Source organism: Amblyomma mixtum, chromosome 10, assembly GCF_055824585.1.
Source record: "Amblyomma mixtum isolate Tamu chromosome 10, ASM5582458v1, whole genome shotgun sequence".
In the NCBI taxonomy this organism is placed as follows: domain Eukaryota; kingdom Metazoa; phylum Arthropoda; class Arachnida; order Ixodida; family Ixodidae; genus Amblyomma; species Amblyomma mixtum.
The window spans coordinates 54,929,920-55,002,008 of NC_143021.1; the positions used below are offsets into that span (position 1 = coordinate 54,929,920).

The 72,089-nt window shown below is 49.7% G+C and overlaps 1 protein-coding gene across 1 annotated transcript; it reads left to right on the forward strand.

Moving 5' to 3' along the window:
• Positions 1-12,196: 12,196 nt before the first annotated feature.
• LOC149325828 (uncharacterized) lies at positions 12,197-41,476 on the forward strand. Its single transcript, XM_089563429.1, has 3 exons — positions 12,197-12,505; positions 18,643-18,873; positions 41,108-41,476. The coding sequence occupies exons 1-3, from the start codon at positions 12,197-12,199 to the stop codon at positions 41,474-41,476; spliced, it is 909 nt and encodes a 302-aa protein (XP_089419555.1).
• Positions 41,477-72,089: the final 30,613 nt, after the last annotated feature.

A 72,089-nucleotide genomic window follows, 5' to 3' on the forward strand; every position in this document is an offset into this window, starting at 1 on the left:
AGGCTTTTGGCATATAACACCTTTCTTCGGACGAAGCTCGAATACGCATCTATCATTTGGGATCCGCATACGAAAAAGAACATTAACTCCCTTGAAATCATTCAAAGGAAAGCAGCCAGGTTTATTTTCCACAACTACAGCAGATTTGAAGCAGTACTTTGATTTGGGCTAGTTGGTTCATATCTTGAAAGTAGTTCGGACGGCGCGAAAACAACAAAGACAAAGGAGACACGAACACAACAGGACGGGCGCCAACTTGCAACTGAAGTTTATTGCACCAGACCCCTACATTTTATGCATCACCCCAGCCATATCTCGCAAGTCTATCACACAACAAAACGAAATTGTCATCAAAAGTCCTAACACCGGAAGTAGGCGCAACTATTACAGACAGATATGCGTTCTGCACTATACACATGATAACATTTTCCTTATTTTATAAGTCTCAAGATTAGAAGAGCGCGCAACCCACATGAAAGTAATTCATTCTCAAAAGAAACACACACGCTTGAACAAGGCAACCAGAGCGCAAACTCAACAATCCTGATTTAACACAAATTGTGATAATGAAAGAAAGACCAACAACAAACGCGGAAAAGTTTTGGTGGACATGAAAACTTAATCCTTCGGGGAAACCTCCCAGCGTCAATGAACTATTTCTAGCGTCAAAATCATTGATAAGACCTCCCAGCGTCAAAGATAAAACGTTAAAATCTAAAGACAGCCTTCGAGAAAAGCCACCTCAGCGTCACTAATTGAAATTGAAGGCCTGCTCACGCATGCGCTTCCCGCTTTCTTAATAAAAAATGCCTCCACTACTTCCCGCTCAAATCTGTCTTTAGCGCTCTTCAAAAAAACTGTTTTGCTCAATTCCGGACTACACCCTTTGCAAGTCTTGCAGTGGTCAGCAAGGAAACTTCCATGTTGTTGGCGCACATTCCGCATTTCCGCAAGCAGATTTGATTCTCCCACAAAGGTAATGGCAGAAAATAATATCCCACTTCTTTCAGACCGCCGCAAAATAAACTGAATTTTGTTCCTTCATAAGATTATTTCACGCGAGGTAAACATTCCAATACCTAACTACGTTCAACCTTCCGCCACCAGACGTACACGACACACTAAGGAACACACACTGCAGCCTATCTTTGCACGAACAAATTCATTTAAGTATAGCTTCTTCCCCCGAACCATCTCCGATTGGAACATACTCCCAGAATCCCTTTTTCAAAATAGCAATTTCAGCAACGCATTGGAAGAACATTTCCTTGGTTAAGTTGTCTCATTTTGTATTTTTTAATGCTGTTCTCTTTATCATCCGTTTGGTATCGCCGAGTGATGCTGTGTGTTGTTTTTTCGTTTCTTTTGTGTGTTGTTACGTTGTTTGCCCCTCCTGCTTCGGCCACATAGGCCTGGAGTAATTTGAAATAAATAAATAGTAGGGGGAGGTCGAAGCTTTATTGTACTTCTTTCCAGTTTTAAAGAAATAAAGAGCTGCCACCGCCAACCTATCCCATCTCCGTCCTCAAAGTGCCTTCTCTTCTGCTTTCGTGTCGAATTGTTTGCCAGGATGCGTGAACCGGATTTATTCTTTTTCTTCCGCTGCCTTAGAACCAGATGGCTTGCCTCGGAGATCGTTTCTCATAAATGGAAAGTGTTCGGAAAATGAATACGAAGAGGAAGCTGCTTTTGTTTTTACATTTTCGCTATGCGAAGTGCCCACAACACTCAATGATCAGGTTTGGTTTGGTTTATGGGGTTCAACGTCCCAAAGCGACCCAGGCTATAAGAGACGCCGTAGTGAATGGCTCCGGAAATTTTGACCACCTGGGGTTCTTTAACGTGCACTGACATCGCACGTCGCACAGTACACGGGCCTCTAGAATTTCTCCTCCAAAGAAATTACGCCGCCACGGCCGGGATAAAGATCACATTATGAACTGGATGCTTAAGCAACCAGAAAGGCAGCTTTAAGTGTGCTGGCCATCACATGTCCGCTGCCGAAAAGCATTGTTTCGTTTGACGCCATGAAACCGTTGTGAACATTTCTATAGTAGAATAATTTATAGAATATAACAATTTCAGCAATTTCTTTGGGCGCTAAGGCTAAGCCATGTCCTTTGCGGTTTGCGTCGCGGGGTTCCTTTAAAATAGGAAAGGAAGCAACCGATTAGGCCCGCCGCGGTGGCTCAGTGGTTAAGGCGCTCGTCTACTCAGCCGGAGTACCCGGGTTCGAACCTGACCGCGGCTGCCGCGTTTCGTTCAAGGCGAAAAGCAACAGGCGCCCATGTGCTGTGCGATGTCAGTGCACATTAAAGATCCCCAGGTGGTCGTAATTAATGCGGATATCTTCACTACGGCCCCTCTTTTTTGCTATCTTCTTTCATTCCCACTTTTATCCCTTTCCTTATTTGTGTGGCCGCCGAGATATTTCAGACAGTTACTGCCTCATTTCCTTCCTTGAAAACGAATTTTCATTTTTTTTTTTAATCAGATTAGGCGAGGTCTTAACGCGATTCGTTTTGCAGAAATTTCAGTGTAGGCATTGTGAGAAAATATTCACGAGCATGGCTCTGGCAGGCGGTCCCCAGACAGCAATCCAGGAGGCGGATGGGCCACCCAGGTCACGTGACCTTGCGGTGTCATGACAACCTGCCCACCGTTGCAGGTGGGAGTGAAATTAACGAGACATCTCTCGGGAAGAGCAACGTGAGCTGCATAAGGGCCAAAGGAGGGAGTGCCTGCCATCGCAGGGCAGTGGCCTATATGTATAGTTGTACTATAGCCTGGATTCCGCTAGGTGGCGCCGCCCTGGTAAGCTGGCTGCCTACCGCGCTCTGCTTTAACCTGCCCCTGGCCTGGTCCAGGGCCTCGCCCGCCCCTGGATTTACACTCCATCGCTTCAGGAAGGCTCCCGGAGCACGTGAAAACCATCGGCATCACGGCCCGCTGCCGAACTGGCCCTCCAAGCGTCTCCAAAACTGTGAAGCGGCGCGGCGCCTCGCTAAACCTAACGCGCCGCGCCTCCACCGCCGCAATGCAGCGTCTGACCAAGCCCCTGCAGCCCAGACCCACCGATGCCGCCACCGCGGGTCCTGTTCCAACCACGTCGACAGCCGTCTCTCAAACGGGTACGTTCAACGCCCCCCACGCAACCGATCACATTCCTGCCGCACTGCACGCCTTGAGCGACGCTGGGAGCACCGGATCGACGGCCGCGGCGCAGCCGGCAGCGTTCGTCGGCGGCGCAGCGTCCACACCTAGCCAACTCCACGCTACAAGGGACGCCAAGGGCTTCGGGGCCATAGACGCGTCGCAGCCGGCTGCGTTCGTCGCCGCCGCTGGAGCCGCTGCACCTACTCCAGCCAAAGGTCCCACTGACACCAAGACCTCAAGCCCGACACCCGCGTCGCACACTGAGACTCCGGCTGAGGACTCAGACATGGACCTTACGACGTCCCCGGCAGACGACACTCCTTCCCAGGAAATCGGCTGGACCACCATCGGTGCAAACCGTAAGCCTGCCACCGCAGCCCGACCCCGCGCCGAGCTCATCACAGTTGCCATCCAGCTTCCCCCTGGAACCCTCACCCCCAAGCTACCTCTCTACGACGTACTCGCCGCAGTCGCCTCCGCTGCTCAACTTTCCTCGAAGACCAGTGCCGACATCACCCTTCAGGCCAAGCCAGCCCAAAGCCTTGTGTTTCTAAAGACTCATTCTCCTCTCACCGCCCACCTCCTACTCTCTGTCACGCATCTTCAGATTCATGGTAAGCCTGTCACCATCAAAACTTACACCCCCCATCCTCCCATCTCATGCCTCGGCGTCATCCATAACGTCGGGGGCCACTTCACTCCTGATGACCTCATGCATGACCTGGAATCTTTCAAAACAGATATTCTCGCTGCTCGCATGATGGGATCCACTCAATCAGTGCTCATAACGTTCGCTGGCACCGTCATCCCCCACTTTGTTTATTTCAAACGCGTTGCCTTCCGGTGCCGTCCTCATAAACCTAAGCCTCCCACCTGCACCCGTTGTCTCACTCTAGGCCATCGCGCCCACCAGTGCCCCCAGCACAGCGTTCCGGCCAAGTGCCGTCGCTGTGCTGCTCCTCTACCCGCTGACCCTTCCGCTCATGTGTGTGCCCAGCCCTGGTGCGTTCATTGCCAGGTGAACACCCACCCCTCCCTCGACCCCACTTGCCCCTTCATCCTTGCTAAGCAACGCGAGTGTGCTAAAGCTGCATACCTCCGACGCCTAGCTTTGCGCCGGGCCACTCAACCCACCAACCCTCCCCCCTCCTCCTCCTCCTCCTCCTCCTCTAATCATGAATCTCCATCATCTCCGATCACGTCACCACCAGGCTCCTATGCCGCCATAGTTAAAGGATCCTCGGTGCCAGCGTCCCTCTCTTCCACTACACCACCCTCTCCATCCTTGACTGACGAGAACCGCTCCTTCGACCTCCGGCTCGCAATGCTGGAACGCCAGCAGCGAGAGCAGCAGCGCATTTCCCACGATCTACAACAGCAGATACATGCCTTGACTCAAACCCTCCAGACAACCACCTCCTCTCTTACCTCCCAGCTTAGCAAGCTAAATGAGCACCTTGCCACGTTCACCACTCCTTCCTCCAGCGCCCAGGTCGCCCCTTTGGCTGACCTTGTAGAAACCACCACACAGGCACATCACACTCGCTTGGTTCAGCTGGAAACTTCGGTTCTCCAGATCCTTACCACCCTCCAAGCACAATCAAAGCAATTGGAATCCTTTGCATCTATGCTTCAATCCGTCCATGAGTCACTGCCCCCGGCAAAAAAGAAGGAACGCGTACCATCGCGTTCCTCTCCTCTATCATAATGGCGTTTGGCGAGGACCTCGAGATTGTGCAGTGGAACTGCCGAAATCTTTGTTACAATAAGACCCCCCTCCACCAGTATCTACTCACCCGCCCCTCCCTACCTCATTTTCTCCTTCTCCAGGAGACCCGGACGGCCCGCAATGTCCCAGGCTACCGCGCCTACCATGCCACTACGGCCACACCACTTGCGTCTATTTATGTACGCAGTGACGTGCTCGTAGAGCAAATTGACATCCCCTCCACCCTCCTTAAATATTTAGTTGGTGTGGTTTATTACCACCCTTCTTCCCGCATCTCACTCGTCCTTTTGTCTTTTTACAACCCCCCTGTCACTTCCTCTTTATTCTCTGCTCTGGGCAAATTCCTTCACTCTCTTTCTTCTACCTCCCATCTCCTCTTTGGTGGTGACTTTAATGCCCCTCACACACTCTGGGGCTACCCACAAACCCTCAAACCCGGCCGCCTCCTCCGTTGTCTGGCCCAGGAACGCCACCTCACCCTTCTTAATACTCCTGGCTCTCCTACTCGAGCGGGCACTGCCTCACAACGCCCTACGACACCCGACCTCACTTTCTCTCGGGGTTCACTTTCCTTTCACTGGCAGGTGACAGCCGAAACTCTTCTAAGTGACCACTTTCTCATCCATATCACCACCTCTCTCTCCCACATCCCTCGCTGTCATCCGATTATTCACACTGACTGGCATGCTTTTCGCACTAATCTCGCCTCCGACTCCTTTCAATCCTACGACGACTGGACGTCGCGCATCTCTGCAGCGCTCACGTCCAGTAGCCGTCGCGTTCGCTCTCGTTACCCAATCCAAGACCCAGATCCTCACCTTCTCCGTTTATGGCGTCGCCGTAAACGTCTTCAACGCTCCTTTCGCTCCCAACCACACAATGCCCAACTTTCCTCCCGGATCACTGCTTTGCGGGCCGAGATCGTCGCCCACTGCGCCTCCCTCGAGCACTCTCGTTGGAGTGCTCTTTGTGACCGTCTTGACTCTGCATTGCACTCGCGATCCACATGGTCTCTCTTCAAATCCCTCCTTGGCACTAAGCCTGCCCTTGCTCCCACTCTAGCTAAAGCCCTCACTCAAGGAACTCCCTCCGATGTTTTTGATCAGCTCGCCTCTCTCTATCTCCCGCCCCCTCTGGCACCCTCCTACCCGGTGTACTGCGGTGGACCTAACCCCGATCTGGACCAATCCTTCACTCTCCGGGAGCTCGAATCGGCTCTGGCTGCTAATGCTACACGCTCGGCTCCCGGTGAGGATGCCATTACATACACCACACTTCGCAACCTTCCTGACTGCGCCAAAGAATTCCTCCTTAAAACCTACAATGATGCATGGGACAGCGGCTGCCTGCCCAGCTCCTGGACCTCCTCCCTCATTTCTATGATTCCAAAGCCGGGCAAGCCTCCCTCTCTCTCTAACCTCCGCCCAATCTCCCTGACATCATGTGTTGGTAAGACCCTTGAGCGCATGGCCCTGACTCGCCTCTCTAATTTTCTCGAGACGAGGGAGTTCTTCCCTCATTCTCTCATTGGCTTCCGACGCCACGTCTGTGCACAGGACATTTTTCTGGTTCTCCAGCACACGTTTCTGTCACCTACCCCCTCTCAAATTCACGCCCTTGTGACCGTCGATGTTCGCAAAGCCTTCGACGGTGTTTGCCACGACCACATCCTTTCCCAACTCGCCTCCCTAGACTGTGGCTCCCGCATGTACTGTTATATCCGCTCATTCCTCTCTAAACGTGTCGCTCGCTTTCGAGTCGACACCTATCTGTCCGACCCCCACAACCTCACCCGAGGCACTCCTCAAGGTGCGGTTCTCTCTCCTACCCTTTTCAATCTTGCTATGGCCCCTCTCGCCTCCCAGCTAGCTGAAATTCCCGACCTGCATCATATATTTTACGCCGATGACATCACTCTCTGGTGTTCATCTGGATCTCCCGGTCACGTACAGGACACCCTGCAACGTGGCCTAGATCTCATCGACTCCTTTCTCACCACCGCTGGCCTCTCTCCTGCTCCTGAGAAATCCGAGCTTCTCCTTCTCAGCCATTCCTCCTACCAGCGCTCACACAACCACTTCGTCTCTCTCCACCTTTCTGGCTCTCCCATTCCTGTCGTCACACAGTGCAAAGTTCTTGGCTTCCCTTTGCATGCGGCTAAGAATGTGCAATCCCTTCACCGCGCTGTCACCACCTGCCACTCTGTAACTCACCTCCTGCGGCGCGTGGTCACTCGACGCTCAGGTCTCCACGAGGCTCACGCGTGCCGAGTTGCCCACGCGCTGGCCCTCAACAAGGTCTTGTACTTTGCACCCTACGCTTCCTTCACTCAGACTCAACTTAACGCTCTCGAGACTGCTCTTGTGGGCCTCTACAAGGCAGCTCTCAACCTTCCTATCACTACCTCTACCACTAAGCTCTTTGCCACAGGCCTCTTCCATCCTCTTCGTTCTCTTCTCAGTCTCCATCGTGACTCGCAGCTTGCCCGGCTTTCCCTTACCCGTCAGGGTCAGTGGTTATTGACTCAAGCGGGTATCTCGCCCATTCCAATCTCCCCGTTTACCTCTCCTATTCCCACCCCCGCCCCCAATCTTCGTATCCTTCCCCTCCCGACCAACATGTCCCCCGTCCTGCACGCCGGACGTCGTCATGCGGCCGCACAGCACCATTCCCCTCTCTTTGATACCCAGGGTGTAGCTTACACGGATGCCTCCTTCGTGGCTCCTCGAGGTTCCTGCGGCTACGCCCTGTACCATCCACACCTCCCTGCTCCTGAAACCCACACCAGCGGGCCGTATCTACACCCTCCAGACGCATTGTCCCTCGAGGTCCTCGCCATTGCGCATGCCCTCCAGTCATTTTCCCTCCTTCCCTCTCTCCAAGAGTACACAGTCTATTCGGACTCACAAGCCGCTATACACCACATACAGAAACGCACCCTGACCCCTTCTCTCCAACAGGAGGTCGAACGAGCGGTCTCCGCACTGCAGCCTTCCATCGTTTTCCTCCGCTGGGTCCCTGGGCATTCAGGGATTGACGGCAATGAGCTGGCCCATCAGCTCGCCCGCGACACACTTTTCCGGGCACCGTTGATCCCCTGGCCCAAGCCCTCGGAGGACGGTGGGAGACTCACCCTTCGCCGCACCATAAAAGAGGTCTACCTTGAGCTCCGCCTCGACAAACGCCTTTACCCTCCCCCTCATCCATCACTCACGGTGCCGGAGTCTCGCCTTCTTCGGCACATTCAGATGAATGCAGTTATCACCCCGTCCCGCCTCTTCCTCTATCGCTATCGATCGGACCCTTCCTGTCCCAACTGCCCCTGTATCTATGCGGACCTGGCCCATTGCCTATTCTATTGCCCGGCTGCTCAGCAGTCGGGTTCCTTCCCCCCACCCTATCTATCCATCACCACCTGGCTCGACTGGCTTGGCGCTGAAGGGGAAGAAGAACAGCGGCTTCTGGTCGCCCAGGCGGTCGAAATGCTCGGCCTGTAAATTATGGTTGATTAAAAGTCTTTTACTACTACTACTACTACTACTATAGCCTAGTGCATTCACGCCTCCAATACTGTTTATCTCTCTGGGGTACCACGACGAAAACTAACATGGATAGCTTGCTAACCTTACAGAAACGTGATACGTGTCATTGAAGATGCGCCCCATAGAAGTAATTCTGCGCCTGTTTTCAAGAAGAATTGGATATTTACAATACAAAATCTTATTAACAAAAAAAAACAGCTATTGTAATATTTCGAGAGATCAGCCATAATGAAAGCGCCTTTTTTAGAACATACCCTCCAAAAGAACACAAATATAATACAAGGCACATTACGTACAACACGAGCAAGGTACGGACAATCTGCGGTATGCAAAAGCAATCTCTCCTAATTACAGATTATCTAAATCATCATCTCACCCTTCTCCCTATGGTAAACGAATCGTCATGTCTAGGAAACTTCGAAAAAAATGGCTGAGGCTTAGCTAAGGTTAAGCCTAGTCAGATGCGAAGCATATTGATGGCTAGGCTTGGTAAAGTTCCTCGCTTTGTTCTTCAGTTGTTGTAGAACGTTGGTAAAGTTCCTCGCTTTGTTCTTCAGTTGTTGTAGAACGTTGTCGCCGAGCCGCATATTGAGCACGCCGCTTAGCCAGACGTTCATCCCGCTCTTCATCGGTCTCTGTGGCACGCTGAAGCTTTCGCTTCTCGTTCAAATCAGCCCTGCTTCTAGGCGGCATCCCAACACCTGGCCGCCTCGTAAGTGCCCGGAGTTGTTGTTGTTGTTGTGACTGAGAGAAGGATGAAAAGGAAATTGCACGGGCCTGCTACTGGCTCGAGCCAAGCCACCACCGCTGCCACGTGCAGATAGAGGAGAGTAAAAAGAGCAGAGGAAAAAGAAAAAAAAAAGACGCGCGTCGCAGCAACAACTGCGTCCGCCGGAGCGGACGCTGCTCAAAAAACAGATAAGCGGCCGAAGCCGCGCTCGCCGAAGCAAGAACAGATACCCGCTCTCGCCGAAGCGAGAATTTTACTAGATGTGCCCGGAGAGCGAGGCAAGCTCAGCTTTATACTGCTGCTGTAGCGTCACGTGGTCAGCTGCAACGCCTCTGATGTGGAGCATCCACCGCCGCGGCCGACCGCGCGAGCAGGCAGCCCATCTCTCCTCTGCTGTGACGTCATGTTGTCACGTGGTCAGCCGCCGCGCCTCTGATGTGGAGCCTCCACCGCCGCGGCCGACCGCGCGAGCCGGCAGCACATCTCTCCTCTGCTGTGACGTCATGTTGTCACGTGGTGTCACGTGGTCACATGGTCAATGGTAGCTCCACCGCCGCGCTCGACGGGCTGTAGTGTAGCTCTAGTAATATGCTTCGCATAAAAAGTGAACGTGTACTTGTTATCGATTCAGATATGATTGTTTACCTTGAAAGTGCAACATGCTTTCATTGTTTCTGTTATTGCATGTACCTTCCATTTTAAGCCTATGTATATAGTTTATGCTTACCATGTGTTGCTTGAGTGTTTTGTGTATATACATAAAGCGGACTGACACTTAGTCAGGCATTCGTTGCCTTTCTGTCCGCCTCCTCGACAGAATTTCTTTGTATTTCTGTCAAAATAAACATTCATTCATTCATAAGAACCGCTGCACCACTGCGCCAGGAGGGTTATGAGGACTCCCAGGAATCTATGAATGTAGACCTTCTCCATGTATAGGAATTATACCATCATACTATCGCGCCATACCCTTAAGGAAGAACTTAAGCGTCCCTGCAATTTTTTGTTCTCATCACTGTTTACAATAACGTCACACAAGTTCATGGACCCCAAAACTGCCTGAATTTTCACCTGGCCCGTTGCCTGGACAGCTTTTTGAAATTGATGGGGCGTAAACACAGTCAAAAAGTTTCGTCCCGAAAATACCACTTACTTCCAGCTGTGCACAACATGACCAGCGACGACTGAACTCCCATATGCTTTTTTTTTCAGCCGCATTCAAAGGTGCATTGTTTCATTAATTAAATGCCATTCCCTTAATGGAAAGTCCTTAAAGGAAATGACGCACCAAGGAAAGCAAATGTGCACTTAAGACCCTTACGTGTTGAAATGCGAAAATGATTTCGAGCTTCGATTCCTCCTCTGTAACTTAGTAATGTAATGATTGAAATAATAACTATTTATTTAGTAGTTACTGCTATGTTCAGTAGTTAACCAATAATTAATTGATTGGATTCATAATTATTAATCACTAATTTTCATTATATTGTAATCCGTTAAATTACGGACGAAGTACTAGTAATACGCCAATTTCGTGAATTACTCGCTGTAATTAATGAAATTCTATTATTGTACCACGGCAGGTGCCCTTGAAGCAACAGCGAGGAGACGTGGTCGTTGTCGAAAAGGCTGATGCGTCACATACACACTCCGCGATGTCATCACGGTGAAACGGCAGCTGCCAACATTTTTCTCCTGCGCAGGCAGTGAATGACCAGTCGTTGGTTCAGCACGTATTGGAGGTTGGCTTGAGTCGAGCGCTCAGTGCAGCACGTTGCTGGCCAGATGTATGATCACGAGTCTCTTATATCAATGTGAGCGCGCCTGAAGAAGCGTGCGGTTAACTGGCAGCGGCAGGGCGGCCCACGCATCATACACTAGAATGTTATCCAGGTGGAGGTAGACCTCTCGCGGAGTGGAGGTTCGCGCAAAGCAACAACAAGCTTTTCGCGAATAGACTGGCGGCTTCAGAGGCACAGTCCTAGCCTACGCAGCATACTGCTGCACCAGGCGGCAGTGATTTGGTGTCTTGCAACATGACAAACGGCCACGAAGCAACGAAAGATGAGGCGAGAAGCGAGCCAGCAGCGAAGAAGCCGACGTCGTCATCTGGCCGCCCGACAAACTGGCAGCTGGTGCTAATCGGTGGGCAGACGCTCAGAAAGGAGTTTCGAAATCCGCCAGGGTGTGAAAAAGTATTCATGCTGTTGTTCTCTCTTTCGGAAATGTAGCAAAATGTAGTGAATGCTTTGTTTTACTCCTTGATTTGGTGACAGCAGCGGAAAAACGAGATTTTTGCATCTTATTGCTAGTTTCACGGATTTTCGATAAGGAGCTTAAAAGGCGACGTCAGCCATTTCAAATGCTATTCGTGCTAATTTATGCTCACAGTGTGAGGTCAGCGCCAATTCCTCCCATAGCGACAGGAAGGAAGCCAACTGGAGCGTCGTATCGTTGCCATGGCAGGGGCCATGAGCGGTGTTCGAACTACCGCCGGCTAAAATAGAGCTGTTCGCATCAAGGCGCCACAGACAATACGGCCTTCGCTTCATAATGGGTAATAAAGCGCAAAAATAGAAGCGCACGAGAGAAAGGCCTCACAGGACAAGCGCTTGTCCTGTGTGACCTTTCTCACGTGTGCTCTCCTATGGCCTTGGCCGCCACCTACCACGCTGCATGCGTGAGCAGGAATCGTCCATTCTTGAGCAGCACTTCTCTTCCAGTCACTAGGTGCGCTGAAGCAGTTGGCATCGAAACTAAACCCGGTTTCCTACCTTTGAAAAGGGCGCCGTGGTCAGGAACGTAGTCATCCATGTTGTTCTCAGTGGGAGGAAGCCACAGCGACACGGTGCAGGCCAAAAAGTTTCAACTGAAAAAGTGCGCTATAAATAAACCAAGTTCACTGCAAATAGGGAACCTCACAGAGGTCTCTGGCCTTACAACGCAGTATTTTCGCGTTTGGTCGAAGAAAAAGACCAGCGCGAGCTTAAAGACAAAGAAACAGAAGACGCGCAGGAGTCAACCGTCGTTTCTGCGGCCATGGGCAACCTGGTGACCACCATAGGTCAGGATGGCGTCGAAAGCGGCCTGAACCAGCTGCTCGGCAGCAGCGGCGTCGACCCGGACGAGCCCACGGACTTGGCCTCCGGCCAGCAGCGAGCAGGCGGGGACAGAGCGGCCGAGCCGACTCCACTGCGGGGCCGAGGTGTGACCCGCAAGCCTTCCGTGACGCGAGCGCCGCTCGGAAGGCAGGCTTCGCTCACAGCGACTGGCCGAGCGGCGGCGCTGAGCACGGAGCGGCGCGCCCTGCTGCCCAGCAGTTCGGAGGGTGGCCGGCGACGCCAGTCGGTGAGCCTCAAAGCTCTGCTCAGCTGTCGGCTGACAAAACACACCTGATAACGTCCTGCAGTGCTCATGAGCTGTTTGCTGCACATTCGAAAGGTGCAGTCTTTCTAGGGCTTCCGAAATTGCCGAAAGGCTCTCAAGGGGACCTAGTTACACGGGCGGAGATTTGTTACTTGAAATATTTTTACAGTTCCGGCATCGTTTGTCTGTCGACCGTAAATGCCTATATTATGGCAATATTGTCTGGTCGACTTGAGTAGCGTACACTTTGCAGCGGGTAGGCAACGACGGTGCCCGCAAGCGCAATGCTTCGAGTAAGAGCTACGTCAAGTTTTGTAGCGACTACGTAGTTGACCATTAGGGACAAGGGCAACGGATGAGAAAGATACGAGGTCTGTTAGATAAGTATCCGACCTTTGGCCGAAGAAAAAAAACTGGCATAAGTGAAGCGTTGAAAACCTGATCACCTTCGAAGTAGCCTCCTTGGGACTCCACACACTTTTCCCAGTGGTGCTGCCATTGTTGGAAGTATTCCGAAAAGGCCCCTTTCGGAATGGAGTTTTGCTCAGCTGTCGTTGTAGCCATGATGTCCTTTCTTTGCCGATACCGCGCTCCTTCCAATGGCCTCTTGATTTTGTGAAACAGCCAGAAGTCGCAGGGCGGGGGGGGGGGGGGGGAGGGGGGGCATATCAGGAGAGTAAGGAGTCTGTTGACCTACAGGAGTCTGGTTTTTCGCCAAAAAAGTCTGAATCAATTGCGAGGAATGTGCAGGGGCATTGTCGTGATGCATACGCCAATTTCCAGTTGACCTCAGCTCCGATCTCTTGCTTCGCACAGCATCACGTAGGCGACGGAGGACATCTCTTTTTGGTCATTGTTTGACCCTGAGGTGCGTACTCGTGATGTGCAACACAGCGAAAGTCAAAGAAAGCAGTCAGCATCACTTTGACGTTGCTGCGTATTTGGCAGGCCATCTTTGGTCTTGGTGATGTGGAATGCTTCCACTGTGACGACTGGGATTTGGTTTCCTGGTCGTACCCGTACACCCAAGACTCGTCATCAGTGATTATGGTGTTTATGAAGTCGGGGTCACTGTTTGTGGAATCCAGCATGTCCTGTGAGACATCAACACGAAGCTGCTTTTGCTCCATCGTGAGCAGCTTTGGAACGAATTTCGCCGCAACTCTCTCCATGGCCAAATCTTCGGTGATAATGGAATGTGCAGAAAAAGTGGTGATGCCCACCTCTTCCGCAATTTCTCGGATAGTCACACGACGGTCTCGCAACACTAAACGTTCACTTCGGCAATGACCTGGTCACTTCGGCATGTTGATGGCCGACCGGAGTGTGGCTCGCCCTCCACCGATGTGCGGCCGTCTTTAAACCAGTTGTACACTGCTTAATCTGTGTGCTACTGATAGCATCGTCATCGAAAGCTGTCTGAATATTCCGAATGGTTTCCACTTGGCTGTTACCCAGTTTCTGGCAAATGTGATGCAGTAGCGCTCCTCCTGTCGCTCCGCCATTTTCCTTGCAATAAAAAACCGACGAGAGCACTGCGCACTGCCTCACTCAAACGATGTGTCCCAGTGACTGACGCTATCGGCAGGCGGGAAAAAATTTGTGCATGCGCACGAATGTTCAAGACCGGCTTATGCAAGCGCGCTTGTTTCGTATCCATCAGGTGTTCGCAAAAAAAAAAATAAAGTCGGATACTTTTCTAGCACACCTTGTATGTAAGTCGACGCCACATAGACGAAGTGTAACTGGGGACGGCGACTCCAAGAATATTCATACTACGTCGTGTACAAGTCAGGGCGCAACCTTCAGGACGCTGACTGTTTATCTTGGTAGCCTGTGGAGCCACCTGATCCACAAGCCGCTGAGACCCTGTCCTGCCTATTAGCGAACTCTGATCTCCCCGATATCGCCAACGAACAGCGCCATAACTCATCCTTACGACGCATCTTTGATGCCCTCAGCTGTGCAAGCCAAGCTCCGTCTCTGAAAGTTTATGGGCTCCAGAATAGAATTTTATGTCGCCGAAACCTACGCTCCGATGGCCCTTCGCTGCTGCTTGTCATACCCCAACGTATGCGCTCTTTTGTCTATGAAGAATTGCACGATCTGCAATTCATTCACCGTGTTGGCTTCGAACTTCTTCTCTTTTTCCCACGTCCCTCTCTGGTAACAAATGGATAGCTGTCGCATTTGATAATACGACTCGGTACGCCATCATGCGTGCTTTGCCTAACATGAACTGGTGGGCGAATTGGTCTCGCATATCTAGTGAAGCAGTGAAACGGCCCAAGGCCAAGGGAAGAAAGGGGCAAACATCGCGCTGAACTGACAACAGATGTTTATTCTGGATGCTAACAGCATATATGTACTATAGCACTTTAGAAAAAACAAAAGAAGCAGAGAGGAGCGGAAGTTTTAAACCCAGTCACTATGCGCATGCAGCTGTATCGCGTGTACATCGATCATACGATATCAGATAGTTGGGCTCTTTCAACGAGACAGCTCCGGAAGGGGTGCTGATACAATTCACACCCAACTTCATGATTTCAGATGCTTGGATAATCTCCCTCTAAGTTTATCCTTGTGTTTGGTAACTACTAGGCTGTTTTTGAATACTGGGAAGCATGAACACTCACGACAGTGAATGCCTATGTGGCGGGCCGCATTCTTAACGTTTTTTTCGTGCTGTTTAAGTCTTTCATTTAGACAACGGCCAGTTTGGCCGATGTATGAACCACCATACGTCAACGGGACTGAATACACCACATTATCTTAGCATAGCACAAACTTCATTTTGTAGTTTTTCTTGCAGTCATGACAAGATACCGATCTTTTATCTGGACCATTTGCCCTCGCGCACAAGCCACTCAGTCTGACAGGTGCCGAAAAAAACATCAACTCCAGCCTTTTTACCTATGCTATTCAAATTGTGGGACAACAACATGGACATAGGGTATTACTGCCAGATTTCTTTGTTTGGAATGAGGGACAGCGTTGCCCCCCTTCTGCATTTTCAAAATGCCTTCTGCTAATAACGCCAGAATATCAAGGGGGTATTTTGCATCTGTTAGTCTATCAACCTGATTGGAGAAACTATAATCAATCTTGTGTGGACAGGTTTTTTTCATGGCATTTTGAAAGCGTGACGTCACAATGCCCCTTTTCACAAGCTTTGATTGGGGGTGGGGTGTACGGAAGTAAGGGCTTTTTACTACTAGGTTGCAGTGCCCAGCATAAATGAAAATGAGCAAAATATAAGGTCAGATCAAGGAACTTGATACGATCGTTCATAGCCACTTCATGTGTAATTTCCAGCGGCGAAAGCGCTTCATCCGGAATAAACATTTGTTTTCAGTTGCGCTGTGTTTGTCCCTTTATTCCCTTGTCCTTGTGCCGTTGCGCTGCTTCACTTGAGATGTCCTTTGCCTCCCAGCTGCGCTACTGATACCGCCGATTTTCTTCTACAAAACATAATTCTTCACCATTGTGTCCCTTGTCAACTACTCACCGACCGTAATCGTTATTTTCTGTATAGAATATTTAGTTACATTCTTCGTTCGTGTGCCACACCGCACCAGCTTGCGACAGCATATCATCCACAAACCAACGGGCTTACGGAGACGCTCAGCCACACACTCACCGACATGTTAGCTATTGTTGGGTTTGGGATGCCCCCCCCCCCCCCCTGCGGTCCCCTCCTGCCTAAGTGGATTAAGGCAGCGGACCCTGACCGGCGAAGGCCGAAGATGCGGCGGGGGCTGGCAAAGACGGCAGCAGCGGCAGAAGCAGCGGGACTATGGTGGCAGCGGCGAAGGTCAAAGAACGGTGCTGTAGCGCCTGTGATGCCTACCCTCCTGCCTAAGTGGATTAAGGCAGCGAACTTCCAGGACCGTGGGACCATGGTTGCAGCGGTGAAGGTCAAAGACCGCCGAAGGCCGAAGATGCGGCGACGATGGCGGCGTCCCATGGCCGAGTCGACCCTCGGGTCAACGGACAGAGTAGTGGTGTGCTGAGTGAAAGACAGCAGTGTTTAATTACTGAGCTTCTGCCCTCTCCCATCAACCGAGCTGCGAGAGAGAAGGACAGCCAGCACCGCCCAGCCGTGGGTGGTACCTCCGGAGTCCACGTCTGCCCATGCGATTGGACGTCATTCTTCGAACTATTTCCCCAGACAGGGATCAGGGGAATCCGTGCGTTATTTAACGGGTGTTGTTTTGAGGACTCCAGAGCACTCCTGTTGACTCCTGAAGACGTTCTCGTTCACTGAGAGTCCCTCTCAGTTACCCTTTTTGTAAATAATGTAAATATTCATATATAAAGTTCTCCTTCCTTGTTTAACCTCCTCGTAACCCCGTCTCCCGCCTTCCTCGTCCCTTCTCCGGCCTGACCACGCTCACCCCGATCCTAATACTATGTAACGCCTTTGTCAAAAGTAACTGAGCAGCAGGTTTTTGCTTCTCAACCGTATAACGAAGCCTTTATGCCACCCCTCAGGACCAAAAGGTGTAAGGACTAGAGGACAAGGGCTCACCTCACTCGATACAGATTCATAGCTTAAGGGCTGCCGTAAGTGCTTCGCTACGCGGCTGAGCAACAAACCACCTGTGCTCGGTTACTTTTGACAAAGAGGGTACGACTCGCGAGACCACCGAATTTGGGACACAGTCTTGCCTTATGTGACCTTCGCATATAAATCTTCACGGCATAACACAGCAGCCCATTCCCATTACTAATTTTTCTTTGGTAGGCAGCCCACCTTGTTTTTGGGCACACTCATGTCACCTTCTCCAGTTCCCACCACTGTTTACGCAAGAGACGCCATCGCCTAGGCCGCGCTGGCGCGCCTAATAGCCCGTAGTGGGCTCCATGCCACTCCAGCTTCCCAGAAATCCGCTGGCCACTGCCGTCCCCGCGCAGTCGACTACAACACAGGATCACTCCTACTTCTGTGGTCGCCGTCTCGCAGCGTCGGTCTCTCCGAGAAGCTTTCTTCTCACTACCGTGGCCCTTACCGTGTGATGCGCCGCGTCACGACGTGAACTAAGAAATTACCCTTTTTGCGTCCTCGCCGTCGTTCTCTGGCCCCACCGTCGCCATCGTCCGTGTATGCCGCCTTAAACATTATCACGGTGTTTATAGGTCGCCACCCTTACGCCGCGACGGTGTTTCAACAGCCGTGGTCATGCAGTGGGTAGACGACGAAAGGATTGAACGAGCTGAATGCAGAAGACGGTTGCGACAACGAAGGTGTCGCTCTGTTCTCGGTGCCGCTCGCAGCTGTTCCCTTCACTTGTGTAAATAAGTGTAAATATATTCTTCCCCGCAACAATATGTATTCATTATTTAGGAGGTTCCTTGACCTGTGTGCTCAAAGCGACCGCTACACATAGAGAACCCAACTTCACTACTCCCACTTTCGAAGAAAGGTACCTCACGCTGATTTTATGCACACGTCATTTCACAACACCAAGGCTTCGCGGACCGTTATTTTACGTCGACATGAGCGGTCACATTATTCAGACAAAGGCTATGCTCGGACGAGCAAAAGGATTGAAAAAAAAAATTGGCTGTAGCTTAGCTAAGGTTAAGCCTGAATATCTCGAAGCAAAAAGCTCTCGCTGCTTTTCAGCCAACTTCCAAGCTACCACTTCTGTATCGGTGTTTCTGCGCCGTCCGACTGTTGCTTCTTCTTCTCCTTCCATGGCAATGTTAGTGCCTGTTCTATGGGCAAGCGCGCCTTATATACACCTCCTTTCAAATGCGCCCTGCGCACGGCTGCGGCGAAAGGTCAAACGGTGGCGAGGAGAGAAGCGGCAGCGCACATGCGCAGTAGCGCGCGGTGGCGGCGAAAGGTCCGGCGACAACAGCTGCGGCAGCAGCGGCCACCTGCGCTCCGCGTGACGTCACTCGGTTTCGCGCATTCGCAGCTGCGGCAAATCTGTAGTGTGGCTCACACACACGACATCCATCCCATCCGTCCCAGCAGGTTCAACGGGCTTGCATGATGCACGCGGTCGGCTTGTCTGCATTCTCCAAATGAAAACTCACTATGCTGTACGGAAACGAAGCGAGTGGTACACCACAAATACCACCCTCTCTGCTCTTTGCGTGCCCTGCAGGGCGCCCTGTGGAACTCGCGTCCCCAGCTGCGCCTGGCAGCTGGCGGCTCGAAGCGGCAGGCTGCTGCGCAGCGGCCGGCGGCGCCGTCACCCTCTTCGCCTCCGGCCTCGTCCCTGGCGCTGGAGGAGAGCTTCCCGCCGGGCTCCTCTTGGGAAGAGCAGCGCATTCTGCCCCAGGAAACTCGTTTCCCAGCTGCGTCATCGACTGCGCAGGTGCGGCGTCATTTGGAGGTAAGTTCTGTGCTACATAGAACCATGCTGCTGGACACAGCTCAAGATCGCACGGAACACGAGAAACAAAAAAGACGACAGGACGAAGCGCTGAACGGACAACTTTTATTTCGAAAACAGGCGATCCTGTATTTAAGAGGTGCATATCAGACGACGTGACCAAGGCAAAATGACTGCAGGGAGCAAGTAGAAAATGATGAAAAAATCCCAGCTGCATAAAAAACGTGACTGAAGCGAAAGCAACGTCATCACCACAGGCCAACTAGAATCTTAACAGGGTGGTATTGAAATAGGCTTTTGAGGAAAGGATAGGGGGAACCTTATCTCCGAAAAGGAATAAAGGTTACAGCTGAGGTGATAACTTCAAACCAACCACCACTCGCCCCAAACGCAACCAACTTTTTCTTTAAAGAACAACCAAGAATGCATAAGTGCCAAGAGAACACACACCCAAAGAGAAGCAAATAAATGTAATAGAAGACTGAACAATACCACACTCAAAATTCTTTGTGACCAGAAAGGTAAAACAAAGAACTTGGCTAAAATATTTACATTGTTAAAAACCGTCATGATATTACGGGCAACAATACGAACACTAACAAAGTTAAAAGCCGAACAAAGAGCATAGCGAAAATTAAACAGCGATGATCAGGTAAATACATGACTGGTAGGCATGACGGTAGAAGGATAAAAGCCCAACAAAGAACCAGGGAAAAATGATGATTGATTGACTAAAAAAAGGGATGATTGACTAAAAACCACACAAAAAATTAGAAGTGAATAAAAACTAGCATGCTGAAGAATTTTGGTAAAAGCTAGTGTTTCCTGAGAGAGAGGCTACTTCTTTTTCCGTCAAATGAAACTAAAGACGGGCTCATGAACTGATCATTCAACCTTTGTACGCTGGCAGCGTCCATAATCTGAGGTGTTAGCTTATCAAAGTGTATCCGTATCACAGCGGATTTTCTGAAGTCTGGTAAGCATCCTGAGTCAACAACTTTACAATAGCGACAGTGAATGCCGAGATGACACTGTTTTTGAACACTCACATAGTAGTTGCGTTCTTTAAGCCTCTCATTTAAACAGCGACAGTCGTTCGTTCAGCTCTCCGCCCTGTCGTCCTCCTCGTTTCTTGTGCTCCGTCCATTCTTCCGCTGTGTGGTGCAAGCATTGAATGAAACCAACTAGTGGAAAAGCAATTGCTGGAAGATGAAAGCCAGAATTTTTTAGTGTTTCTAATAGATTGCTTGAAAATATAAACAACACCAGACGATGAAACCGTTTACACAGCTGTCCACGCTGGTTCTGGCTACATGTAACAGTCGCTCGATAAGTGACAACCCGAGCAAAGATCCATTTATCCCTTGTACCGATGTTCTGCGCTGCTTGCCTCAGCTTTTAACGCCTTCTTCCAGGTTGAATTCATTTTATAATGGAGTTAAATCGTTGAACTGAAAAGATAAATATTGAGTTTTTAGGATTCACTTCTCCAGCCTCTGAGCTGAAGTGCTCCTTCGATGCGCAATCTTAGAGACGCTATTTATTGCCATTCCATAATCCCTGCCACTTTTGACGAAACCGCAAGAAAGGCCTATCGTCACACAAAGGCAACTATATGTGACAGTTCCTAGCATTTCGTAACGTGTGTGCTATTATTTAACGCGCCTAAATTAGCTTCCTTGTGGAGGCAATCCAAAATATTACGTAACTTAGGATATCTATAAAACAAGAAGTGCATTGAACGAGACAGCCGGGATACAATCTCCAGACATTACACTGCTTTGGCGCTTAACTTAAAGGGGTAGAGACACCCCATTTTTGTGTTGTACCTCTGGATTGTAAATAATGCGTAGCGATTCAGTGAGCAAGGAACACCATCTTAGAAGCATGAACTCGCATTATATAATTAATAATCGTATTATTTGTACCCAGCAGTTCTGGTTTCGGTTCGTAGTTGCCAGGTTTTGCCAGGCTCTTGCGTGACGTCAAAAACCAGACAATGCGTTGTCACGTGGGTCCGGAAAGCCGTGACGTCGTGTAGGCATGTCGTCTGCTTGACACGCACGTGGTGCGCGTAAACACGGAGAGCCGGGCGGAGGGCAAGACGCAATGCCGAATAGCTCCGAGTCAGAAAGAAGAGTTTTATTTCGGCGAAGACACCGATTATGAGGAATCGCGGGATTACGCAGACGAGGAAGGAGGCGCCGCGGTTCGAACCCCGACAACCAATTCATTTTTGATCCGCTGGCCAGCGATTCCGAAGAGGAGGCAGGCGTCAGGCCCGACGTAGCTCAGATTGTGCCCGCGAACGCCGAGCGTGTAGGCAACATCAAATGGTAAAGGCGCGTTCACACTAGGCCGACGATCGGCCGATTTCAGTCTGGCGATGGTCGGCGGCAGCGATTTTCGTGCTGTCGACGCGTCTGTCACACTGCGCAGACGCCGACCGAGCGCCGGTCGTCGCCCGACGAGCGCATCGCCGAGATAGCAGCCGTCGGCCGACCCGTGTGTCACACTCTGCCGACAACAGCGCCGACCTCACGCCGACGTTGTCCTATCCCGACAGCTCGACGCTGCTGCTTCGTGCGCGCTGCTCGTCTACTAGCTCCGTTGCTGAAGGCGTCGTGGAAATCGAACTTATCTTCTATTATGGGACGAGTTCGCACTAAAGCGATGTGAAGAGTAGGCCTTTTATTATAGCACAGTCGACTTCCAAAGCGCCGTCAACTGCGGCTTCGAAGCGAAATCACCTAGGCCTAGCGACGACTAGGGCAGCCTGGGACCAGCGCGCAGTTCAGGCGCGTTCACACTAGGCCGAGCGGACCCCGATGTCGGCGGTCACGTCGGCCAACCTGGTCGTTCCTCGACTAGCCAGTCGCACTGCATCGACGACGACGCCCCAACTACCAAGCGTCGTCCTAGTGTGACAACGCCGCCGACCAAGGATGCCGACGAGACCCGTCGGCCGACGTGTCTTGGGCAGATCGGTGGCCGAGCGAAAACATTCGCCGACCAAAAGCAAGTAGCGAGCTCAGAGCGCGAAGTGCAATCATTATTTAGACAAAAAATGCACGCGCAGCAACATTCATCAAGCCCACTTGGCCGACGCGCCGCACCGATCGTCGCTTGCGAACTGCCGCCCCACTGCAAGCAGGGACACACGGAGCGGTGAGCATCGCTGCGCCGCTCTACCCAAGCTCCGCCCACAACCGGTGTCGCACTTCGCCGCCGTGCAGCAGTGCCTGAGCGTTGCTTGGGATGGTGTACAACTCTCATAAGAAAAGACAAGATCGCCTTGTTATCAGAAAGACTGCTCGAGCAGCGACAAAGCATGCCTGCTTATGTTTCGAGCTTTCGGCAACGGCATCGCTGGCGGGCGCTCCGGGCGACGAGCTCTTCTGCTGCCTGGTTGCCATGGTCGTCGCTAGGCCTATAGCCTCTTTCGCATCGATCGAAGCCGCAGTGGCCGGTGGTTTCTACACATCGCTTTACTGTCAACACCATCATCTCACAATAAAATAATAGTATGGTAAATCTCCGCGACGCCTTCAGCAGCGAAGCGAGCGGGCGCCAGGCGAGTCGGACCCCAACGTAGGGCCAGCGGCAGCTGCGAGGCGGTTGTGGCAAGAAGTTTGCTCGTATCACAGTCGTTACCTTTGCCAGCAGCTCAGTGTTGGTCAGCGATCCTCAAAAATGACACATTTTTCACATTTCTTATCCCAGGGTTTATTATTTACGTCAAGAACACACTTTAGCTCGTTTGTTGACGCCGGCAGACGAGATCCAGGCTGGCCGGCCGGCCGGCATGCTCAGCGTACTTCACGTTCGCACAAGAAAATACATAACATCCATGATACCAGAGAATGCTTCCGAGATTAGAGCACCGGCAATATTCCTCTGCAAAAGTGGATCTTTCGGCAACGACATCGCCTGCGGCAACGCCGGGCGTAAAGCACCGTCGCACTCGCGAGTGTGCAGAAAAAATGACTCGTGAGCACTCGTAACCAAGGTTGCTAGGCCGCGAAACCGCAAAACTTGGTCCCGTACGTCAGAAAACTGTGCAGTGACGTAGAAAATACTTGCTTGTGTTTTCTTCTCTGTTCCTACGTCACATTGATGCACTAGCGATGGCTCAGACTTCAAGAGTGAGCATTTTCACAAACTTTAAAATGAAATTAAAATATGTTCTAGACATCCCTTAAATTTAATACTTCGCTCTTATGGTCCTCACATACAAAGGAAACGTATGGCAATCTTTTGTGCAACCTTGGAATTTGATGTCTCTACCCGTTTAAAGGCGCGCTGAGTATTTACCAGCAATGGTCGCAGTGAATGTGTTCTTGCCGAAAACGGCGCATGCCAGAGCGCCTTTGAGGCGCCGTATCGCAGAAAGCCTGAAACCCACAGGGCTTGGAACAAAACACTTCGGCAGTGGTCTGTACGGCCGCGAGGGAATGAGAAAGAAAAGAGCGCAACACTTCGATAAAAAGCTTTCATGTGATGGAACGCGACATTTAGATGCCGACTTGTAAGCTCCTTCAGGGGTGATTGGATGATGACCAGATGATCTTGATAATTTTCTTTTGGTTCATTTCCACAGAACTGGAAAAGTGATCATATGTGTTGTCTTGGTGCTAAAATCCTTTTATAATATCAGTGCGTGAGTTGGCGAGGAGGAGAAGAGTTAACCGTGCTGCGTCGCGGAGGTTTTAAGGCGAACTCTCTAGATAAGCTACCTAGGAGGCGGGTGGGCCACCCAGAAGTAACCTAATGGCGTCATCACAACCTGTCCGCCGGATTGAGTGCGCACCATGGCAGGTGGCTGTCTGGCAAGAGCGACCTAGGTCGCACAAGCCTCACTGGTGGCAGCGCCTACCATCGTAGGGCAGTGAAGCATCGCTTAACTGCAGCACCATTGCGCCAGTTGTATGAGGCCATGCATGGATCTGTGAATTCTAAGAAATAACCAATTCTGCACGTAGTTTACATAAAATCTACTTTTTACTTTTGGGCCCTGAACACGTCAACTGCATAGCTGGGGTCGCTAAATTTATTACAGACCACTTTCAACGTTTCTACCCAAGTGTTGCCTTCCTCACAGGCAATATTTTCCTCGCCTTTGTCAGCGAGATAAGCCTCGCCATTGGTCGATAGTTCACTCGTAACCATTTGCGGTAGTCCAATTATAGTGTACTCTTCAGCCAGTGCTTCGTCATAACTTTCGCACTTGATGGCACTTGAGTGCAATTTCAGAAGAGCAGCCTCAATGAACCACCTCCTCGGCAGTTTGGAGGCTATGTACTGCCTCGGCTGTAGCTGCATTCTGACTTCACTGAGAAAGTGTAACTCCTGTCAGGCCTTCCGTCTCCGCAGTTGCACTTGCAGTAACGAGCTGTTCCACAGCCAAGTGCCGAGCTGTGGAGCAGCTACTACCCTTTCTATGGTTTCTAAAGAATAATTTTTTTTCACTCTGCCATCCGGTCTGGCCAGAGGTTATGTCTTTAGGCTGACTGATATTCCTCAAATGCCGAAATGCCGGTAAGCGTCCTTCGAATCGCTTCCTCTCTAAAATTCTCTTCTTTGCTCCTACTGCATTCTCACTGCTTCCTTTAGTCTCCTCTGCCAAGCTAGTTATGCTGCTTTTTTAGGCTCTTGATATTTTGATGCACCCATTTCTCAAGTTCAGCTCTTTCCAAAGATACCTGAATGCCTATTTAAGCTTTCTTTGAGATTAATGCTGAGACTCATGCATGAGATTCATGAAAATTTTCGAACTATTCGCACATGGAAAGGGGTTCCCTTTCAGATAAGAGCGCCCTGAACAAGGCTGCCTCCCGTTTGTCGACCTCAACACTAAGCTAGAAGAGAGAAGTGTCTGCTAGCACTAGCTTCCTAGGGCCAAGACGGATTTTTTTACCGTTTTATCCGGCTCGGCAAAAACTGTTAAGAAGGCTATTGCCGCCCTTTCCGAGGAATCATCACTCCTCAAGTCGTGCTGTCACATGATGCGGGTGAGCGTTCAATGAGAAGTAAATAGACTGCGTAAAGCGGAGTTCCCTGACCACGTCTTGCCTGGCGTGACCGATACACTGCTGGAAAAACTCAAAGTGCCGGCCAAAGAGGCGATGCCAGAAAGAACATGTCGGCAAAACTAAACCAGGCGTGAAGCTGTTCATTCATAAGGTGTCCCATAATCTTAAAAGAGCTGGCAACAAGTGCGGAGCTCCTGCGGTCTTCCCCACCTCCTGCAAATTGGCCAGGATGTGCCCCAGGGTTAGCAGCGATGCTAAAGCAACATATGGCTGTGGAAACACTCAACGCTACGTTAGGTGTGCCGCAATGTCACCTCTTCGCGCACTTATGCATACATTCCCAGATAACCTTAGAGCATGGGGAGTAGTGGTCTCGGTCAGAAAGGAGATGTCCTCGACTCAGCGTGGCAAGCTCAGCCAGAGTCCAGCTACCAAGTGACTACCAAGGTCGTTTGGTGCTCAGCTTCCGCCGGTTGCAAGCTACAGAATGGGTCGGAGCTAAAGGTTCACAAACAAGACAAATTTTCTATAGCAAAGAGACGATGCAGACAATTTCACAATCACTTGAACAAACACATACAAAGTCAATTACAATACAATGCAACTCTTGCAGAGTAATACTTGAGAGATTACAATACGAAATAAATTGTGCTCATCAAGTGCACTAAGAGAAGTAGACGCAAACGAACAAAATGCAATTTTTTCACTGGGCAGTGCGACAGTTCACGACCAGAGGATCACGACGAAGCCGTCTCGCAGGTTGGCGCACGCTGCCTCGCTAGTCCGCGGCTGGGCGAGTGGTGTTGATCCGGGAGTCAAGCGGGTGCGCTTCTCTGAAGCTTGAACGGCGGCTTGGGCAGACAGACAGCGGTCAACGCCCTTGATTTGTAGGCGCGCACATACGCACAGTATCAGCTGCGCAATTTCTTGTTCTCACGCCGGGGGCGCCTCGCCATTAAAAAGGCGCGGTGATTCCGTTCGAAAACCTTCCAGATCCTTCTTGTGTTGCGCCGCCACCGGCGCACGAGTGAAGGGACGAGGGCACCACTTAGAACGCTCCAGGCGAGGCCCTCTCCGTCAGCATTCAGTAGAAATTTCCAACATTCTCGAACAACGGAATACGCTGGCTGACGTCATTCTTCTGGCGCCGCGCCGGCGAGCGAGGTAAAAGGGGCAGCAACACAAACAACGTTAGGGGCTCTCCGGGGTTTCTTTCTCTCCTCTTCTAGTGGCGCACTCTGGGGACATTGCTTTCGTGCGTCGCTGTTTTTTTTCCAATATACGCCGAATGTTTCGGCACTGCCCATCCCTTTAGGAATATTGTGCCACAATAATCACGAAACACAAAATTCGCATGCAGATGCATACGCTATAAACTCAATCGACAAATGTCAAGATATATACATCAAGATAATGATGTTTGCACATATATAACGCTGGACAGTTGTCAAAATGTGCTCACATAAACGCAGCAGCTCGGCATGCATAAACACTGCAAATAGGAAGCACACATGTTCAAGGCATGCTGGCGCCTATACTTCCAGATTCAGCCTACACAGACGGCTCGGAACAGGGCTGTTTCCCGCTAGCTTTGAGTCACACCTTTCATTGTCTTCCACAAGCGACGGCGGCTTTTGGTCATGTCGCGAGCTCTGCTTTCTTTTTTTTTTTGTTTCTACGGAGGCGGCTTCTCTTCCGTGCGCTGTGCTGGGCCAGCTTCCTACTCACACTCCTCTCTGTGTTTCCGCTCAGACTTCGAGACCCTCCTCTTTTCATGTGGGTAGGGCGTCTCTTGCGAACAAATTTAACGCCAATTTGATCATCACGGCTCCGCTTCTAACGTTTTGTTTCTTCTCGACGTGCGCTTTTCTGCTTGCGCTTTCGTCTCAGACCGATTCCTTACTGAACGCTAGACTCGTTGGTGTCCGCCTCTTTCTCATATTTCTGCGATGTTTCGGCAGCTCGCTTGCCCTCGACTCAGCAGTGTTAGGCTTAGTTCTCTTTTTTTGTGCTTTCTTCCAAACTGCTCTACGCGGCAAACCCGGTTCATTTTCACTTGCGTCATCCGAGTTGTTTTCTCGTGATGAAGCCAGTGGTTGCTTTTTGCTCTTCGAGGACTAAGCTTTATTGTTCTTCCAAGTACTGTTTTGTTTTCTTCTTTTGGACGGCTTTCGAGCGCAGTGCTCAGACTCAGATGTCATTGGAGAATCATTCTCCTCACTCCTGCCCAGTACTCCTTCCTCAATTCCTTCTGCCACCTGGTCGTTTTCAATGTAATAAAAACAAACCTTTTCCAAAGTCTACTTCTTTTCTTCTACTCATTCTCCTTGCTCGCAGACTAAAGTTTCCTCGCCTTCCTCAAAGCGAAAGTGCTCCTCTCTGCTCCAGGGTTCATTCGGAACTGTTTCCGAGTTTTTATTGAGTGTGCTCGCCTCAGCTATTACTACGTGGGAGCTTTCGTTCTCTTTGTCACTTCACCTCTCTTCCTCACTCTCCCTACTGGAACTCTCAGGCGCGCAGCACTGTGATTTGTCGCTGGACCTCCACCTCCGTCCGCCTTCTTCAGGCGACTTTCTTAAGGTCCACTCTGACTGAAGCGTCAGGGTGGCCTTCTCCTCAGTGCCTACTGCCTCGGTAGTAGCTACACTTTCACTTGCCTGAGGGAGCGACACTTCGGTCTGGTCTTCGCTCGTAGTAATTTCAGTTGCAGGAACGGGCTGTTGCACAACCTCCCTCTCTCCTGCAGAGCTATAGTGGCAACATCAGTGCTTTTTAGAGAATCAATCGCTTCGCTCTTTCACTGTACATCTCTGGGGTTAAGCCCCACTGGTTCTTTCACGTTCCTGAAGCGCCGAACTTCAGCAAGCTTCCTGAGAAGGACTGACTGCTCTCTTTCAAAAGCTCTTCCGGCCGCTTCTTCTTTTCTCTTCCGTGCTCATTCTTCTTTTTCACGTTTCCTTTGCCTCTCTTTTTCAACGACTTAGCTAGCTGGCTGTCTTTCTCCCTCAGCGACCTCTCTAGCGCACTCTTTTTCTTGTTTTCTCTGCTATTCTCTCTCCCGCTCAAAAGAGAGCTGCTCTGCCTCTTCTTGTCTTCTTTGTCATTCTCTTTTCATTTTTCCCTTTTTCTTCGTCTCTCTTTCTGCCTCCTCGTGCACCTCTTTCCATTTCCAGTCCACCTACTGCAGAAGTTCACCTCTGTTCAGACAATTCAGAAGTCCTAACTCAGTTGTCTCATTGAGATTCATTCTGAGATGAACTTTTCAAATGCATTACACAACGTTTACTCGCTGAACCTGCTCTAAGCGCTCAGCGCGACACCTCCTAGTATTGCTGTTTTGTTAAACACTCGTTTACGAACTCTTCGCAAACTCCTTCCAGGTCTTTCACCGTCCTCTGTGCTTGCTAAACACCAAACGTACGGTCCCTAGACACCAGAATACTTCTCTTCTTCGCAAATCTTATGCGTGCACTCCCAGACATCCTTAAAACGTGTGGGGTAGCGCTTTCGGTCTTAAAGGAGATGCCTTCGACTCAGCGTGACAAGCTCAGCCAGAGACCAGCTTCCAAGCTGAGGTCGTTAGGTAGCCAGATTTCACCGGTCGCAAGCCAGAGAATGGGTCGGAGCCAAAGGCTCACAAGCAAAACAAAGTCAATACAGCAAAGACATGATACACGTGTTTTCACAATCACTCGTATGAGCACACACAATGCGATTTGCAATAGAATGCAACTCGAGTAAAGCATCCCAGAAATTCTGCTGAACCATTAATTGGAAGCGTAATACACAACATAGAAAAAATCACAACACAGGGGCATACAATCGAATTCTGCTGGGCGCCGAGCCATATTGGAATCGTTGGAAATGAAAGAGCAGACTTGTATGCTGCAGAAGCTCACAGTCACGAAATCAAAAAAGTCAGTACACCCCACAGAGACTGCATGAAATTAATACATTCTAAAATGAATGCTAAATGGCAGAGAACTTGGGACAATGAAATAAACAACCAGCTGCTGTCCTAGGGGAATAGAAGACCAGTATGCACCAGGAGCATTTTATGGAGGTAATTTTATGTCGCCTCCGCATAGGACACACACACCCGACACATAACTTCCTAATTTTAAAACAAGACAAACGTCTTTGTGAAACATGTGGAGACGAACTCATACTAATCCATATTTTAATATCATGTCCAAAACTCGAAACACTAAGACAAAAGTACTTCACTCAATTTTATAATGAACACATTCCTCTTCATCCGACGCTACTCTTCGGCGATAATGCATTTTTAGATATAAGTTTCATTTTTATGTTTTTAACAGAAGCTGGTTTTCTCAATAAAATATAAATTTTAACCTATTGCCTTACTTGTTTTTGAAGCACCTTAACCGCTTTCTCATTCCTGAGAACACGGCTGAGGTCCCTGTTTTACTGAGTGGCAACCTCGAGATCCTTGCCAAGCCAAGGATGGCTGCTGAGGTTACCGACCCTCTTTAAAGCTTTTACCATACGCCACTTCTTAAACTTTGTCGTATATTTTTACTAGGCTGCAGGAATTAGCTTTTTAGGCCCTTTACCCCGCCGTTCATTTAGACTTTAGTATAACATCCTATATAAAACAATTTTTATACCCTGAGCTGGGCGAATGATAGCCTTAGTTGCTTATGCGCCATTTATAAACCCAACACAAACCAACACAACACGCCACTCGTGTAAAGGAACAATCGAGAGACATTGCATTACATTATAAATATTCCACCTAAAGTGCACTAACACAGAAGAGAGGCAGACAAACAAAACACAATCTGTTTTCCCGGCACTGCGACAGTTGGACGACCAGAGGTTCATGGCAGATTGGCGCACGTTGCTTCGCTGCTGGGCGAGTGGTGTTGTCCTGCGAGTCGAACGGGCGCACTCCTGTGAAGCTTGAACGGTGGCTTGGACAGACAGCGTTCAACACCTTTTATTTATAGGCGCACTCAACGTCTGTTTTTTCTTCGCGCCAAGACAGGGTGCACACAAGCACGGTATCAGCTGCGCAATTTCCTTCTCCTTCTCGCGCCGGGCGTGCGTCCCCATAGGCCAGGCGCGCTGACTGGGTTCAAAAACCTTCTAGATCCTTCTTCTGTTGCGGCACCGCCGGCGCACGAGTGAAGGAAAGAGGACATCAATCAGCACGCTCAAAGCTACGACCTCTCAGTCAACATTGAGTAGAGATTACTCCAACATTCTCGAACACACGACGACGCGCGCTCACGTCATCCCTTTGGCGACGCGCCGGCGAGCGAAGTGGATAGGGCAGTAACACACACAAGGTTAGGCGCTCTCAAGGGTTTCTTTCTACCGTGTTCTAGCGGTGCGCGCTGGCGAGATCTCTTCCGCGGGTCGCTGTTTTTTTCGAATATGCGCCGATTATTGTGACACGAAAGTGGTCTACGAGATCCCCTGTGGAGCTGAATCGAACACACAGGTCGTAGTCGGGTCTCCACAAATATATCTGGCAGGACCCGCTCAGCCCGTCGGGAACGGGACAGCGCGCCGCCGGCATTCAGTTGAGCTGCCAGAAAATCCAGCCTGCGCGTTCTTGGCAGGCGTGCCGAGGCGGTCGTCGTCTTCTGCGGCGGACTACGATGGCACGCTACAGCCCCCCCACCCACTAGCGATGAAGCCTTGAGCGAAGTGTGAATGGCGAAAAGCGGATACTGTTCGCGCAAACCGTTCGCGGCGTGGACTACCATGGTCCGGAAGGTTTCCAGCGGCACAGTTGGCGATGGTGTCGGAGTCAAGGTGGGCAGGTTTAAGGCGGTCAACTGAGATCGTGTCCTCCCGACCGCTGATGAGCAGGAGAAAGTGCTTAGAAGCACACCGGAGCACCTGGTACGGACCATAGTATAGTGGCCGTAAGGGTACGGTGTCGTGGCGAACAAAGCCGTGAGTGCACCGCTGAAAGTCGGGGGGGGGGGGGGGGGGACGTGGACACGACGGCAATACTGGCACGGACGTGGTGGAACGACGGCGGTCATAGCGTTACGTAGACGGTATGCTTAATCTGAGACGTCAGATCGCGTGGGTGGCGAGGGCTCGACGAATTCGCCAGGGACGCCGAGAGTAGTGCCGAACGTTAGCTCTGCTGCACAGGTAGAACAGCAACTGCGAAGTGCGGTGCGAGACCAAGCAGGACGAAGGGTAGGCGCCTCAATCCATGGCGAAGGAAAAGCGGACGCCAGGAGGGAAGACTTCTACTGCCGGTGAAAATGTTGAATGACACCGTTGGAAATCGAGTGGCAAGAGGTCGTCTTGATGTGACTGACGCCCAGGAGCCGAGATAGGTTGGCAAATAATTTGGAGTCAAATTGATGACTACCATCACTCGTAATAGTAGGCGGAACATTGAAGCGGCCTATCCAGAGTGTGATGAGCGCTCTTGTGATAGACTCCGCCGTTATATCCAGCAGGGGCATCACTCCAGGCCATCTCGGGAACCTGTCAATGCAGGTTAACAGGTAGCGGTGGCTCCCGCAGGCAGGAAGAGGACCGACTATATCGACGCGCAGGTGGCTGAAGCGGGCGTCCGGGGACGGGAAGGTGGCAAGCGGCGTCGCAGTGTGTCGATGCACCTTGCTTTGCTGGCAGCTGAGGCACGTGCGCGACTAGCAGCAAATGTCGGTGTTGATGCGAGCACAGACATAGCGAGTCGTGACGAGGCGAGAACAAACGCGCGTTAATGATATCCTAGTTGAAATCAAGAGGAAGAAGTGGGCTTGGACAGGGCATGTAATGCGAAGGCAAGATAACCGCTGGTCCTTAATGGTAACGGAGCGGATTCCAAGAGAAGGCAAAGTGTAATAAAGATGAAAGCCCAGTGGCTGCCGCTTCGCGATCACTCTCATGGATCATTATAGTAAGTGGCCAGAGGTTTTATTCGCTGATACCATCACAACTCAAACAGTTCAACAATTCCTGCTAGACCTCTTTGCTCGTGAGGGTTACCATCAAGAGATTGTCTCTGACCACGGACCTCAATTCTCATCGATGGCCATGCAAATTTTCCTCCACGAACGAGGGATACGCCATTGCTACTCTTTAGTGTATCATCCCCAAGCCAATGGACTTGTTGAACGATTAAATCGAGTGCTTAAGGCTTATATTCAGGTGGCTCTGTGCGAGCGACGCGACCTACGCACAGCTATTGTGGACTACCTGAGTGTCTACTGCTGTACGCCACATGCCACGACAGGAATTGCACCCGCCGTCCTACTTCATGGCCGGTTGCCCCGCACAAGACTCAACGTCGTAGGACTGCCGGATCAGTGCTTCTCAATGGATCCGACAAATGTGCTTAAGCTTTTGCGGCAGAGCCTTGAGGAGAAACAAGCGTAGTACAAGCTTTATTCGGACCAGCGGAGTGGCTCCAAGTGTCTTGACATCCAGATTGGCCAGTACGTGCGTGTTCGCAAGCCCACTGTACGAGGCAAACTGTCAGCTCGGTTTTCGGAGCCTCGGAATGTTGTGGAGCAGCGTGGACCTACATCTTATCTGCTGGATGATGGGCGAGTGTGGCACTCGTCCAAGTTTTGTGCGGTTCGTCCAGAAGTGGTTCAGCAGCAACTTTACTCCCCAGCTCCAGCGGCCCTTATTGCTGATATTTAGCCGCCTATCGACGGCAACAGAATGCCGCCGCCCAGTCCACAGTACGGAACCGTGATCCAGGGTTCATCTTCGGACGCGCCTTCAATCCATCTCATGCCGGCAGCTCAAGTTAGCTGCCCGGGCCCTTCATCGCACCTGGTTTCGCCCACTCCGGAATCGGCAGCCGCTCCTCAACCCTCATGTAGTACATCCACAGCGGCAACTGAGGCTTCACTTTCTTCGCCGCCTCGCCGAAGTACTCGCAAAAAGAAGCGGCCCGCATGGTTCAAAGACTATGACATTCACTAGACATTTTTTTTTGAAGTGCGGCGGAAATGTAATAAAGATGAAGTGTGGCAGGTGCGCTGCACGCACTCGCGCGCACAGGAGTAGAGAAGACGACGAAGTAGGAGAATACAGATCGGCTCGACCGTTATGCTACGTGTACTGTTTAAATTACTTACGATACAACACAGACGTAGCTGGTGGCGGCAGAAAATTGGGTGGGCGGATGAGATTAAGAAATTTGCGGGAATACGGTGGCCGCGGCTGGCGAAGGAAAGGGTTAATTGGAGAGACATGGGAGAGGCCTTTGCCCTGCAGTTGGGCGTAGTCAGGCGGATGATGATGATGATGACGAGGCGCTGTGTTGCGCGGATGCCAGGATGGGCCAAAGAATGGAGGGCATCAAAGACGGTTCGTCGGTATGGTGGAGGCACGTAGGGGCGAGGGCAACCGGTCGACGTGTCACAAACGAGGGGACCGGCTTAGTCACGGAGCGAGACGTCCTTCAACACCACGAAGGTGTCGCGCGTGGGAAACCGTTGCAGCTTGGCATTGGCTTGTTGAGCAGCAGCCATAGCCGTGAAGTCGATGATTGGCCACCCATTGTGCGTCGCATTGATTTCAGCACGAGAAAGAGCGTCCGCAATTATATTGGACTTGCCGCTGACGTGACGAATGTCGCAGGCGAGCTGCCTATGATTTAGCGAGGAGCATAGAAGGTACTGCTGGATGCTAGCGCTGACGCCAGAGCTTTGTGGTCAGTAACGATATGAAAGGTGCGTCCCTCGATAAAATGATTCAACTGCTTCACGGCTGAATACATTGCTAGCAGCTCCGACCGAAGGTGCTGTAGCGGCGCCCAGGGGGCGCAAGCTTCTTGGAAAAGAGGGCGATTGGCTGTAAAACCCCAGCGACGAAGTGTGGCAATACCGCGCCGACAGCAGTGTCCGATGCGTCAACCATGACGGACATGGGCGCGTCACATTTGGGATGAAAGAGGAGCGTCACGCCGGCAATGGCTGCTTTGATGTCGCTGAAAGCGCGGTCAGCTGTATCGGTCCAAGCAACAAGAGCGGTCGGCTTGCTGTGGCCCGAGAGAAGGTCATGAAGAGGCTGCAGTATTTCGGCGAAGCGAGGAATGAAGTGCCGAAAATAGTTGGAGAGGCCAAGGAATTCGCGCAGCTGTCGGGTGGCGGTGGGCCGGGGAAACTTACCGATGGCGGTGACACCGGCCGGTAACGAGCCAATGCCATGGGCATTGACGCGATGGCCGAGAAAGTCCAACTCTGCAACGCCGAGCTCCCTTTTCGGTCCGTTGACCACAAGACCAAAGCGCTGAGTGTTGCGAGCACCTGACGCAGGTAGAGCTTGCGCCACCTGCGTCCTGCCAAATAACTTTGTGGAGCTGAATCGCAGACAGAGTCGAAATCGCGTCTCCATCAATATATCTGGCAGGACCCGCTCAGCCAGGCCTGAATGGGACAGCGCGCCGCCGGCATTCAGTTGAGCTGCCACGAAATCCAGTCTGCTCGTGCTTGGGAGGCGTGCTAGGGCCGTCGTCGTATTCTCCGGCCATACCACGATAGCACTCTGTACCCCCTTGCATGTGGCAAGGTATACGTCGGTCAAACTGCACGCTGCGTCAATTAACGTGCTGAGGAGTATAAAAGATCGTTAGGAAACGCAATAGATTCGTTTGAAAACCTACATCCCATTACTGCTTTTGCTTTGATAAAAATGAAAAAAAAACTGCGAACCACGACTTGGGGAGATCGAAATTGTAGCTCACGAACTGGCGGAAGCCTTTTTGAGGCGGAAGACTTTAATGCCTCATCGTTGTAAGCAGGTGTTGTCGGCAAAAATTTCACGCTTCTCAATTGGTCTAAATCGTCGTGACGTCAGAGTGCCCGAATTTCAAACGGGGTCAATTGTACTTTGCCTAGTAACCATATGCAACCAATGAAAGGGATGGTATAGTAATGCTCCAAGTAAAATAAATAAAACCGAGTAGGAAATTGGTCGAGTTGGGGAATTCAACCAGAGTCTTCGGAGTGCGAGACCAGCACCCTAACCATTCCGGCATGCCAGAACTTTTTTTTTATTGCCTGCCTTTGACACATAACATTCAACAAAATAAACAATCAACAAAACACACAAAACTCTATGTACATACACGCGGCACTGTCGTGGTCAGCTAGCATGAATCTGGTTTCGTCATATTAAAATTCGCGCTAATTGCACAGCGGTTCTAGTCTCGAGAGCCACTCCGGAGGCTCCGCAGCGGCTTTCTGAATGGCCGGAAACCAGTCCATGCTTTCCTAAAAGTAAGTTCGGGCATGTCTTGCGCCTTTGTCACAATGACAGCCTGCCATTCTGGAGCGCCATATACAGTGGAGGCCTATCAGTATTAATGAGACAAACTGTACCCCATCCTCATTTTCTTCAGATAAGTACCGGATTCCATACGGGTATAGTGGTAATTCTTTCTCTAGGGTACGTTGCAATACATCCCAAAAATAAACCCTTTCCCAACAGTGTAAAAAAACGTCGTCTATTGTTTCCGGCTTTCTGCAAATTAAACAGTGAGATCCCCAGGGTAAAAATAATTCCTTTCCTTCTAAAAACTTTTTAAGCGGTAAGGTTCCGGTGTGTAGCTAAAAAAATGTTTTTTTCCTGGCGGCACCTGCATTTTTTAAACCTCTTTGAAACATCTCTGCCTGGGCCTCCAGTGTACAAGGCCGTGTACAAGGGCACTGGGAAAACTATATCGCACAAAGCACGGTACAGTTTGTTCCGTTTCACAGTCGACACAAAATCATTTGAAAACCACGCGGAAAGGAAACTCACAATTTCCCGGTAAAAGCCGCTGATCCTAAAGTAAACCTCAGTAGTAGAGACTACGTACTCCGGCAGCATGCGCCGCAGCCCAACTTGGCATATGGTGTGCAAAAACTGATGTCTTGTACCCCGAAAAAACAAAAAAACGATTGACCAGCTGCCGCAAAAACAAATGCCCCAGTCCCAGCCCTCCGTCTTGTACCTGTCTGAATAGGTTGCTCTGGCTGCAGCGCTCCCATTCAGACGAGTAGATGAAGACAGCGAAAATCCTGTGCAGCTTTTGAATTTCTTGAACAGTGCAACACCTGCATTACGTACCAGAGCCTGCTGATGAAGAACAGGTTGCAAGCAGTGGCTCTGGCAAAAATTGACCAGGTTGTTCCTTTCCCCTCATCCGCTCTCTCCTACTTCAGGACGAATTTTATATCCGAACTGTAAAAGAAGAAATATAAAAAATAGAACCAAGTCGAAGCATGAGGATATGGCAGCAGTGGGAGCTCACTTACGAAACTTTAAGATTAAAAGCAATAGAGCTACCTGTGTATATCATGAGGAGAAACAACAGGAAGCCGAGCTAAAGGCACTGCTTCAGAAGATGCTAATACAGGAATGCCGAGCGCCTGGTAAAAGGATAGAAGACATAAGAAAAACAAAACAAAAGCTAGAGCTGATCGAAGAAAAACGTTATCGGGGAGCGCCGGTGAAAGGCAAGGGCAGAAGACACAGCTGCAGGGGAAGCGCCGACGAAACGAGCACTTGGTTTAGAAAAAGCTCGCGCCGAAAGAAACCACATTAACAAAATAGAACGGAGAGGTGTTTTAACAACGGACATTTATCGCATCAAAGAAGTATTTTTCCAGCATTATCAGGCGCTCTTCGCATCGCATCCGGTTGATGCTAGCACATTTAAGGAGGTGTGTCTAGCCCACATATAGCATCTTGACGACGAAACGAAAGACAGATTAGAGGGGGACATAACACAAAGGGAATTGGAGCAAGCAATAGACAGTTTAAACCCCTGTAAGTCGCCTGGACCGGACGGGGTCAGTGCGGCTTTCCATAAAGAATTCAAACATGTTATTTCCCCGTTCTTGAACGTAACCGTTAATGAAGCCTTTAAAGTAAAAGCACTGCCTCCGTCCTATTGGTCATCCCATACTTTTCTGGTTCCCAAAATGGAAGACATCTAGATTACGACTGGTTACAGCATGCCGGCCAATAGCACTCACTAACGTCGAGTACAAAACTTTCATGGAGGTTTCGGCGCGAAGGTTGCAGACTGTCATTCATTACTGAGTTGGACCCCGTCAGACCTGCGGGAATAAAGGCCGGTCCATTTTTACCAATATTCTCATAGCGCGCAGTGTCTTAGAATGCTGTGATGGCACTGATGGTCAGGTGGCTATGTTCCAAATTTATCTAGAATAGCCATTTGACTGCGTCGCCCACCAACTTTTGTTTGCTGTATTATGCCACATTAATGCAGGTTCTGTTATCCGTGAGGATGTGGCCCTGGCATAGCGGAACTGCACGACGAATTGATTGTTGACATGAGTTTGAGGGGCGACCATTCGGGTTCGGTGCGCCAGTGCTGTCCCTTCAGCCCCCTGCTATTTTGTATTTACGTCTAGAGCCTTCGTTTGAAATTACTGAAAAATTTGAGTATCAATGGATTCAGTTTACAAGCAGCCGAAGTAAAGCTCTGCGCGTACGCAGATGACATTGCTGTGTTTGCGGTTTACGAAGGAGGCATAAGCGAGGCTGTTGGATGTGTACGCGAATTCAGCCAAGCTACAGGCAGCGGGGTTAATTGGTCTAAATGCCTCAGGCTTGGGCATGGAAGGAGGCCATCTACGCCTGAACGGTTCGCCAGTGTGCCTTGGACGACACCAGATAACACCCTTATGTAATGCCTTCGGGCCTTTAAAGGGTCCCTGAAACGGGGTTCCATGTAGGCAAAGAGAAGTCGAAGTATTGATAGACATTGAACGATCCATCATCCTACCGCAAAAATTTTTGATCTACCCTGTGGGGAACCAGAGATAACGGCTATTAAAAATGACCACCAGCCTTTTCCCTCTCAACTCGTACACCGGAGCGAACCATAAAAAAATAAAGTTTACAGGCCGGGACCATGCTCCGCCCACAAATACGTCATCGACGAGATCGGTTTGTTTACTTCCGGTTGACGCGCTCTTTCGCTCGCTCGCTCGCTCGCTCGCTTTCCCGCTGTCTGCTGTGTTCACCTGTGTCTCGCAACCGTCGCTGCGGCTTCTCTCGTACTGTGGACCCCGAGCTGAAGGAACGACTTTTGCGGATGAGTGCCGAAATGGGATTTCAGCCTTAAGGCGGGGACACATGTGCGAAAAGTGTGTGCGATTCGCTGCGGCGCGTCGTTGTGAACGACGTCTGAATGACCGATCGCAGCTCGTCGCCTGCGTCCAACCTGCTTGATGTCAACGACGAGCCGCGCGCGGAAAACACAACGACGGGAAGCGGGAGCCAATATGAGCGCGGAGAGCGGCAGCGTCATGATGCCGTACAGCGCGCTGCTCAGGGCGCTCGGGGCCGAGCCACGCCGGACCGGCCTGCCAGCCTTGATGCCGGCCGCCGGCGACTGAAAAACACGCTAGTATTTTTTGTTCTCGTCCATAGCAAGCCCTTGGATAGATGCATGTCAAAAATGCATAATTTCTGACGATCGTTGGCCAATACCGAGTTGCTGGTAAAAGTGATGACTGCGATAAAAGCAAATTTCATCCCACAGCCGCTTTGGTGCTGCTGCTACTTGGTGCGGTTCGTCTACCGTCTGCTAGCTCCGTTGCTGAAGGCATCGTGGAAATCGAACATACCTTTTATTATGGGACGAGTTCGCAGTAAAGCGATGTGAATAGTAGGCCTTTTATTATAGCGCAGGCGACTTCCGAAGAGCCGTAAGCTGCGGGCTCCGATGCGAAACCAGATAGGCCTAGCGACGACTAGGGCAGCCTGGGACCAGCGCGCAGTTCGTCGCGCGGCGCTGCCGCAGGCGGTGTCGTTGCCGAAAGATCCACTTTTGCACAGACATATTTTCGTTGCTCGAATCTAGGAAGCATCCACTCTGGTATCATGGCTGTTTTGCATTTTCTTGTGCGAACGTGATGTACGCCGAGCATGCCGGCCGGCCGGCCATCCTGGATCCCGTCTGCCGGCGTCATAAAAACGAGATAAAGTGTGTTCTTGACGTAAATAATAAACCCTGGGATAAGAAATGTGAAAAATGTGCCATTTTTGAGGATCGCTGACCAATACTGAGCTGCTGGTAAAGGTAAAGACTGTGATATGAGCAGATTTCTTGCCACAACCGTCTCGCAGCTGCCGCTGGCCCGACGTGGGGTCCGGCTCGCCTGGCACCCGCTCGCTTCGCTGCTGAAGGAGTCGCGGAAAGTGACCATACTATTATTTTATTGTGAGATGATGCTGTTGACTGTAAAGCGATGTGTAAGTAAGCCTTTTATTATAGCTCAGGCGACTTCCGAAACGCCGGCAGCTGTAGCTTCGATGCCAAAGAGGCAATAGTCCTAGCGACGACCACGGCAGCCAGGCAGCAGCTGAGCTCGTCGCCCGGAGCGCCCGCGAGCGGTGCCGTTGCCGAAAGCTCGCAACATAAGCAGGCATCCTTTGTAGCTGCTCGAGAAGTATTTCTGATAACAAGGCGATCTTGCCTTGTGATATTTGTACACCATCTCAAGCAGCGCTCAGGCATTGATGCATGGCGGCAAAGTGCGACACCGGTTGTGAGCGGAGCTTGGGTAGAGCGGCGCAGCGATGCTTACCGCTCCGTGTGTCCCTGCTTGTAGTGGGGCGGCAGTTCGCAACCGACGATCGGTGCGGTGCGTCGACCAAGTTTTTAATTAAGGACACGCCGTTCAGAAATCGGGCGCTGAATCCTGACGACGACGACAGCTCGCTCACTTCCATCTTTCGGCAGACAGTGCCGAAGGGCAACATCTTGCCGAACCCTGGCTTTGCAACCAACGACACAGCACGGCCGGTCCATTTTAAATGCGCATGCGACGGAGGTCGCGACAGAAATCAGTAGTGCGGTGACTCCAAATCGCACCTCGATTCTCGATTCGGTTCGACGGCGGCGCCGGCGGAGTGACACAAGTGGCACGAGCAGACGAAAACATTGTAAACCGGAAGTGCAGTACTAATTTCTGACACCCAACACACAATAACCGCGTAAACATGCATATAAACGAAAACTCTCCTTGCTGAAATGCGAAATGGTTCTGTAAAGAGTAAGAATGTGAAGTATCTAGAGCTTTTAGTTTGTTAAATATGCGATTTCTCGTTGGCACCGCGAACCAATGATAGCCCTGCGCTGGTGACGTAAAGAATACTAAAATGACGTAATGAGTACAGATTCGGTCGGAAGTTCACCGCCGCTAGTCGCCGCAACGCTCGGGAGCAGCAGTTTTTGAAAATGTATTATAAATTATCTACTCGCTTTTGATGTATTGTACGCGGCATGAACGTTAAGTAGCCTACGCTCTACATAATGCAAGTATTTGTTTGCCAACCTCAGACACCCCTTTCAGGGACCCTTTAAGGAAACAATAAATGAAATGAAGTATTGGAAATGACTGTATTGGAACGGTATGGAAAGGACAGGTGAACGACATCCGCCAATTCCAGCACGATGATTTGGAATGAACAAATGCGCGTCTAGTAAATACAGTGTCTTCGTTCACTCCCATCTTCCTCCCCTCCCTTACGGCGTGGTTCAGGTGTCCACCGCGATATGCGAGACAGGTACATTTTCTTTCCTCAAAAAACAGTTTACCGACGAATAAAACGTAGAGCCGAACATGGCGTTCTGTGGACTACCTGGCAGGGTTGCAAGACGCTGTCGCGTTCCACTCATAGAGGCGAAGCTTAACATTTTAACCACTCATCAGTGACACAGGCAGCAACACCGCGCTTAAGGCTTTCGCCTGACCGCACTTTAGGTTAACAAAACGCCCACTGAATTTTTTTATCAGAGAGGCGACGCGTGCTTCAGCGCCACCTCTCCATGGGAGGAAGTGAATGAGATTACTAAAAATACGCAATAATGAGTAGTTTTCGTGTGCGGGGTGTCTCCTGGTTTTTTTTTCCCATAACGAAAATGCATGCGTTCACCTTCTTCGGGCTATATATACGAGTATGTAACATGTGTCCTTCAATATAGACAGCTGAACTCTGCACCATCCTGTTCGTATTTCCGCGTGTTCTGCGTTAAAATTGGCGCTGTCGAACCTTTTGTTCGACATTGCTCCACCAACTAGCCTAGCAAGATGTGCTGTTAAATAGTCCTTACTAAAATCATAAGGCTCAGATTGCAGAATGTGATTGAAATATGCTGTAGCTTGTACAACTCAACCTGGAATAATTGCGTTTCAACTTGCGACTCCTGGACCGTGCAGGAACATGCAGAGGGCGTGCCAGCGTTGCCGGTCGACGCGATCATCAACGGCCCCGGCGGCCGGCTGGGCAGCGGCGGCTGGCGGCGCCTGTCGCACTTCAAGCGCAGCCTGGTAGTGTCTGGCCTCACCCTGGCACTGGCAGCCACCATGCTGACGGTGTTCACCTGGAAGCTGTTGCAGGAACCACTCGGCTACGACGTGGCGCGCAACGCGTCCCAGTTGGCACAGATGCTGTTCGTGGCGCCAGTGGACGCAGACGCCGCTCGAGACAACGGCTCGCTCGCCGCTGCCCTCAACTCCAGCGCTCCTGGCGGCGGCGGCGCTAGTAGCGCAGCGACCGGCGCCGACGGTGTCGTGCCGCTCTTCTGAGAACTGCCGCAGGCGCGCAGCTCCTTTGCTGGCTCTTTGGCCGCCGTACATGTTCATTTTGAGTCGAGAAGCTCAGCAGAGTGATTCGACAAGAGCAGTAAAGTAAAAGTGAGCTAGCGGTCAGCGCCCATCGTGTCTTCTTGTTAAGAACTTTCTGCGGAAGGTTGTTTACTTCAGACAAGGCCATGGCGTGAATTCAAGCGTCTGTCTTTCTCTTTTCATTCCGAAAAGCTCTCGTTTCAACCCGTTATTTTCAGGAATGAGCATATCGCGTTCATTTTTCGCTTCCCATGCTTCATGTAAACCAGCGCAATTGGGTGCTAATGTAAGCCAAAAAAAAATTACGCTAACCTTGCCAGCTTAGCGCAATAATAAGTGAAAGCCGGTTGGAGTTTAGCGGCGTTTCTAAAACATCAGGCCAGTTTGGCGCATGCATGCAGTAAGGACAGTAGCGCTGGCGCAAGTATATTTACAGACATTTTATGCGCGCGAATAGTTAACCGGACATAACCAGCTACTTGGCTTTGCTTTTCTATTTCTCGCACGTTTAGATATTTAACATCGCCTTTGTTTTCGAGCATGCTTAGCTATGTGGCTCTGGCCTGTTTGGATCGAGCACGTTTATGTACCTGGCTTAGCCTCTCTGTTTCCAACTCATTTGGCCGCTGGGTTTCACTGCTTTGAGCCCGCACCAACGCTAGCAGTGCTGCCTGGGAAGTTCAGCTAAGCCATCAACACCCTTTCGACTATCTCGTCGGAATAGAGAATGTCCACTTCCGCCAGCATGGTTAATCTACGAGTATCCTATGGCGCATACTTTCCTAAAACATCTGCCGTAGACTGCGCCGGGGGGGGGGGGGGGCGGGGGGGTTGATGTAGGAGGGAAAGAAAAAAAAGGTTGTGGTGGTGCAAAACATTTGTGTATGGATACACCTAAGCATGTGATGCATGAGCGGACCCAGAGAGGGCCAGCCCTTACAAGTATTAGGTGGAGGTCTCTAGTTCGGGACCCCAGTGCGTCGGTCGCCTCGCGGGCTCACCCGACCAATGCCCGTTGGGCCTGCAGGTCAGAGCAGCCGAGAAGGGTCGCTTTCCAGTCCTTTCGGGTTGCGTTGGGGTGAGGGGGGATAGCAGGGTTGGAGGGGCAGGCCCCCATCTTTTGGTAGATGCCGGAAGAGTTCTCACTGTGCGGACAGCTGCCCGAGAAGAAAGGGTCGAAGTGTTTTAGAGCTGCCGGGCACAGCAAAGTATTAGCATACAGGCGAAGGGAAAGCCGCTCCTCCGTCTTTGAGAGACCTTTACACGGGCGAGGATAAAGCGTGGCCAAATTGATAATGTAAAACAATGCCTTTGGAGGAGTGAATTCGAGTTCTTGATTGTCGGGTTTGGAGGGGATTGTCTGGTAAGAGAGCGCGCGGGCAAGTCAGCTGCCTCATTTCCCTCAAGGCCCATGTGAGCAGGAGCCAAAACGATACGCCGGTGAGCGGGGTCCGAGGCGTAGACGCTGTTTTGGAGAAGGCGGTAGGCTAGGTACGGTACCCAGCCCTACTCGACGTTCTAACAGGTCCCTTGCGAGTAAGAAATAATTGTTTTCGAAGTGGAATCAGATGCATCCAACGCAATGGCGACCTCCTCCACGTGTGTTATGTCACGGGCTCGGAAAGTAAGGCAGTTCACTGTTTTGGATTGGCGGACGACTGCGGCCATGTACCATCCACTAGAATACACCGGGCTTCTATCCATAGTGGCGGGCCAGGGCTTCTGCCCGTGTCAGGCGCCGGCCATAATGGTCCTCCCGGTTCATATTCACGGGAAGAGGTCGCACGTGGAGGGCGCATCTCCACGGGGATGAAATACGTACGCGCTCTTCCATGAGTGGTGTGTTGGATATGTAATCGGGCAAGCAGGCGGCGACCCGACGATGTCTTCGAAACGCGTGTAGGTCAAGTGGGCTTCCCGGAGCTCCCCAAATGTGTTTACCATGCCCAGCCCCAGGAGGCGCTTGTTGGAGGGGTTCGCAGGGAGGTCCAGGCCCGTTTAATAATTTTGCGGAAGATGGCTTCGAGAGCATCCTCATTTTGCTTCCGCAGGTGGAGGTACCGAGTCGAATACAGAATTGTGGTTACAAATGCATACACAAGCCAGAAGGCGTCCTCACTTCGTAACCCCCCGCGCTTGTGAGAAACCCGGTGGACCAAGCGGCCCACCTGCTCCCCCACTTGACCGAGTTTGGCTATGTTGTTTCTGACCGTTATGGCGTTTCAATGGGGGCGATAAATACGCTCTCCCCCGCATAATCGCGGCTGACACAGTTCAAAGCGCTCGAGCGCAGCCCGTGGTCGCGTACGCTACCGAGAGCACGCCGACAATGGCGGGCCTTGCTCAAAGGACACAAAGGAGCGATACACTGGCTGACACAAACAAGGCATTTATTGCTACAACAACAATAACGCCAGCTTGCAACAAAATACGCTGAGGAATCAAGGACATCTGACTTACCAGCATGGTTACGAGCGAACGTTCGCGCACGCCAGGGCCAAAGGGATGCTCCGAGGCCAGACGGCAGGAGCAGGCGGGAGAATATTCCCACCACGAGGCCTCGCGCCCGCTGGCGAAGAGCGGAGCTCGCATCGGCACTTACGTATGTGGTGAAATCCCGAGCCCAAAAAAGGGCAGTCTCCACCGCGCGCGCCAGAAGCAATCACGCCATCCATGGCGCTCCTGTCGCTGCTACGCCGGCGCCCTCAATTGCAAGTTAAAGTAACTAACACGGCTAAAGAGGGTGCACTGCGGGAGAAGCGCACCACAAGGAATGAGTTAAGGGTGCATTGTGGGGCAACGAACGACAGGGAACAAGTAAACCGCATTCCCACATTCCCCAACCGAACGTAGACCCCCGCGCCTATAAGCACTTTCTATGGAGGAGCTTCCTGGTCTTCAGGCACTTGAGACAGGTCTTGCAGCGGAGGTCACGCCGACAGCGTCCACGTAGACTTCTGCGGTATTCCGAAGGCGCGTGAAGGTCTCCGCTGAGACGACTCGCATGGTTATGGTCTACATGTCCGCAGGACCGCGAAGAGAAGGCTGGTAGAACATTGCCTGCCAGGATTCTGCAGTAGTCGCCAGGGTAACAGCAGCTGGAGGTGACCACTGACCGGTTTACCATGGCTGCCCCGGATGGATGCGCCAAGCAGGATACAGGCAGCTCCGTCGCAGCAGGCGGCAGCGTGGCGATGTGCACAGGACAGCTAGCCTGGGTGGCTGCACTAGATCTGCAAGATTGCCGTAACACACTTCGCATGCCTTTAACGTACGTCACGGAAGGGGAAGCGGCGGCCGCAAGGGCCTCGTGGTTCAATGTTTAACTCGCTAGTAAAAGGTGTCGGGCGGCTATGCAACGCAAATTTCGATTGAACAAAGCTGTTTCTTGAGTTGAACGAGACTGCTTAGTTCCCGTGAAGTTACAACATGGCTGGCCAGCAAGGCGCGCCCCCTCTCAACACCCCGGTCCGGTGTTCGTGTCTCTTCCGACAGGGTACAGGCAGCTCTGAAAAGCCTTAGGCATCACTACCTTTGCGACAACGACCCTCAACAAAAGAAAAATCCGAAACGGGCTATGTGCGCGCAGCCACGAGGAGACATCAGTTCTGTGTGGTGGTCGTACCCTGCTGACTGCACAAAGCAGCTTCTGAGCGGTCGTCGCCATTCGGATCGAACGGTGTCGGTGCGCCCGGTGCGCGGATCCGGGAGCCGGGTGGCCTTCCCGGTACCGCGACTCCCAGCGTCGAAACAGAGACAATAGAGCAAATATGTACAGAAAACACGGACCACCCACGCGACTTCCATACTCACTCGCTTCGGGCTCAGCAACCCCGCGGATGTTAGGCATCGCGTTCCCTCGATGGGGACCAAATGGTTGACGTGCTGAAAAAACTGCAGAGAAGAAAAACATGAAGAAAAATACGTTGAGCATGTCCAAAAGTTCAAACATAATGGAGCGCAATACAACTCTCACGCAACAACATACAACATGCCGCAGGTCCTAGCGATCAAAATTTCTTATAGGCCTAGCGCTTGTCATGTGCGGACAAAGAGCTTTCCTCGAACCGAACAAACAGTCGTCCAACGTCCTAAGAGCGGGCCCCAAGTTGGGCTGCCAGTTTTGGGGTCTTAATGGGGGACACAAATACGCTTTCTCCCGATTAATCGCGGGTGACACAGTTCAAATCACTCGACCCCACCCGGTATTCGTGTACGCTACCGAGCGCACGCCAACCACAGCTGGCCTTGCTCCGAGAAAACTAAGGAACGACACTCTAGCTGACACAAAGAAGGCATTCATTGCTACAGAAACAATAACGCCAGCTAGCAACAAAATACGCTGAGGAATCGAGGACGTCCGACTCACTGCCACGGTTACGAGCGAACGTTCGCCCACACCAGGGCAAAAGGGAAACTGCGAGGCCGGGCGGGACGAGCTGACGGGAGAATCAACCCAGCACCAGGCCTCAGGCCCGCTGGCGAAGAGCGGAGCGCGCATCACACGTCCCTACGCGTTGAAATCCCGAGCTCAGAAAAGGGAAGCCTCCCCCACGCGTAGAGCTCGTAGCGCTACGCGCTGCTGCGACACCGGCGCCCTCCTTTGCAAGTTAAAGTAACTAACATGGCTAAGGAGGGTGCATTGCGGGGAAGTGAACCTCAGAGGATGAGTTCAGGGTGCACTGCAGGGAAGTGAACCACAGGGGACGAGTAAAGCGCATCCTCACACCGTCTGTCTTGATATATAAAGAGCCCGGGTACCCGGACTTGATATTTTCGGGGCTTGGTCCTGCCTCAAGAGACAACAAAATTTTGACTGTGAACTTTGGTGAGGGGCATAGGCGCAAAAATTCAGACTTTTGGGTGAAGCATTGGAGCTCGCAGCAGCGAGCATAACGGTCCAGTATTGTCACTGCGTCCTGCAGGTTGCCCTCAATGTCTCCGAGGGAACCCTGTGTCGTCCACAGAGTGATGTCATCGGCGTACAGCGCATTCTGCACACCGGCGACAGCGCCCTGCTAGGCCGGAAGGTGCATCATAGCCAGATTTAATAACAGAGGAGAGAGCACCGCGCCCTGTGGTGTAACCTTGGTTCCTAAATGAAAAGAGAATGGATTCGAATCTAAGATTGCCTGTCCGTCAAAAATTGACGAATATATTGCAAGGTTACTTAGAGAGAGGTGAGTGAGAATGATCTCGTGGGTAATGTTCAACATGCTCCCTTCAAATCCTAGGCGAGTACGACCTTGTCATTGTGGATGCATTCGATGGAGTCCAGGACAGCCTTATTGAGTTGTAGGAGGCTATCCTGTGTAGATGTGTATGGGCGAAACCCGAACATGGTGTTTTCCAAAAAGGGATGGGCTTCCATGAACTCGGACAACCTGTAGCGTGCCATCATCTTCATGAGTTTGCCCACACATGAAGTCAGAGATGGGGCGGAGGTTGTCCGTGTTCATGGCCTTGCCAGTTTTAGTCATCATCATCATCAGCCTGACTACGCCCACTGCAGGGCAAAGGCCTCTCCCATGTCCCTCCAATTAACCCTGTCGATCGCCAGCCGCGGCCACCATATTCCCGCAAATTTCTTAATGTCATCCCCCCCACCTAATGCTCTGCCGTCCCCTGCTACGTTTCCCTTCTCTTGGAATCCACTCCGTTACCCTTAAGGACCAGCGGTTATCTTGCCTTCGCATTACATGCCCTGCCCAAGCCCACTTCTTCCTCTTGATTTCAACTAGGATATCATTAACGCGCGTTTGTTCTCTCAAACACAACGCCCGCTTCCGATCTCTTAACGTTACACCTATCATTTTTCTTTCCATAGCTCGCTGCGTTGTCCTTAATTTAAACTTAACCCTCTTTGTTAACCTCCACGTTTCTGCCCCATAGGTGAGTACCAGTAAGATACACCTGTTGCATACTTTTCTCTCTAGGGATACTGGTAAACTGTCATTCATCATCTGAGATAACCTGCCATATGCGCTCCACCCCATTCTTATTCCTCTAGTTATTCCCTCTCATGACCTGGATCAGATGTCACTACTTGCCCTAAATAGACATTCTCTTACTACTTCCAGCACCTGGCTACTAACTGCGAACTACTGTTCCCTTGCTAGTTTGTTGAACATTACTTTGGTTTTCTGCATGTTAATTTTTAGCCCCACCCTTCTGCTCTGCCTTTCTAATTCATTGGTCATGCTTTGCAGCTCATGTCCTGAGTGACTTAGCAAGGCAGTGTCATCAGCGAATCGCAAATTACTTAAGTATTCTCCATTAACTCTTATCCCCAGCTTTAGTAATGATTCATATTGTGGATGAGCGCAAAACGGACAATGGACCAAGGAAAGAGAAGACGACACGGGCGCTTGAGGTGACTCTTGTCGTCTTATTTTTCCTTGGTCCATTGTCCGTTTCGCGCTGATCCACAATATGAATTATTTCCAACTTGCCCCGCTAAATGTATTAATAGTTTTGATGCTGACCAGGGCGGTCTTCCAGTCGATGTGGATTGAGACTCCCTCAAACGAGATTCAATTAACGTAATTCAATAAAGACTGGCATGCCGGGTCGGGGAGGTAGGCTAAGAAATTGGCTAATTTTGTTCTGACCCAAAGCGGTGCCACGATTCGTTTTTGCCCTCAGGTCGTGGAGCTGGAACGGTAGATCCAGCTCAACGTTCTCAGAACCTGCATAATTGTACGCCTGCCCACGGGGGTCCTGAGTGGTGCACAAATACTGGTGCCGTAGTTTGTGCGCACACTAAGTTGCGTTGCCCTAAAATCTAGAAGAGTGTGGTGAGGGGCTAGTTGGTACGACATTATGAGAACAAACAATAACTGTGCAAAAAAGGACAGGACAAGAGAAAGAGAACCACACGTGACAAACTCAGACTAACAACTGATTTATTCCGCCAACTCCTCTTTCCTTCAACAGCGAAGCCCATGTGCACCAACCACAAAAACAAAAGCCACACTCATCTTGTGAAACCAATAAACTCCAACTCCTTGCAGTGCAGGTGTACTGAACCATCGCTAACACATTTGTCAGGCACTAAAGTCGCGATTTCCAAGGCTTCAATAATTTCCCGATCTTTCTTATCTCTCGTGTGTCCGATAGCCTCAGTCCTCTCGAAAAGCGGATTACGATCTTTGTCATCATGCTTGCAAGTGTTAAAATGCTGAGGCAGATGCTGCCCCTTGAATCAGCTAAGAAATTGGCATGTTCTAATAATCTAATGTTGATGCAGCAGCCAGTTTGATGTACACCCCACCACAACTCAGGGGAATCTGATAAATTACATCGCATGTACCGTGTACGAACTTATTCCTGTGGTTAATGCCACACACAACCTTCTTTTGCTTACCTTTTCTCGCTAAATTGCACAAACGCGACAACTTGCAAGGTACAGAAAAAATGACCTCAACGCCGAATTTACCAGCGACCCTCTTCAGGCCGTGCTAAATTCGTTCGATACAGTTCTCTACTGCCTTCCACACGATGACCTGTTCCGCGCAGTCCGGAACTTTATCGAATCATTAGCCAAGTCCTGTTCACATAAGGTTTAGGTTAGTTTTGAGGCTCAGGTTGATCGCCTTCGATCTGCTGGTTTTCCGCTTGCCCTTCTTACCGTGAACATAGGGTATAACGTCATACTTCCGCCTCTCCTGTGCAACCGCCCCCCGAGGTTTTGAGTTTGGGTGGAAGGACTTCAACAGGGACTCAGCGACAGCATGAATCCCGGCAAGCTGCGGTCAGTCAGTACCTTCAGGGCCATCTGGGAAGTCTGGCGCCTGATGGTCTGTACAAGGCCAGCAGCTCGGAATGAGTGGCGGAAATGTTAGGGGACAGCCTCTCCGCTGTTAACTCGGGCTTCTTGGTTGACATCGAAGAGTTTTTCTACTCCCTTCCACACGATGACCTCTTCCGTGCAGACCGGAACTGTATCGAACGTTCTGTTGCTGTGTCTTTCTAGAGTGCGTGCGGTATTTCCGTGGAATTTTTTGGAATTTATTTATTTATTTATTTATTTTGTTCATTTTACCCTCAGGGGGAGTGGGTAATACATAACACTGAAAATACAAACAACAGCAGAGAAGAATAAATTGTCAAAACATGGATAAGTTAGAATAAGTGATAAACACAATATATCATTCAACACAAGCGGTAACAGCAGTCCTAAACAATACAGGGTCAGGAATTGTGGCGACTGAAGAAGGAAGGTGGTTCCAGTCACATGACGTGTTAGGAATAAAAGAATCCTTGAATGTTTTAGTTTTGCATGTAGAAATGCCTACCTTATGTATGTGATCTGTGCGGCGTGAAATATATGAAGGGGGAAGAAGTAACTCGCAGCGAATGGACTCATGATGAAATACTTTGTGAAAAAGACACAAGCGTGCAATTTTGCGTCGTGATGCAAGTGAAGTTAGGCCCAATGTAGTTTTCATAGCCGTTACGCTTGACGTACGCCGGAAGTCAGAGAGAATAAAACGCGCTGATTTGTGTTGTACCATTTCCAGTTGGTCGATCAAACTCTTAACACTAGGGTCCCAGACTGATGACGCATATTCTAGTTGTGAACGTACGAGTGTGGTATAGAGTAGAAGTTTGATGTTAGTTGGCGCTGCGTGAAAGTTACGTCTCAGATATCCCAGCATGCGATTAGCTTTGTTAGTGATGTGCTCAATGTGCGCATGCCAGCTAAGGTTAGACGTAATATGAATTCCGAGGTACTTATATTTTTTAACTGAATCAAGCAGCACACCATTAAGAGTATATACGGGAACATCACTATTAACACGAGAAATGCGCATAAGTTTGCACTTTTCAGCATTCAAAGTCATATTCCAAGTTTTGCACCATGTTGAGATAGTGTTAAGGTCAGATTGAATCATGTGCTTGTCGTTATCATTTGTTATTTCCCGAAAGAGGACGCAGTCATCGGCAAAAAGATGTACAGAAGAAGAAAGATTGCTGGGTAAGTCGTTGATGAATATCAGAAAAAGCAGGGGACCCAAGACGGTGCCTTGGGGAACTCCGGAAAGAACAGGGTGAACGGCGGAATTAACATTATTGACGGAAACAAATTGCTTTCGGTGAGTAAGGAAAACTTCAAGCCATTTTAAAATGTTAGTGTCTAAACCTACCATGCGCAGTTTTAGTAACAAAAGATGATGGGAAACCTTATCAAATGCCTTCGCGAAATCTAGGAAGATGCAGTCGGCGATCGAGTGACGGTCCAAAATTGCGTGAAGTTTGTGTGTGAATAAGAGTAGCTGTGTTTCGCATGAATAGGACTTCCTAAAACCGTGCTGAGAAGGATGAAAAAACGAGTTTGATTCAAGGAAAGTGACAATATGTGAAAAGAGTATGTGCTCTAAGATTTTACATGGGATGCTGGTAATAGATATGGGCCGGTAGTTAAGAGGGGAGTGTTTATTACCAGATTTATACACAGGGACCACCTTACCAATCTTCCAGTCAGCCGGTAGTTCACCTTTCTCCAATGATTGCTGAAATATTTTAGTTAAGGCGAGCGATGAATACATTTTCGTACTTTTCAGGAACTTTGTAGTAATGCAATCAACACCAGCACTGGAGGATATCTTAAGGTTGTCAATTATTTTAACTATACCATCAGGATGAATGACCACAGGGTACATTGGGAGGAAGTTGTTATGATCCAGTTGGGGGAAATCCGTAGTTACACCACTTGAAAAAAAGCTCGAAAACACATCATTCAGTACATTTGCACAGTCAGTATCTGATATAGGTTCGTCACTTGAATTCGTTAGTATTATTCTAGATGTTTCAGAAGGGTTAATGACGCTCCAAAATTTTCTTGGGTTATTGAGCAACATACTCGGCAGAGTGCTATTCAAGTAATTTGCTTTAGCGTTCTTTACCGCAGAATTGTAAGTGTAAGCTGCAGAGCGATAACGGGACCAATGTTGTTCAGTGCGTGATTTTTTAGCTGATCGGAAAAAGCGTTTCTTACGGTTAGACAAGCGCTTAAGATGCGTGTTATACCATGGCGCATGCAGGTGATAAGATATTACGCGAGTAGGTATGAAGCGGCTGGTGAGATCTAAAACTTTGTTCTTGAATAAAAGCCAGTTTGCGTTCACTGATCGCGAGTCGAATTCGTCGAAAAAAGTGGCCAGGAAAGAACCTAGTTCATTATTAGTTTTGTTGAAGTCAGCGCGGTGATACATGCGTATTATTTTAGTGTGTTGAAGTCAGCGCGGTGATACATGCGTATTATTTTAGTGTGACTCGGAGTTTTTTGCATAGTAATGTTCACAGAAAAATTGAGCAGCGAATGGTCGCTTAACTTTGGCATGTAGGTTATTTCTGAACACAGTTCTGGGCACGTTGTTAGTACAAGGTCTAATGTACTTGCTGTAACTTCAGTAATTCTTGTAGGCTGAGTAACAATTTGGGTAAGATTAAACAGTGAGCATAAATTAGTGAATTCCTTGCATAATGTCGAAGATGAGGATGGTTGCACCGAGGACCAGTCGATGCCCGGAAAGTTAAAATCACCCAACAGAAAGATAGATGACGATGGGTAACGCGTTACGATGACATTAATGGTATCATGAAGCTCTGCAAGAAATGTAGGAGCTGCATTAGGCGGTCGATAGCATGCGCCTAAAATTATTCTGCGGTAGCCTAGTTGAACAGATACCCATATAATTTCGATGCTTGATGTTATGTGAAGAGAATATGACTCCATTTTTTTACTGACTGCTATTAGTACGCCACCACCTTGCCGATCTTTCCTGTCACAACGATAGAAGTGGAATTGATTAGATGAATCGAATATCTCACAGTCACGTATGTATTCATGCAGCCAAGTTTCAGTTAGGACGACGATGTCAGCAGAACACGCACTTATGGCAGAGGAGAGTTCGGTACGTCTTTTTATGGCACTTCGGATATTAGTAAATAACACTGATGTTTGAGATTCGTTTACACAACGGTCACTGCCCCTCGGTAACTGTTATGCAGATTTACAAGGACTAGATGCAGCGGGGAGAGACGAAGGCGTGTGCTGGGTTATCGGCTTGGTGCGTTCTGCGGTAATCTCAAATGTTTTATCGTTTACAGGGTCATACATGTAGGATCTGTTGTTCACGACCATTTTATTGTGTTTTAGCTTAAAATATGGAGAGCCGGGCAGTGATTTGGCGAAGCCAATCAGTTTTTTGCGTGCTTGGCGTGTGGCAAACGAGTAATCTTCTGTCACTTGAATGTCGTCTTCTTTGATGTCTTTTTTGCATTGAAGAATTTTTTCCCTGGTTTTGAAGCTGTTGAACTTCACAATCACCGGACGGCACCCAGAATCAGAATACCGCCCTAAGCGATGAGCCCTATCAATGTAATTCGGCGAGAGTGCTGGGTCAACGTATTTTGACAGGACGTTTAGAAGTTTTTTTTCCGTTTCGTCCCATGTTTCACGGTCATTGTCATCGGCAATACCATGAAACACCAAATTATTTCTTCGGCTCTGGTCTTCAAATTCATGAATCCGTGCCTGCAGCAGTTGATTTTGTTTGCGAATGTCGAGAGCAGTACATTCAAAATCCTGCTTTACTTCGTCGATTGCTTCTAGTGAGTGTTCAACTGTTGTAAGTCTAGAATTTATATTCGCGAGGGCGTTATCAATATTCTGCTGTCCGCGCCGTAGTTCTTCCATCGTTTTCTTTATATCTTCGTTACTGGCTGAAAGCGCGACTGACCGTGTCTGCAGTTCCATCAAGATACGAAGTATTTCCATGTTTTGTTCCGATTGTGTTAATATGACATTAGCTGTAGGATTACTCTCCTCGCTCGAGGCGTCTGTGCTCGAATCACCGGTTATTATTTTGGTACGCGTGTGAAAAGGACCTGGGTTTACTTCCACATCTCCCGACAATAGCAAAAGACAGCTGTTGAAGCATTCAGTCAACACGCTCAAAAACACCCGTGGGCACGGAAGCAGCAGTAAGCATCGGTTGTCACTTTTCTTAGCATACAAAGGAATGCAATTACGCCCCTGGATGGCAAACAAAGGCGGTCTGTTAGCCATTGTGGCCGCAACGCTGCTCTCGTGCCCACTGAAGCGGTCCCACGGACACCAGCGCCTAAATACTGGCGCTGAACTTGCTGTCGATGACGATGCCACAGCCCAGGAGTGATAAGGACTGTTCACAAATCTTGAGGGCGCCACCTGATGAACGAACATAGGCAGTTCCCAGGAAGCAAGCTGCGTCATTTGGTGCCGAGAAGCACCGTCACCGGCAGGATGGCAGATATTGTAGAAGCTGTGCGCCACAAGTGGAAGCAGCACCTGGATGGCAAACAAAGGCGGTCTGTTAGCCGTTGTGGCCGCAACGCTGCTCTCGTGCCCACTGAAGCGGTCCCACGGACACCAGCGCCTAAATACTGGCGCTGAACTTGCTGTCGATGACGATGCCACAGCCCAGGAGTGATAAGGACTGTTCACAAATCTTGAGGGCGCCACCTGATGAACGAACATAGGCAGTTCCCAGGAAGCAAGCTGCGTCATTTGGTGCCGAGAAGCACCGTCACCGGAAGGATGGCAGATATTGTAGAAGCTGTGCGCCACAAGTGGAAGCAGCACCTGGATGGCAAACAAAGGCGGTCTGTTAGCCATTGTGGCCGCAACGCTGCTCTCGTGCCCACTGAAGCGGTCCCACGGACACCAGCGCCTAAATACTGGCGTTGAACTTGCTGTCGATGACGATGCCACAGCCCAGGAGTGATAAGGACTGTTCACAAATCTTGAGGGCGCCACCTGATGAACGAACATAGGCAGTTCCCAGGAAGCAAGCTGCGTCATTTGGTGCCGAGAAGCACCGTCACCGGCAGGATGGCAGATATTGTAGAAGCTGTGCGCCACAAGTGGAAGCAGCACCTGGATGGCAAACAAAGGCGGTCTGTTAAGGTTTGCTTAAGGTTTACCTTACTTCAACGATCGCGAGTTTTCAGGAAACATTTTACGTGCAGAAACGCGGCATTTGTATCGGGTCATGTGTAGGTCCAGTTTTATCTGAAATCCTTAGAGCTGAAACTGACCACTCGCTATCGCGGGTACTATCTGACGACCGTATCGTTCGAGTGCTCCGATACGTCGACGACTTTTTAATCCTTTCAATTATTGACCACAACGACGACTTGACACAAGTGGCGATGGAGGTTTTAGCATCTTTTAAGTCAATACTTTCCGAGTTTTAATATTACCATTGAACTTCCTGAAAACTCTTGTTTGTAATTCTAAGATTTAAAATTATTTTTAACGATCCTGACCACGACTGCTCGGCCTACATGCCTAGGTTGAAAAAGGCACTCCTAACCTTTAACTCGTGCCATTCGAAGCTGGTCAAGAGGGGTATTGCATCAACTTGCCTCAGGGCTTCATTAACCAAGTCCTGTCCACATAAGATTTAGGTTAGTTTTGAGGCTCAGGTTGGTCGCCTTGGATATGCTGGTTTTCCGTTTGCCCTTCTTCAGGCTGTCGCTGACTCCCTGTTGAAGGCCTTCCGCCCAAACTCAAAACCTCGGAGAGCCAATACCAGGAGAGGCGGAAATATGACGTTATGCCCTATGTTCACGGTATCTAGCACGGCCTGAAGAGGGCCGCTGGTAAATTCGGCGTTGAGGTCATTTTTTCTGTACCTTGCAAGTTGTCGCGTTTGCGCAATTTAGCGAGAAAAGATAAGCAAAAGAAGGTTGTGTGTGGCATTAACCACAGGAATAAGTTCGTACACGGTACACGCAATGTAATTTATCAGATTCCCCTGAGTTTTAGGGTGTACATCAGCCAAACTGGCTGCTGCATCAACATTAGATTATTAGAGCATGCAATTCTTTAGTTGATTCAAGGGGCAGCATCTGCCTCAGCATTGTAACACTTGTAAGCATGATGGCAAAGATTGTAATCCGCTTTTCGAGAGGACTAAGGTTATCGGACACACAAGGGATAAGAAAGATCGGGAAATTATCGAAGCCTTAGAAATCGCGAGATTAGTGCCTGACAAACGTGTTAGCGATGCTTCAGTACACCTGCACCGCAAGGAGTGGGAGTTTCTTGATTTCACGAGATGAGTGTGGCTTTTGTTTTTGTGGTTGGTGCACATGGGCTTCGCTGTTGAAGGAAAGAGGCGTTGGGGGAATAAAGCAGTTGTTAGTCTGAGTTTGTCCCGTGTGGTTCTCTTTCTCTTCTCCCGTCCTTTTTTGCGCAGTTTTTTTTTGTTCTCATATTGCCCTGAAAGCTGTGTATTGCTATTTGGAGGTGTTTTTTAATTTCCGTGCGGGTTAGCGTTGGGTCAATTAGAGCGCGAAAAAGTCGCCACGTGTTCCGGCTTTACATTTGCCTCGCGACCGTATTGCATCGAGCCGCCCAGTTGGAGTCGGCCAGTTTGACCGCATGCTCAGCCGCTCGTTCAGTAAGCTTGGCGATGCGAGCTATGTTTCTGGTTGTGCTTTTGCCGGCGCCACCGACGGCCAAGGCAATGCCGGTCCTCCCAGAGGTTAAGCAGGTGGTCGTCCATTTCCGAAACCGCCTCTCAGAGCTGAAATTGAGTTCCGGAGGAGCGCAGGCCAGATACCAATTCTTTGGACCAAGACTGGTGTCCTAGCTCATGTATGGGTGTCGCAGTGTTATAATTTTGCCTGAACGTGGTCCAATCTGGGAGTCGGGCTTCTGTTGTTGGTCGCGCGAAAGGATGGGCCCTAATCGTGTTGTTCAGGAGTCGATGGTCGCTGCCAAGTGTTTTTTCGGCGTTGACCCAGTCTGCATACTGAATGCTGCGGGTGAAGGTCAAGTCCAGGCATCAATCCCTAGTCACGGAGTTGCCTATACGAGTTGGGTGGACTGGGTCAGTGAGAGGGCTGAGGCGGGCTGGTTGGTTCATGTTGAATGGTACGGCAAAACAGCGCATGTGTTTGTCTCATCTTCTTCCGTCCCGTCCGTCAGCGCTGTTTTGCCGTACCATTCAACTGGGTCAGTGTAGAGAATGAGGCCCAGCGCGGACGCAAGCTCCTCCAGCTTGCGTCTCCGCTTCTCTTCACGGCAGTAACCCTCCATCCGAGCGGGAGCGCTGAAATCGCCAGCAGACAGGAGGAGGTTCCTACCTGCAACTCTTAGCGCGCGGCTAAAGACGTCCGCGAGCGAATGATATATTCGGCGATTTCAGATTGCAGTATACAGTGAGTATGTGTAACGGTGGGTCCTACTTGCGGAGTGGGAGGAGGGTCACCATTACACAGGAGTATTCAAGTCGCATGCCTACGTGGACCTGGTTGGCTGTATAATTTCTATGGACACACAGACAAGACAAGAGGTCCTGCTGGAACGTCGCATAATTTTTAGTGTGTCGCCTTTCCCTGGCGATTGGAGGGCAGCCATGCTGGCAAATGCTCAATGGTTGAAAGGAAAATCCGGAGGTCGGCCCGCTTGGAACGGCACTGGAGTCTCCGACAGTTCCATTGAGTAATCGTAATGGGGGAAGCCGATTTAGAAAGGCGGAAGCGCCTACACCGAGGGTGTCCCTCCATTCAGATTTAGAGGTGAGAGGTGGAAGTGAGGCTGCCCCCGAGCCAGATACCAGAGGCTGAAGCTCAGCACCTAGACTGGCGCAGCTGTTGCATCATCGTCGACGTTGTGTACTCGGCGGGACAATCTTGAGTACTAGGGCGAGGTGGAGTTGTTTTAGCCTCTAATGCTTGAATTTTGGCAAATAGCATCTCGTTTTGTGCCCGGAGAGAAGCTACAAGGATTTCAAGTTCAGCGTGATCCGCGGAGCGAGGGGGAGGGGAGAGGGGGTAGGAGCAGGAGGCAACCCTGCCAGAACTGCTCACCGGTTTGCCATTTTTGACGGCGTTGGCCCAGGCACCGGCCGCGCCATTCTTGTTTTGGGAGTGGGATTGCTATTCCTGGCCACCATTTCGGGGCGGTAGTGGCATTTGTCTGCTCTTGACGTCATTCCCGCTAGTAGGCGTCTATCGCTTTTAGCCGGTCACGTCGCCGCAATGTGTTGAAGCATCGCTGGCGGGGTGGCGTGGGTGCCTTCCCGTCACGCTGGATTTCTCGCCCTTTGGGACGGCTGGCTTGTTGCGAGGATACTTTGCCGTGCAATCCCGCGAGTTCGTGGCATGGCCGTCACCACGAACTGCACATTTGGTATACCTTCGCGAAGGGCCCGCATCCCCTCTTCTATTGGTGTCTGCTGTCAACACAGGCCACACTTATCTTCGCTTAGGTTGGTGCAAAAGTACTCCCGATGGCCGACAGTTCCGCACAAGCTACAGGCCGGAATAGTGCGCAAATATGGCTGCACTGAGACGATCTCAGAGTTGTAATGGAAGAACCTAGGATTCACCGTGCCGGCAAAGGTGAACCGGGCCTTGTTTCAGTTGCCGAACTTGCGGATGTCAAATAGAGTGCCATTCCTCCACAGCACGTGAGGTTGAAGTTATTCAGACGGCTCTTGGTTGGCCATAGTAATGGCCCCATAGCAGACGTCCCCTTCATGTTGTTTGAGATGGCTGGCGCGAAGCACATAACATTTGGCCGATTTGTTAGAAAGATCACCTAGCAGACGGCCTGCAACGTGGGCGTTCTGGGTGCTAACAAGGATCAAATTTTGCACCTTGAAGAAAAGGAGGCTTAACTTGGCCGCCTTTGGCGTCTCGATTAAGCCGCCGAACACGGCACCGAACTCTCCATATTGAAAGGCGTCACGGATGGTCACTGATTTCCGGGGCTTGATGACGATGACAAAGTCGGCCTGGTGGGAGTTTGGTAAAGGCTTGCGCTTCCACTTGGTCACGGGGTTGCGGTTATTAGGGCCAGATTCCTTCACCGCGTGCGAGGCGGGAGCTTGGTAGGTAGCAGCAGCCTTGTCGGTGGTTTGCGTGGCGTTAGTCGCTATCTTGGCCTCTAGTCAGGAGCGGCTCTCAATTAGACGGAGAAGATTTTCATTGCGAATCGTGACCGCGGGTGCCGATTCGGGTTGCACAGCAACGAATGGTCGACCAAGAAATGGCGTCCTGGTCATAACGTTTTTGAAGAAACACCTTGCCGAAAGAAGCGGCTCCCTCGCAGCCGAAGGGCGGCGCAGCCGTTAGGTTTAGTGTCGTCGCCGCAGGTGAGAAGGAAAACCCTCTTCAAAATTTTGAAAACTGGGCCCACCGAAATGAAGATTGGTTTCCGCGGATGCCGCTGAACTTGCCGAACCCAAAGGAAGCAATATTGATGGGGTCCGCTGAATTGATTCTTGGCTCCTGTCAGAAAATTACGGAGCCAAAGCGACAAAGATCTTGCTCTGCACCCTGCTGTTGCGATGAGCGACAAAGTGTGCCTAGGACTGGTGGGAAAACACACGAAAGGGCCCGATGAACTAGAAATGAACTCGATAAGGTTGGATGTTTGGGCGAGTTGATTGCTCATGATAAAAAACTGTAGCGCTCGAGACAACGGCACAATGAAGACGACCACACATGCGCTAACTTGCAACTGAATCTTTATTCAATGCACAAACAGCTTTTAAATACTGCGGGAGCATCAAAATATCGTCCCCCAAGCCTTTCACACCGCAAGTTACTTTTCACTTTTTGTTCGAGCGATCAAGAAAAATCATCTTCCTTCTTTGATAGAGATACAGACGGGATGCTTAAAAACTTATCTTCTAAGTTTTTATTCATCTTGCTTCAATAATCTCCCGTGTTCTCTGCTTCCTGGTTTTTTTAATCCCCTGACATTCATCGAACTTCGTCATGCATATATCTGGTTTACATTCCTCACAGTGCCCCCCAGGGGCGTCTGATTCATGCAGACGTTGGTGAGTTGGGACACCACGAGTTCCTGAGCATCCGCAGGGACATCCCCCCAGGGGGATGATGGTGAGCAGTGCATCACCACGGACCCGAGCACCCGCGCTTAGCCGTGCGAGGCATCGCCGTATCCGGGGAAAAGGATATCCTGGTGGTCGAGCCGATGCCCGGCGTTTGGACCTTTAAGGCCCCTCGGCGGAGGCAACACACCACTTTGGCCCCAGCTTCTCGTAGACGGCACATCCGGCCTGACCCTACCGGGGGAATTCGGCAGCAGCCTGTTCCTGTCCCCCCCTCTATTTTTCACTTTTCATATCTCTTTCTTACAAATCTCCTGTCTCCTGTTCAGTTCTTAGATTTTCCTTTTTACCTGGTGGCTAGGGTTAACCTTGTGTGGCCAACCAAGCCGTGTTAAGCCATATTTGGTTGTAGTTGGGGTGTACAGATGGCGTGGGCAGGACTTGCGTGCAAGTTTTTGTCCCGTCCCCTTGTTGGGCACCATGGTGGGTGGCTGGCACCGTGGCTGAACAATACACATATCTTATACACATATCTTATGGCTCCCCCTTCCCAACAAAATGATCACCCTCCGAAAAGAGTGCGGACTGATGTAAACAGCCAGTTCCTCCAGAAATCCAAAGAAATTTTCCCGAAATTCGATGTTTCTCACTATGAAGAGACAGAAATAACTGCCAGAACAATGTCCCCATTCTTGGTTGAAAAAAGCCTGACTGATGCCTTGGGCACGGGCTACAAGCTAAAGAAATGCCGAGTGGTGACCTTCTGCTGGAGCTTAAAGACAGTACCCAACATTCAAAGCTATCCACCATAACGTCAATTGGGGAAACCCCATTGTCAATCACTGCGCATAGATCCCTAAACACAGTCCGAGGTGTAATCTCTGAAGCCGACTTGCTCAAACTAACTGAACAAGACATGCTGGAAGGTCTCAAGCACCAAAATTTCATCAATGTCTACCGCATCAAACTCAGGAAAGACAACAACGAAATACCAAGCATCTAGTCCTCACTTTCAACTCAAGCACATTCCCAGAAGCAAAAGAGATTGGCTATGTAAAGATAAACGTCCGCCACTATATCCGAAACCCGCGACGGTGTTACAACTGCCAGCGATACGGTCATGGCTCACAGAGCTGCCGTGCCCGCAAAACATGCGCGAAATGCTCCTCACATGAACACATCTCAGAGAAATGTGAAGCAGCACCATACTGCGCCAACTGTGAAGGAGATCAAGCCGCTAACTAAAGGTCTTGCCCAACATGGAAAACCGAAAAAGAAGTAATCACTCTCAAAACAAAGGAAAATATTTCATTCAGAGAAGCATGTCAACGACTTTCACATACCATTGGCACGTTCTCCTTCAGCGCAAAATCAACATTCGCCGATGTGATGCGACGGGGCGGGGTACCACACCGGCCATTGGCACCTGCCCAGGCCACGCACAGTGAGCCTGCGGCAGGGCCATCTGCACCCCCGGCGGACGCGGCGAAAGCTGCTCTGCCATTTCTTGAAAAGGGCTTGCCCACCAGCGAGTCGGCAGGCCCAAAGACTTCCCCCAGTCGGGGGAGGTCTGCATCTCGCTCAGCTGCGGCTTCTTCGCGGCACTCCAGTGCCTCCCGTGAGGCAATGGACACCACAACCCCCAGCACATCCATAATGCAGGGGCGGCACAGCTCACTTGAGCATGCCAAGAAACCAAAAGCTCAAATTACAGGCCCCAATAAACCGGGAGCCTAGATTTTTGCCCTATTCCCCCAAAGTAGTAAAAATGGCATTCCTAACTCATTGGAATTGCCAAGGTCAGTTGAATAATTACAGCGATGTAAAGGACCGCTTAAACTCATTCTCTCCTGTAGCTTTGTGCTCAAAGGAAACAAACTTAGGACCTCAACATAAGAAAAAATTCAGGGGGCACTTTGACTGTCTAAAGTGCGTAGAGGAGAAAGCGTTTTCCGCACCACTTTCAGTGCTTCTGTGGCACTGGTGGCGTCACATGTAATTGAGTACTAATTACAAAGTGATGACAAATCACTAATTCATGGTTAATTACTGATTAACGCCTGAATACTAATTAACTGCTAATTAAGCTTAAGCTTAAGCTTCGCCTTTAGGAGTGGAACGCGACAGCGTGTTGTAGCGCTGCCAGGGAGTCCACGGAACGCCACCACCCGTTCGGCGCGATGCCTTGCCGTTTCAACGCAACGGTTTTTAAGGAAAGGAAATGGCGCAGTAAATCTCTGTCATCTCGGTGGACACCTGAACCGCACCGTAGAGGAACGGAGGAAGTGGTAGTGAAAGAAGAAAGACGAAGATGGCCCGTAATGAAGAAAATGAAAATTGTATTTGAGGAAAGCAAATTACGCAGTAACTGTCTCACATATCTCGGTGGACACCCGTCAAAATTCAGGGGGGGGGGGGGGGTGCACTTTTTTGACCTAAAGTGTGTTCACTGATGTGTGGTTAAGATGTTAAGCTTCGCCTTTAAGAGTGGAACGCGAGAGCGTCTTGCAACGCTGCCAGGGAGTCCATAGAACGCCATCGCCCGTTCGGTTCTATGCCTCGCTCGTCGGTAAATTGGTTTTTGAGGAAAGGAAATGTATTTCTCTCTCATATCTCGGTGGACACCTAAACCTCGCCGGAAGGGAAGGGAGGAGGATGGCAGTGAGCGAAGACACCGTATTCACTAGACGTGCCTTTGTTCATTCCAAACCATCGAGCTGGCATGGCGGAGTGGATAGCATGCTCGTCTCGCACTCCGAAGACCGGGGTTCGATTCCCGAGCTCGACCAATTTCTTGCTAGGTTTCATTTATTTATATGGCCTGACTAGAGAAGTTAATTAGGCTAATTGGGTAATTAAGCAATTAACTAAGCTCTGTCCCACTTACTTGGAGCATCACAGTATGGTCCCTTCAATTGGTTGCATGGTTACTAGCCAAAGTACAATTGGCCCCGTTTGAAATTGGCGCACTGTGACGTCACGACCGTTTCGACCAACTGAAAAGCGTGACATTCTCTGTCGACAACTGCTGCTTACAACGATGAGACATTAAAGGCTTTCGCCTTAATATTTTGAAAAAAATATAAAGTCTTTCGCTGTGATAGAGAGCACTCAAGTCGGCTCTCTGGAGGTGACGCTATTATTGTGCAGAATGGTGTTCCGACTCACGAAGCGAAACTTAAAACTAGATTTGAAGCTGTTGAAGTAACTGTTGTACATTTCAAAACAATAACAATATGTTCTGTACACCTCGAGCCAAACCTAACAGTCACACTACATGATCTCGAAGCACTTTTTAAACAGCTACCGGAGCCATACCTACTTGTTGGAGAATTTAATGCCCATTCTGGTTTTTGAGGAAGTGAAGAAACAGATACTAGAGGTCATATTCTAGAGGATTTTATTCTGTCCAACGATATCTGCCTGGTCAATACAGGAAAACCCATGTACTGCTCTCCAAGATCGGGAAAAATGTGCTGCCTAGACCTTTGTTTTAGTTCACCGTCTGTTCTTATCGATTTTAAAAGGGATGTCCTGAATAATCCCTTCGGAAGTGATCACCTTCCCGTGGTAATTAACGTACCATCACCACCATCAATCATCCCAAGTAAACCGCGTCGTTGGAAGCTACACGCAGCTAACTGGGAGCTATTTCGAGAAAAGACCTCTCTTGACCAACTATTTACAGATAATCTCAGTACTGATGAACTGAACGAGGCGTTTAGATCTTCCATCATTGCTGCGGCACGTCTTGCTATTCCACGATCCTCGAGAGTGGTTCGACAGCACCACAAAGAGTGGAATAACAAAGAATGTAGAGATGTCAAAAGAAGCAGAATAAAGCCTGGGGAGTGTTTCGCAGGTATTCAACGCACGAGAAGCTTATTAATTTTAAAAGGGCAAGAGCAAATGCACGGCGTATCCGTCGAAATGCTGAGAAAGCGTCCTGGAAAAACTATATAACATCCATAAACAGTTGAATTACATCCATGAAAATGTGGGAGCAACTCCATAAATGAAATGGCAACATTTCTTCTTTCACAATTCCGCAATTAGAGCCCCTGATAGACAAAAAAATAAACAGGAACAAGCTAGCATCCTAGGGGAATATTTCTCAACAGTTTATAATTCTGCACACCACACTGAATCACTTTTAAAATATAAAAACACAGCTCGAAATAAACAGACTTCCAACAAGCTCTTGTGCAAATGAACCATTCAAATAAACAGAGTTCTATCTGCTGCCAAGCAGGCTGCTCCCGGCCCTGATGAAATACACTACCAAATGCTGGCACATCTTTCCCAACCTGCTGTTGAAGCTGGTTTGAAATTTTTTAGCAAAATTTGGACGATACGAACAATTCCAGATGCTTGGAAGAAAGCCATAATAGTACCGTTCATGAAACCGAGAAAACAGCCTACATCCCCCTCCTGTTATAGACCAATAGCTCTTACCAGCTGCCTTGCCAAGTCTTTTGAAAGTATTCTGAATATCCGGTTAACCTTCGTGCTTGATTCTCGTGAGCTTCTTGACAATAATCAGTGCGGTTATAGAAAGGCATGCTCAACAAGAGACCATTTAGGCCGCCTCGAAAATACTGTCCGAGAAGCTTTCATACATAAACAGCACTGTCTTGCTGTCTTCGACCTCGAACAGGCATATGACACAACATGGAGGTTCGGGATACTCTGCGACCTAGCAGAACCTGGCATCCGCGGAAGGATGCTGAACTGCCTAAGCGATTTTCTTTCCAACCGTTCCTTTCATGTGCGCCTAGGTTCAACCATCTCAAAGAAGTTTGTTCAAGAGAATGGGGTACCACATGGGTGTGTTTTAAGTACAACTCTCTTTATCGTAAAAAATGAATTCCGTAGCAAAAATAATCCCAAAATCCCAAAATGTACTCAGTTTATATTGACGATCTTCAAACAGACTGCACGTCAACAAACATATCAACATGCGAAAGGCTAGTACAGTTTGCAGTAAATAAACTAGCGGCGTGGGCAGACAGAAATGGATTCCAGTTCTCTCCTCACAAATCAGTGGCCATAATGTTTTCTCTCAAACGAGGCCTACAAGCCGACCCACTAATACACCTGAACAATACATGCACTCATTTGGTTGGTAAACATTTGACCAACACTCATACAAAATATGAACACAAACTCCCAGGCGTAACCTTTGACAAAAAAACTAACTTTCCTGCCTGATATAAATGCACTGAAAAAGAAAGCCTCCCGATCCCTTAACATAATCAAAGTATTGTCACGAAAACATTGGGGGGGGGCCGACAGGACATGCCTTTTAAAAATTTACCGCTCAGTAGTACGCTCTATCCTTGATTATGGATGTGTAGTGTATGGGTCAGCGAGACCATCATACCTTATACGACTGGATCCAGTACATAACTTAGGTTTGCGTCTTTCTACTGGTGAGATTCCCCCGCAATGGAAAACGGCCACCGTGGTCCTAATACCTAAGCCTGGGAAGCAGCCGCAGATAGGGAACCTCCGACCTATATCCCTCACATCGCGCGTAGGAAAACGAGTGGAGCATGTCGTCCAAACCAGAATATCGAATTACATGGAAAAGAATAGGAAGTGGCCAGATGAGATGTATGGATTCCGACCACATCTCAGCACACAAGATGTCATGCTGCGATTAAAACATGATATCATTGACTCCAGAACCAAGGATGCAAAGGTTATCCTAGGTCTCGATCTCAAAAAGGCATTTGATAACGTCAAACATGAGGCAATATTGAAAGGACTCAGCCACGCCGGAGTAGGCCACAAAACCTATCGCTACATAAGTGACTTCCTCACAGATAGAACTGCGAGCATAAGCTTCCAGGAGATTAAATCCGGGGAAATAAAGCTGGGAAGCAAGGGAACCCCTCAAGGGTCGGTGCTATCACCCATTCTCTTTAACATGGCCATGAGAGAACTCCCGGGCGAACTTGAGAAAATTGGCAACCCAAACTTAGAATATAGCCTGTATACGGACGACATTAATCTATGGATCAACTGAGGAAGTGATGCAGAGATTAACCAAACCCTACAGGCTGCTGCCAATATAATTTCGATGTATGCAGAAGAAAGGGGCTTAGAATGTTCGCCCGAAAAATCTGAAATATTCATATATAACGATAAGGCTCTGAGGAACAAACCACCCTCGGAAATTCAGATTTCTGTAGGAGGAAAGGAGGTGCCCAAAGTGGACACAATCAGAATCCTAGGCCTTTATATGCAATAAAATGGAAAAAACATGACAACCATCAAAAAGCTTGAGAGCCACGTGATGCAGACCCTCAATCTCATCAAACGTGTCTTGAACAAAAGAGGCGGTCTTAAAGAAAAAAACCTACTTAGGCTCATACAAGCTTTCATAATAAGTAGAGTCAGCTACGCTACGCCGTACCTAAATCTCAAAGCAGCAGAGAGGAACAAGATCGACGCTCTCATAAGGAAGTGCGTCAAGAAAGCTCTAGGCCTGCCCATGTGCACATCCTCGGAAAAACTCCTATCACTGGGCATACATAACACGCTTACAGAGCTCGCAGAAGCAGTCCATACATCACAGCTAGAGAGACTCAGCATAACACATGCCGGAAGAGCCACACTAGCCAAAGTCGGACTCAAAACAGATAGGGGAGCTAGACAGAGGGAGCATATCGACATGGAGATTAGAAGCAATCTCAGGATTCCCCCCTTACCCAAGAACATGCACCCAGAAATAAACAAGGAAAGACAAAAACGGGCACAGGTGATAGACCGCATCTACGGTGACAAGCCTGATGAGGAGGTCGCCTACGTAGACGCAGCGGGTGATATACATAGTCAGTACAACACCGTCGCAGTAGTGAACGGAGCGGGTAGCCTCATTACAGCCGCAACCGTCTTAGGGACAAACACTGAGACGGCGGAGGAGGTCGCAATAGCACTAGCTTGTGTCGGTTCCAAAGCTAAATACGTCATAAGCGACAGCAAAGCTGCAGTCCAAAATTTTAGTAGAGGGAGAGTCTCTCCCCTCGCTGCCAAAATTTTAAGACAAGCGACATTGAATAGAACAATCAATATAATCTGGACCCCCGCGCACGAATCTGTCCGTGGCAACGAGGCGGCAAACGAGGTGGCTCGAGATCTCTACCACCGAGCTGCACACGACGGTCCACCGCTCGTAGATCACGGGAGAGAAGGGCGACTAATTTCCTGTCAGGAAGTTACAGAATATTATAGACAACATCGCAGGTACTTTCCCCCGCCTAGCATAACACTCAACAATCAACAGGCGGTGGCGTGGAGGCGTCTACAAACAGATGTCTACCCACACCCAATTCTATGCAAACATATCATTCCAGAAATAGAAGACGATAAGTGCAAGAAGTGCGGAGCGAGAGGGTACCTCGACCACATAATATGGGAGTGTAGCCAATCCCCAGGCAGGGCGAAGAACATTAATAGTAGAGACGCCTGGGAGACCTTGCTCCGGAGCTCGGACCCTGAGCTCCAGCTCACCGCCGTCCGACTGGCTGAAGAGGCCGCCGGGATACAAGAGATCCTGGCCAGCATCTGACGCGACTACCCCATGCGGCCGGATCTCTCCTGATCCTCCTCCCTCAACTGAGGGTATGGGTCAGGGGAGGTCTGGGTGAGGTAGTCTCATCCTGTTGGACAATAAATGTTTTTCACTCACTCACTCTACTGGTGCATACAGGACGTCACCCAAAAACAGTCTTGATGTAGAAACCAACGAACCATCACTTACAGACCGAAGAACCATGCTCACATGCTCGTATATTTTAAAAATCCGCTCGCTGCCCAAACATCTATGTTACCCCACAGTCACAAAGTGCCCACCAAGAACACTGTTTATCAACAAATCGCTATCTATGAGGACACTCCTCCTGCGTTTTGAAGAGTTGCGCCAAAACCTCAGTGTACTAGGCACATTACGTGCCATTGCTCGAAGACGACATCCATTGCCTCCATGGTACAATTTTCCTGGAATCTGTGATCCCACCCTTACAAAGTTCCGTAAAAAGCAAACCTCACAATAACATATAATACAAGAATTCCTTGCGCTCAAAGAAAAATACCATAGTTTTACAGATTTCTACACTAATGGATCAAAAACGGATGTTTGCGCAGGAAGCGCAGTGGTACGAGGGAATTCAGAGAAAACAGCACGACTTCCACTGAGTGCATCCATCTTTACTGCAGAAAGTTACGCAGTCTGTGTGGCCATAGAAAATATAGTAAACGAGAATGTCCCAAACAGTATTATTTATACAGACTCCTTAAGCGTACTTACAGCTCTCCACTCTGGAAACGCAGTAACTCCTATACTTGCTATACTTGATGGCATCATACGCAAAATATTAACAGCTACAGCTAGAGGACAAAACATAAAACTTTGCTGGGTTCCGAGTCATGTAGGAATAAAAGGCAATGAGAGAGCAGATTTGTGTGCTGCTAAAGCTCGTGGCATGGAAATGAAAAAATAGATGTACCTTTTAATGATCGCATGAAATTAGTAGAACGGAAACTAAAGAGAAAATGGCACTCGGTTGGAACAGTGAAGTAAATAATAAATTACACTTGATAAAACCTGTCTTACGTGAATTTATATCGTGTGTGCACCAGGAACGTTTCAAAGAAGTGATCCTATGCCGTCTCCGAACAGGCCACACGCACCTTACGCACAACATTCTACTAACCAAACAAGACAAATTTGTTTGCGAGGAATGCGGAGACGAACTTACGGTTAACCATATTTTAATCTCCTGTGTTAAACTTGAAAAACTAAGAAAAAAGCACTTTAGTCAATTGTATAATGAATGCATCCCTTTCCATCCAACACTGCTCTTACATGATAATGCCATTGTTAACACACCTTCTATTTTTAGCTTTTTAAAAGAAGCAGGCGTATCCAAAAAGTGTAAATATTCAACCACTGGCTCGCTTTATTGCATGATACACCTCAGCCACTTCCTCATTCCTGAGAAGAAGGCTGAGGCTTTTATTTGATTGGTTGGGATCCTCGACATGCTTTCCCAGCCAAGGATAGCCGCTGAGGTGGCCTGACCGTTCTTTAAAGCTTTTACCATTAGCCATACTTAAATCTCGTTTTGTCTGTTATTACTAGGTAGACAAACTTTTTAGGCCCTTCACACCACTGATGACTTTACACATTTTATGAAATCACACAGAAAACATTCCCAAATTACCTTGTGTTTGGCGCATGATGGCCTTAGATGCCTATGTGCCATTAAACCCAGCACAACACAACACATTAATCACAGTGTTCTGAAAGACTGCCTTTTCTATTTTCTAAATTCTTATTGTGCTCGCGTAGCCTCTCGTTAAGGCATATCACGGGTTGGCATTTCACAAAGTATTCAGTTGAGCCCCTAAACGAAGGTAGCATAACCTACATACAAGATGTGACGACTTCCAGCTGAATTAATGTGACCTTCGCAACAAGTGCAGCTGCTTAAAACTTCTCGTGGTGTACTAACTTACAAACACGTAGCAGTAATCATTACCCAATTATCATATGAGCTGACAATGCGCAGATGTCACCAAGGAGAAAACTTACAGTCTGCAAATTGGGATACCCAGAAGAATGTAGTGAGCAGGGAAATTACAGCTGAAACCTAGAACACGGAATTAGTGTCCACATTAACTCAATTACTGGAATCGGGCACAGAGACCAGAGCTAAATGCGACAGAGTACACATCATTAAATGATGAAGAACGATTCCTCGGCATTGTCATCGACCGAAATCTCTCTTGTACGTCCCATGCTAAAAAACTCCGTGCGAGAATAGCATCAGCGTCCCATACCTTCGAGTTCATTGCAGGAGCACCTTGGGGCTGCAATCGTAGCCCTATTGTTCTCCTTCATATGGCCTACGTTGATGGTCTTTTGCAATATAGTTTACCTATTTTGCAGAAAATACGGCCAACAAATAAGAGCGCATTGGACGCAACACCTGCCTGCGGATCTCTTTCGGCCTTCTGATGAGCTTCTCCACCTCGGGAGCAGTTGCCGAGGAACGATATCTACCGACCGAAGTCATCGCAGCACAGGCAACGATTCTAACCCATCTACGAGGTGTACTTCACAGGAATAAGCATTTTTTGCACCAAGACCCTATAACTCAACAAAATTCCAGCTTTGGTCAAGCTGTGCAGCTATTGCATCTTCCTGCCATCAGTAAGCTACGTAAAATACTGGCTCCAACTTTTCCTCCTTAGACACTCTCGCCTCCTGTAATCAAGCAGCTCATACCGGATGTCACTGCGAAGGACGGCATGCCGCAGGCTGCGCTTCTACAAGCTGCTCTGAACTACTTAGCTGAGCAGTATTAAGAAGACACAGACACATCTTCACTGTTGGCTCAACTTCTCACGACTTCTCATCATGCGGCCTTTACGCGCCCTCATCCGGCCAAATTGTTTCATGGCCGCTATAGCTTAGGACATCCTCCGCTAGAGCAGAGCTACAGGGAATAAAATATCGTGCGCTGTAACCCAGGACGCTGGCTGAGTATTATTCACGGAGTCACAAGGAGTGCTGCAAACCTTGTCTAACCCTCTGAAGAAGACGAATCACCAGCTAATTTTTGATGACATTGGATACCTGCACCAATTGGTTGTTGGTGAATGCCATTGCATAATTTTTCAATTGATTCGAGTTCACTGCAGCATCCTGGCCAACGAGAGACAGACGAAGCGGCCCGCAAAGGTCTAAAGCACTGTAACCACAAGCCCACCTTCTCAAATCAGATGAGTCGCACCTCAACAAATGATTTACCCAAGATGAAAAGAACCGCCTCTGGAACTCACCAAGTATTCATTACCCCTTTCTCCATTCCATCGACCCACAGCTCAAATCGAGAATACCACTTGGGCTTCTGCGTCATATAGAAACAATTTATCTTCGTCTTCGTCTTAGTGTTGAATTTGCGAACATTCTACGATACGGGTTCAAGCTAGCACCCGTCCGTATTGTGAAAGCTGCGGCTCAGTTTTAACTGTACTTGATATTCATTTCGAATGTACATCGTATGACAACGAATGTGCACGCTATAAGCAATGCACGCAGTCCGTCACACAAATGCCACTTGCAGTGATGTGCAATGATATTCTTATTTGCCTTTTTAGACGCTATTGGTGTTTTATACAAATTCTAAATTGCCCGAACACTTGATAACCCCGCTGTACATGCACAGAACTCGAGTTCGGTCTCATCCAAAGATGCCACCATGCAGTGGACTATTGCGCTGCAACTCTCGTCAATGAACGCACTCTTTTCTACCACCCTTCTTCTGTCTTTACTACCCTATTTCCTACCCCACGCAGAGCATGATGTCAGCGAATATCCTCGCTGGCTGAAGTCTGTGTTTTTAAACGGTAGCTTCACTCAGCTAGGTAAAGCCTGCAATCACCGTGTGTGCTACGTGACGCAACCTACCAGAGTCAGGTGGTGTCCAACAAGAAACCTAGGAGGCAGGTGGGCCACCTAGGTCATGTGAGCTTGGGGCCTCATCACAACCTGCCCTCCGAATAGTGAGCAAACTGCCCGCCATGGAAGGGGCCAGTTAAATTAATTATTGGTCGCTGCGGGAAGCTCAACCTGGGCCGCACAAGGCCCACCGCAGGGAGCGCCTTCCATCGCAGGTCAGTGGCGCAGGCTTAACCGCTGCATCACTCCGCCAGGAGCGGTATGAGGACTCCGAGAATGATATTCTGCATATGTGGGAATTAACCGACTATGATATCACGCCATATTCTTGAGGCGGAGCTTAAAGGTGCCCTGCGACGTAGATAAAGCATGAGATCTTTATTCTTTGTATACACAGTAAGGGACATTGTGACTCCTGAACGCGCAATGAGATCGCCGAAATCGTAATATTTGGTATTTTAATCTTCACGAGAAATCCTTGTTTCGAGCCGATGGTGTCGCAACGCGGCGGCCATTTGCGGCAGCGGAAATGAGGTGGCATCCAGATTGGGCGCTGCCTTTCTCATTGGTTGGGCGTCCAGTTTGCATATTGTTCCTTTGTACTTGCGAAATGGATCCAAAATATTATGTCTCTGAGTACTGAAAGCTTTTCGCATGCCACAAAAGCTGGAAACAAGAAGTTCAAGCCATCGAAAACTAATATGAATAACGCTGCGGGCGACACTTTCCATTCCGCTTCAAACCTTCGTGGCGGCCAGCGCTTTTCAAAAAGCGTTGGCTCAGATCACACCAAGACGGCAGCGAAAAGAAAAAAAGTCAGTGTACACACCTTGCTCAAAATTTTGAAGAGTGAGTGAGTGAAGACTTTATTGGATCTTTCAAGGGTTTCGCGGTTGTGAAGTCTCCGTCTTCTTCTCTGGCGCTGGCGACTTGAGGCTTCTCGTCAGCAAGGGTGGGCCCCTATTCCAAGGCTCCACTGAGTCGTGCTGCATCAGTCGCGTGCTGCACTAAGGCCCTTTGGGTCGCGAGCTCGTCGCTGGTGAGCCGACTCTCCCATTGCTCCGCACTCGTGTGTTCGTGTTGGTGGAATTTTGAAAAGAAAATCCGGACAGGAGACGGGAGTCGAGATTGGAGGGGGGTTGCTGCCGACAGCCTGCCAGTCCGACTAAAAAAGAAACATCGGTGAGCTTCATTTGTTGTTGGTCAGCCCTGCCCTGCCTACGGCGCCGCGTACACA

Excerpts from the sequence above, each read along its gene's own strand:
- LOC149325828 (XM_089563429.1), top strand. The coding sequence starts at position 12,197 with ATGGGCAACCTGGTGACCACCATAGGTCAGGATGGCGTCGAAAGCGGC. Across the intron at positions 12,506-18,642 it reads GTGGCCGGCGACGCCAGTCG|GGCGCCCTGTGGAACTCGCG; the intron begins GTGAGCCTCAAA and ends CGTGCCCTGCAG. Across the intron at positions 18,874-41,107 it reads AGGTGCGGCGTCATTTGGAG|GAACATGCAGAGGGCGTGCC; the intron begins GTAAGTTCTGTG and ends TGGACCGTGCAG.